This window comes from Muscardinus avellanarius (genome assembly GCF_963383645.1).
Source record: "Muscardinus avellanarius genome assembly, chromosome: 4".
Taxonomy (NCBI): domain Eukaryota; kingdom Metazoa; phylum Chordata; class Mammalia; order Rodentia; family Gliridae; genus Muscardinus; species Muscardinus avellanarius.
In genome coordinates, this window is record NC_137789.1 from 146,587,484 (window position 1) to 146,659,572 (window position 72,089).

General features: G+C 42.4%; 1 protein-coding gene across 1 annotated transcript; it reads left to right on the forward strand.

The window, feature by feature from the left end:
* Positions 1 to 26,095: 26,095 nt before the first annotated feature.
* On the forward strand, positions 26,096 to 58,114 carry FHIP2A (FHF complex subunit HOOK interacting protein 2A; the record flags this gene model as incomplete). The annotated part of the gene is made up of 17 exons (XM_080695409.1): positions 26,096 to 26,140; positions 32,657 to 32,735; positions 35,868 to 36,037; positions 38,537 to 38,641; positions 39,093 to 39,215; positions 44,829 to 45,113; positions 45,489 to 45,685; positions 46,888 to 47,002; positions 47,720 to 47,796; positions 48,040 to 48,232; positions 48,340 to 48,509; positions 49,076 to 49,219; positions 50,284 to 50,374; positions 55,323 to 55,466; positions 57,363 to 57,503; positions 57,813 to 57,916; positions 58,009 to 58,114. 17 exons carry the CDS (start codon positions 26,096 to 26,098, stop codon positions 58,112 to 58,114), a joined length of 2,289 nt encoding a protein of 762 aa, XP_080551535.1.
* Positions 58,115 to 72,089: the final 13,975 nt, after the last annotated feature.

A 72,089-nucleotide genomic window follows, 5' to 3' on the forward strand; every position in this document is an offset into this window, starting at 1 on the left:
GTGAGGCAAGGCCGTTATTAAGGCCTCTGAGGCCGGGATCGGAGCCTGCCGAGGGGTTAGGCCGGTGCTGGGGCCAACGAGGCCGGGATCGGAGCCTGCTGCGAGGCAAGGCCGGTGCTGGGGCCTATGAGGCCAGGATCGGAGCCTGCTGAGGGGTTAGGCCGGTGCTGGGGCCAACGGCTGGCATCGGTGCCTTCCGTGAGGCAAGGCCAGTGCTGGGGCCTCCGAGGCTGGGATCGGAGCCAGCTGAGGGGTTAGGCCAGTGTCGGGGCTAGCGTGGCCAGAACAGGGGCCTCCCATGAGGCAAGGCTGCTGCTTGAGCCAGTGAGGTCTGATCAGTCCACCGGGTAGCCAGGCCACAACTGGGGCCGTCAAGAGTGGGATCGGTATTTGCAACGCAGCATGCACAGAGAAATATCGCAGAAAATTAAAACCAGATGCTTCCCCTAATCAGCAATAACTAGGAGGAAACGGGCAACAGGAAGTGGTCGAGCTATAGAAAGGGCCCTATAGTGAAGCAATTAAGGTGACCAATCAGAGGGTATGGAATAGGGGAGGATGGAACCTCTTAAAAAGCAGGAGGTACATAAACATATGTATCAAAGTTAATCACCAAACAAGCATGGGATTGAGGGAGGGGGAGGGAATGGGATGGGGGCTGGATGAGGGCTAATTGGATGATGTGTGCTTGTATATCCTCTCAAGTCTTATATTCCAATGTGATGTATGATTACAATGCACCAATAAAAATAATTTAAAAAAAAAAGAATTGAACACAGGGACAGTCTACTTCTGAGCTACACCCCAGCCCTACTGTATTTTTATTTTGAAACAGGGTCTCTCTAGTTTGATGAAAGTCTTACTTTTGCTGAAGTTGCCTTTTAACCTAGGATCCTTCTGGAGTACGTGAATCTCTCAAGTACTGAGATTGCAGGTATGCACCACCACACCTGGCTGCAATTAAATTTTTTAGCAGTGCCTAAACCTTTATTTTTCATAACCCACATTTTAAAAATTAGACAGTTTTACACTGAGTGACACAAAAGGAAACTTAAATTACCAATAGTTTACATGTAAGTGTGAATCCAGTCTTAATCAAAAGAAGTAGAACAGAAACAAAAACCCTGGAGAAAGCTTCTTTTGAGATGTCCGCGTGCTGTCCATTACAAGTTCAAATGAGGGGTTCTATGTTCGAATCTTAGAGGAGAGGCCTGAGAGGCAGATATGAATCCAAAATTGATCTGCATGATGGCTTATGGCTCATATTTAAATAGATGGAAGTCAATAAAATAATTTTCTGAGCCAGTACCTGAAAGGAAGGGAAGAGGGGACAGAATTGACTCTTGAAGAATGCTAACATGTTCCTTTGGGATCCGAGGAGAGCCAGCAAAGAAGACAGAGAAGTTAAGATAGAGGGAAAACTAGGAGGTGATGGTGTTGTGTAAGCAAAGACCTGGGCATGGTGGTGCACGTTTGTAATCCCAGGACTTGGGAGGGTGAGACAGGTGGATTGCAGGTTCACAGCCAGCCTCAACAATTTAGCAAGGTCCTTTGCAACTTAGTGAGATCCTGTTTCAAAAAAAAATAGAGCTGGGATTATAGTTCAGAAGTAGAATGCCCCTGGGTTCAATCCCCAGTTCCACAAATAAACAAAGAAAAAACTGCTCTGTGAAGGGATAATTGGCTCCCTCTCTTGCTCTGGCATACAGGTAAATATTTAACAAGTGCCACCGGGAAGAAAGGTCCCGGTTCGCAGCATCTGCTGATTTCTGGCATAAATATTCTCGCCATGGCTACTTTCGGGCTCCTGAATCTTCACTGAACTTGGAGTTGAAAAGACAGGTACACAGTTAGTTACCATTCCCGTTAGCGTGAGCTAGAGATGGGAATGAGCATTGACTCTGGCAAGAGGCGCGTCATCCATGACCTTAATAAGAGTCGTTTCTGGACTATGGGGGCAGAAGCCAAATTGTAGAGAGCAGAGGCGAGTAATGACAGTAAAAAAGGAAGGCCAGTGCATGGCCTTCTCAAAGAAACGTATGGGTGGTGGCTGGAGAGAGAAGGGTCAAATTTTAATTAATTAATAAAGCTCAATGAGATTGAGAGTTTTACCCCAGTATGCATCAAATAAGTGGTAGGATTTGAACTTATGTTTGGCCTCATTCAAAACTTCCTAAATGAGGAGAGAAACCAGTAAAATAATGGAAGAGAACTGGGGAAAGGATGCAGGGAGAAAAAAAGGAGGTTTGAGGGAGGAAACAGTTCAAATAATGTTATGTCCATACGTGGAGATAGCACTGCTAATCTCACACACTTGTATAGGGGTGGAGGAAGAAGGAGAGATTGGGCTATGGAGAGAAACACACCAAGCTATGTGTATCTGCGTTAATGGGCCGCTTTGAATCCCACTATGATGTGCAGTTACAATGCACCCGTGAAAGTATATTGAAAAAATCCCAAACTTCTTGGACCATAGAGAAAAAAATTCTCTAAGTCACCCAACCATCGGACTACAGATGATTTTTCTTTTGCTACCTCTATGTATTTTTTTTATTAAGAGACTAAATTGCTTTTATAATTATAAAAATGCTGAGTAGGTTTTTTGTATGTTCAGATACTGGCATGCAACAAAGTATAAGAAAACCATTATGTGGTCAAGCACCGCAGAAATAGCATCTTACCAAACAGTGCCACCTAGTGGACAGTTCACTATGTAGATAAATTTTTAACTTTTCATTCCATTTTACAGCTTATAAATCAACACACATTAAAATATCTGTGAAATAAAATACCCAAAGGTGCTATCTTCAAAACTTATGTTCATAGATTCTAATTCTTAGGTGGTTTCACAACATTAAATACAGGCAGGGACTGTGGCCCTGGGTTTTGTATAGTGTTAAATACAGTAGGAACCAGAAAGTGTTGTGATTTTTCTACAAAAAAAAAAAAAAAAAAAAATTGAAGGCTCTTGAAGCTGTATGTGGTGATGCACGCTTGTAATACCAATACTTTGGAGGATGAGACAAGAAGATTGCAAGTTCAAAGCCAGTCTCAGCAACTTAGTGAGGCCCTCGGCAACCTAGTGAGACTCTGCTTCCAAATAAGAAATATAATCGAGATGGGGTATAGCTTGGAGGTAGAATGCCTCTGGGTTTAATACCAACTAACAAAAAAATTTTTTTGAAGGCTCTTGTATTGACATTCGAAGGGAATTATAATTGTTCCTCTCTAGAATATAATATGTGATAATGGACTAGTTAAAGACTTGATTGGATTGATCAGGGATACATTAGCCTTTGGCTCTCTTTTGTTGGTGGTAGCATTGGGAATTGAACCCAGATTAATCTACCTCTGAGCAGCCCTATTTTATTTTATTTTGAAACAGGGTCTAGTTAAGTTGCTGATAGCCTCGCTAGGTTTCTGAGGGTTCAACATGCGATCCTCGTATCTTAGCCTCTCAGGTACGGGGATTACAAGTGTGCACCACCACACTCGGCTCTGCCTTTGGTTTTATGTGAAGACAAATCTCTGTGATAAGAATAAATGTCCTTAGGATAATGGTGGAGGCAGGTAAATGCAATAGATAATAGACGTCCTATTTTTATAATTCTCTATTATTTATGTGTAAATACAATAATAAGGTTATAGATGTATTTTGGATTATACTGTTAAATTATTCATGATAAGAGTTTTGAGTGAATATAAAATCTCATACATATAGGTTTTAAGACTATCAATGTATTTTTCACTTCTTAATTCTATATTACATAGAATAATATTTCACATTTTTTTTAAAAAAAAGACATGTTTGGCTTCCTAAGATTCAACTTTTTTTCACTCCTAGATAAGACTGGATAACAGCCCTATCTGTTTCTAGGGATGTGATTTGGAATCCTTTATTTATTTATTTATTTATTACTTTATATGGAACAAATTGAAAATGGCATACATTCAAACTATGCTTGGCGCTCTCCCCCTTCCAAAAAATGAGCGTCCAAGTTAACCATACTTTTACATGTATTCGGATGTAGCTCCTCCATTAATCAGCCTCAGCCGTCTTCCTCTCCGCTCCTTCCATTCTAGCTTTGCTGAGCTTTCCCCTCCATTATCTGGAGTCCCTCTGGAATTCCTAATACTCCCTAGTTTGGGCATATTAGAGAAAACATAAGTCCCTTCTCTTTCTGTGCTTGGCTGATCTCACTTAACATAATTTCTCCAGGTCTTTCCATCTTCTTGCGAATGACCTGACTTTGTCCTTCTTTATAGCTGAGTAGAATTCTATTGTGTGTATTTCCCATAATTTTACAACCCATTTATCTGTTGATGAAGACTTAGGTTGGTTCCATATTTTGGTTATTATGAATTGTGCTGCTATGAACATGGATATGCATATGTTACTGTAGTTCTCTGATTTCAACCCCTTTGGGAAAATATGCAGGAGTGGTATAGCCGGATCAATATTTCACTTTTTAAGTAAAAGAAAGATTTATTACTATTTGGAAGAAAGTAACTTAATTTTTCTATTAGATACTTTATTAAAAAATCTGAGAGTATTATAGCAATATTACTAGAACTATTGCAGCATAATTTTAAACAAAATTAAGAATACAAAAATCAATCTCTGGCTTACACAGTGGAATTGCTTGTCTATTAGGAAATATAAAGAAAAGTCTTATTTATAATATCACCAAAAAATCACAAAATATCTCAAAATATCCTTAGACATAGAAAAGGCCCTCAGCTCACTACAATTAGACCACACATGGATTTGAATTCACTTGTTAATAGGTTACATTAAAAATAATTAAATATTATTTAGTTTGGAGTACTTCAAACTTTATTTTCTTTTGTGGTACTGGGAATTGAACCCAGGGGCATTCTACCTCCAAACTAAAAGTGAGACTTAAGGTCTCACTAAGTTCTGGAGGGCCTCACTAAGTAGCTGAGGCGGGCCACAAAACTGCTACCCTCCTGTCTCAGCCTCCCAAATACTGGTACTATTACAAGGCTGTGCCACCATGCCCAGCCAAAATTTATTTTTGAGAAAAATGCAATGTGTGTGTATATTTAAAATGGTTTCAATGGGTATGTTGGCGAATATCTGTAATTCCAGTTCTCGGGGGGCTGAGACAGGAGGATCACAGGTTCCAGGACAGCCTCAGCAAGTAGTGAGAATTTCATTAACCTAGCAAGATCCTGTTTCAAAATAAAAATAAAGTAGGGCTGGGGTGTAGCTCAAAGGTAGAATGCCTGTGAAATCAACCCCCAGTATCACACAAAATAAAATATAATTATAAAATAAATATAAGTATAAATATAAAATAAAATATAAATTATCTTAGTAGATAATCTTAACAGTATTAAATGTGTACAATACAGTACTACGCTTTATACACTTTAATTTGTCAAGCAGCTCCCATAAAATTCTTTGATCAGTCTGCCCCCTACAGGTGGCAGGAAGAGCTGCATGTCTCTGAAAGATCTAACAGCTACCAAGTCTCCTCTGGCATTGAAAAAAGTGGTAGGGTTGCTAGATGTTAAAACAGTACAACATTAATCAACAGTACATTAATGTTGTAACAGTACAACATTAATCAAAGAATGGATCCCTTATGGGTACAGGGACCTGGATACACGGGTCACAGTCTCTGTATATGCATATATTGTTTTCCTTAACTAAATTGTCTTAGAGTTGAAATTTCTCTAAGGGAAGCTCCATTTTGATTACACTAGAAGTGTATGAGTGACTTAAAATTCATGCTGTATCAGGACCTTGCTGAGTGAACCTACTAAATCCAGAAGAAAATACAGTTATAAGAATGTGGGCTAGCCGGGTGTGGTGGTGCACGCTTATAATCCCAGTTTGTAATCCCAGCCTTCAGAAGGCTGAGACAGGAGGAGCGCAGGTTTGTGGACAGCCTCAGCCACTTAGTGAGGCCCTTTGCAATTCAATGAGACCCTGTTTCAGAATAAAGACTAAAAAGAGGGCTGGGGGTGTAGCTCGGAGGTAGAATGCCCCTGGGTTCCATCCTCAGTACCACACACACATACAAAAATAATAATGCGGACTTTGCAGCCAGTTCAAGTCCTGGCTGCTTTGGTGGGCTCAGGGCGAGGCTCTAGGAATCCACAAAGTCCCTCAGATTAGGACAGAGGTGTGGGTGCTTCCGTGTGCAGTTTTCAGGGGGGAGCTTCTATCAGATTCTCAAATGGACTGAGAACCCAAAAAGGACCTGAGATCTACTGTTCTGTTAAATTATTTCTCTTCACTAATTTAAATACATCTCTGGCAAACCACGATCTACTCTTAAAGACCTCTGCTGGTGACTGATTTAACAACTATTTATTTATTTATTTATTTTTTATTTTTTATTATTGCAGTACTGGGGATGGAACCCAGGGACATTCTACCTCCGAGCAACACCCCCAGCCCTATTTTCTTATTCTTTATTTTGAAACAGGGTCTCATGGAGTTGCTAAGGACCTCACTAAGTTGCTGAGGCTGTCTGCGAACCGTGATCCTCTTGCCTCAGCCTCCCGAATGCTGGGTTTACAAGCGTGCGCCACCACGCCCAACTTTAACAACTTTATTTTAATTAATTAATGTATTTATATTTAGCGAGCTAGTTAGTTTTGTGGTATTGGAGATTGAACCCAGAGGCATTCTACCTCCAAGCTTAAGACTACCTTTATTTCAAAAGAGTAATACAGGATAAAGAAATGCATCTAGATCCCCTTCAGAGGAATGAAGTCTGAAAGGACCCACGTTAAAGCCCTGCATTCTAGATGCTGCCGTCAGAAAACTTGAGACATAGTAAAACTGATCTTTAATTTTGGTTTGTCTTATGCGAGAACATATAACATATATTACGCACAGCATGTGCCTGGCACTGTCTCAGTAATCGTTTGCAATTCTGAACTTCCTAAATCCTCTCACAGTTCTATAATCCCCATGGCAGAAAGAAGGACTCAGAGGCAAACAGGTTAAGAAAACTTGTCCAAGGTCACACAGTGACGGGGGTTGAATTCACCAAAAAGTCAGTATTCAAATAAAATATTGTATTTCTTTCTAATTATTTGGTCCACTTAATAATAGCTAATTATTTGGTCCATTGTCAAAATGGAATAGTCGATTAAATAATTGAAAATTTATCGTGCTGGAAAAGGTTTTCACTTGGCCTCCCCTGCTCTGTGGGTCCCCTAAATCCTACTGGCTGTTCCTCCTTCCGTCTTTCTCTGGGATTCTTCTCTTCCTCCTGTCAGGCCTGGCTCCTCTTCCGTCCACCTCTATACAGTCCTTAGATAAATTCAATCCACCTCAGGATTATAAATCCCAAAAACATACTTGGTGTTTTTACATATCAATACCAAAATAATATATTTATAAATACCAAAAACATCCTTGGTATTTATACATATTTATATATATTGTGTATATATTATCATATATTTGGTCTATGATTTTTTAATTTATATTTCCAGCCTGGTCCTCTCTCTTGTATGCAAACACCTATGTTCATCTGCCTCTCCACCCTTGGTTTGGGAAGTCTAATCAATATCTCAGGCACAACACAAATTTCCCTCTTCTAGGCTCCCGCCATTTTTCCCCGCCAGCTCAGTAAATGGCAACCCCACTCTTTGGATGCTCAGAACACAAAGCCTTGGAAGCATCCTTGTCCCTCTCCCCCACTTCACACCCTATATCAAATCTATGGGCAAATGGGGTCAGCTCAACCTTCAGAATATATCCACATGACTATGTATCCCCCGTCCACGTATCTCCTTAATCCAAATAACCAAGATCTCCTTGGCCTGGGTGAGGAGAGTCTGTGATGGCCACGAGGACGTGCCTCCGAGATGGCCCAGTGGCCTCCGCTGCGGCTCCCTGGAGCCTACCTCTGCATTCTCACTGGGCCCAGGCTTCCTAGGGGCTGTCCCCAGCTCATAGCGGGCACGGCGGGCTCCTCCCTGGGAAATGGGCTCCTCTGCCTGGTACCCAAGGACTCCCCAATGGCCTCACCAGATTTCATGAGCCACACCACAGTCTAAAAGTCTTCACTTCTCAAGCCTATTATACGACCTTCTCTATCTCCCTCCATAAGTGTCCCCCTTACTGAATCTCCTGTACATCTAATCCCATCTTACCTTCTTAGGGCACCCAAACTAACAGTCTCCTAATGTTCTGCCTGCTTCAACAATTACCACTCTGTGGCTCGTACCCAGCATCCAGGAGTGATCAAGCTAAAATTAACTCCATCCCAGCACCTGCAGGTCAGATACCATGGGCACTGCTGCTCTTGGCTCTCACCTCCTCTTTACTGACACTCCGCAGCCACACAGTCCCCTAGCGTTTCTCTACCCTCTGTGACTTTCTTGCCTTTGATTTCGTCTTCTACTATGGAGTGTTATGTCCCAAAAATAGACAAATATAGACTGATAGATCGATAGATATCCTAATCCCTTTGCTCAATCAGCCCTGTCATTCTTTATCATCTTATTCAGCTTTATTTTTCTTCATAGCACTTAATCACCATTTGATATAATATATACATGTATATGATATGTGATTATATATATATATATATATATATATATATATATATATATATATATAATCTTTTGCTTCTTTTTTTGTGGTACTGGGGATGGAACCCAGAGGCATTCTACCTCCAAGAGATATTCAACTGCCCCAGACCTATTTTTTACTCTTTATTTTGAAACAAGGTCTCACTGAGTTGCAAAGGGTTTCACTCAGTAGCTGAGGCTGTTCGCGAACCATTATCCTCCTGTCTCAGCCTCCCAAATGCTGGGGTTACAAGCATGCGCCACCATGTCTGGCTGCTTTTTTTTTTTTTTTTTTTTGATTCTCTTTCCCATTATAGCACATGTAACATTAAAACAAAGACTTAGTAGGTTTTATCCATTCCCATATTCCTAATACCAAAAATGTATCTGGCACGTAATAGTGTTCAGTTAAGTTTGTTTAATGGATAAATCAGTTCTTACTAAAATCAATTTTAGGGTTATAAAAAAAATCAAAGGGAAAGCCAGTCATGGTGACACATACTTGGAATCCCAGCACTTGAGAGTCTGAGACAGGAGGATCTCGGGTTTGTGGCCAACGTCAGCTACTTACTGAGGCCTTCCACAACTTAGTGAGACCCTGCTTCAAAATAAAGAATAAAAAGCAGGGCTGGGCCGGGCGTGGTTTGTAATCCCAGCATTCACGGGTTCAAGGACAGCCTCAGCTACTTAGTGAGTCCCTCTGCAACTCAGTGAGGCCTGGTTTCAAAATAAAGAATAAAAAAAAAAAATAGGGCAGGGGGTGTATCTTGGAGGTCAAATGCCCCTGGGTTCCATCCCCAAACCCGCAAAAAAAAAAAAAAAAAAAAAAAAAAAAACCAGGGCTGGGGTGTAGCTCAGAGGTAGAATGCCCCTGGGTTTAACTCCCAGTATGCAAAAAATAAATGAATGAATGAATAAAAATCAAAGGGGTTTACAAACAAGTTTGCTTAGAAATATCTGAGTTTCCTGAAGGATAAGACAGGCAGAAAAACTGGTACTATCAGAAGTCAAAGACACATATTTATATTTTCCTCATTGGATTGTGAAAAATGCTGAAATTTTGTAACACAAAATTTAAAGTGCATTCTGATCACAACCTCTTTAATGTAAAATCTGAAAATGATAGTTTATCTCAAACAGGCTCAACCCACACTTAATTAGCTGGATTGTAACCAGGGAAGTGCTAAAATGCCAAGGGAGTGAAAATTGTCTTTCTATAACTCTTGGGAGTTTAAGTGATACTGGAGAATAGTTGGCAAGTCTATTTTTTTCAGCATAGTGAGAAAAAATCTAGGAAAACACTCAAGACTCTGCCTACTCCTGGGAACATATGAAAGCAAATTAACTTGCTGACTGTAATGAGGGGTAATTGGACATAGAACTCAGTGTTTGTGAGATTCAAGAAAATCAGAACCTCTACGCCCTTGAGATTATTTTTTTTTTAGAAAAAAACTGCAGTCCTAGTGAAACCTAGACCTACTCTCCTGCTTTTCTAGTTATAGGGGTGTGTGTGTGTGTGTGTGTGTGTGTGTGTGTGTGTGTGACTAGGGATTAAACTCAAAAAAATTCTACCCTTCAGAAATACCCCCAGCTTTATTTTATTTTTAACTTGGGAACAGGATCTCACTAAGTTGCAGAGGGCCTCACTAAGTTCCTGAGTGTCCTGTCTCAACCTCCCAAGTACTGGAATTATAGGCATGTACCACCACACTAGCTAGCTGTTCTGGTTATATTCTTTTCTTTTCTTTCCTTTCCTTTCCTTTTCTTTTCTTTTCTTTTCTTTTTTCTTGCTGTTCTACCTCTGAGCTACACTACACTCTCAGCTCTATTTTTTTTTTCTTTTTTTTCTTTTTTTGGTACTGGGGATAGAATCCAGATGCATTCTACCTCCGAGCGACATTCCCAGCCCTATTTTGTATTCTTTATTTTAAAACAGGGTCTCACTAAGTTGCAGAGGGCCTTACTAAGTAGCTGAAGCTGACCTTGAACCATGATCCTCCTGTCTCAGCCTCCCAAGTACTGGGATTGCAAGGGTGTTGCCACCTTACCGGCTCTCTATTTTTTATTATTTATTTTAAAACAAGGTCAGCAGAGTCACAATGGGTTGGCAGAGTCACGCAGTCAGAGAGGAAGTACAAATATTTATAGGGGGGGGGGTCTTGGGTGGAGCTAACAGGGTGGGAATGCAGATTCTCTTGCGACATCCGGAGTCTCATGGCACATGGAGTCTGTCTCGCGATGTCTGGAGTCTCATGGTACCTGGAGTCTGTCTCGTGATGTCTGGAGTCTCACGGCACCTGAAGCCTCACAACATCTCCGCTTCTAGTTTCTGGGGTTCCTCCTCCTGTCCCCGCTGTGGGATCCTGTGGGGGAAGGGAGGGACCCAACCTATCATCCCAGCCTTTTGGTAATATTGGGTGATGACTGAGTCCATAACGACTTTCTGCTGACAGGAGGTGTCGTAAGAGGCCCCTTGGCCAGGAGAGGCTGGGTCCTTAGGAAGTGGGCAGGTGGGAGTATGGCTGCAGCGAGAGTTGATTGGAGGTTACCCTGGACAGCTCAGTAATGCCCATTTGAATAAACTTTAATAGACATGGAGCTATTAAAAGAAAAGGCACATCATGAGAATGGTCCCAGGAAGGGAAACCCAGCAGCTACTGGCCCTTGGAATCCTTTTGGATATGAGGTAGATTGTCAATATTGTGTTTTTAGATACCCGCTTAACCTGGTCAGAGTTTAGACATTTTTCTTCATTAGACCAAATTTATTAATATAATAGCAGCATTTTTCTTGAGAATGAGACATACACCACTCTTTTCAGCAGTTAGTAAGTATGGGTCAATCTGGTCAAATGGAAAACATGTTATTGGGTCAGGAGCATCATTAATAAATTTTAGAGAATTTAATACTTATGACTGTCTGGCATCTAGAGAGGGAGAACATTGAACTATGTAAACAAGTGGACCTGCTGAAATAAAAACATTAAAGAGAATTATGCTGAGAAAAATGGAGCTTAGTGGGCCCTGACATTGTACAGGAGGATTTGTCATGAGGCTGTTGTAACGGAGCCCTTTTTAGCTGAGTAAGGTGATGCCAGTTGGGGGTCCCCCAGTGGTTTAGTTGCAGAAGGTGTGGTGAGGATCACTATAAAAAGCCCAGTCCAGCATGGTTGGAGATGTTTTGGTTGAAGCGACTTGAAGAGAACTTGATCCCATGGATTAAGGGCCTTGACTGCCCGGTGTGGAGCTGCTTCTTCAACCAGGTTGGGTTTGATCCAGTCTAAACAGGTTTGGACCAGTTCAATCCTCATTAAGTAGCACCCAATCAATTTTTAAATGAGTTTATGATGATAGAAAACAAAAGGCCCTAGCTGGGCATGTTGGTGCACACCTGTAGTTGTAGTACTTGGGGGGCTGAAAGAAGAGGCTCACAGGTTTTTAAGTCAGGCTTAGCAACTTCATGAAACCCTCTGCAGTTTATCAAGAAAGACCCTGTTCCAATTTTTCAAAAAATACCCCTGGGCTAAATTCCCAATCAAAAGAAAAAAAGGAAGGAAGGAAGGGAGGGAGGGAGGAAGGAAGGCAGGCAGGCCGGCCTTATGTGACCAAATAACCAGCAACTCTCTGTTAATCCCAAACGTGTATGAGAGAGAGAACCTCCAGCCCTATTATTATTATTATTATTTTTTGAAACAGAGTCTCACTAAAGTGCAGACGGCCTCCCTAAGTTACTGATGCTGGCCACAAACTTATGATCTTCCTGTCTCAGCCTCTCAAGTACTAGGATTACAAGTATGTACCACCACACCCAGCTTCAAATATTTTTATAAAAATTTTCCTCTGTCATAAAAAAAATCCAAAAGGCTGGGATTCACTGTACAGGATAAATACACAGATCACTGCTCTTCTTTCAAAGATCTAAAATATACGTAGGAAAAGATTGGCTGCCTTAAATCACTACCTCGCCCAGAAATCATACACAGCCCAAAGGCCCCATTTTGAACCAAATCTCCTGCAAGAGCCATCAATCTTCAACTTGATGACTAAAACCAGGCAATAGAAGGGAGGAAGTAGAGACCCAAATGACTAACTCATCCATCTACTGGAGAAGGAGATCTTTGAAAACAAGGTTTTTTACAGCTCAGCTCACAGTTGATGTTGTGCCCAACACATCAGGCCTTAAAACTCAACTTAAATCTTCTCCCCAATGAAAACAGGTGTCTGGAGCCAAACACAGCATCCTGCAGGCCTTAAACACCAAAGTCTGTATGGGATTCATGCATCTCTTTGGAATTTAAAGGAGAAGTGTAAACTGAGAGCGTTTTCCAGGGAGACCATCCCACAGGGCTTCAGGGAACAGAAAAAAATGAGTTCCTTTGCTTTAAAAGATTCTTTGGGGGGCCACTTTCTTTTAATGCCAAAAAATGGGATAACTCCACCATCATCGTTAAATCAAGATTATAAAAATGGACATCAAGGACCATTTACTCGTCCGAGCTGAAATGTTTTTACCGACATCCATTCTCAGATTAGGTTTGTTATTTTTCTCCGGCTTGGCATGATGATTCATCCAGTGAACTTGAATCACTTTCCTGGTATCCTTAGAAACAGAAGGGAGGCTGCTATTAATTAATACAACCAGTTTAAAGACAAGAGATCGCAAGTACTGGGATTACAGGTGCATGCCACCAGGTCTGGCTGGCGGTCTTAAGGGAAATGCCACCACTATATCCTAGCAGGTGTTTGGGAAATTTGTAGATGGCTGCAGGATTCAGGGACAATACCAGACACTGTCACACACAGGGAATGCCAATAAAAGTAAGAATTATTTCTTATCCTACTTAACATTTAAATTTTTGGCTGGATAGTCATAAAGGTAAAACAAAACTATTTGCCATTAGTTGAGTATATAATGTCTGATAAAGTTTCCAGGAATGTGTTAGCCTGTAAATTAAGAAAAAAAAAACAATACGTTATTTTGTTTGGAACATTTTCACAAGTTGCTCAGTACTTTGAAGAATCACATTATTCCTAGCAGTGCCACTTTTTTATTTGCAACACCAGCACTATATAGACTATCTCTGAATATATTTATAGCTGTCACTCTCCTGCTGACTCCCACATAGCTATAAACATCTATTTTATCATGTCCTTTATTGTAAACGGGTCTCTAGTGATGTGTCAAAACACACATACTCATAACAAATCAGCTCCAGCCCCCCTCTTCTGGACCCTGCCGTACTATGCACATGGAGAACTCAGAAAGACAAGGTCCCCATGCTGGGTAACTCTCACCTTGGGTCTGCCAGTGGGGGCTGCTGGAGGGGGACAGTGAGAGAGAAAAAGAGGACCTCTTCTTGTAGTGTGTTGCTCTTGTTACCTGGTCAATGCACCGTTACTTCTCTCACGCTACAATAGTCGGCTCTAGTTGCTAGTCCCTCCTTTTTTTATTGGCACTTTCAAAATTCATCTTCAGTTGCCCCTCTGAGGTACCAGCATCAGCAGACAACACCTCTTCCTGCAGAGATCTGTGGAGTCTCCTCACAGTGTCTATTTTTCTGCAAATACTAATGTCTTCCCTGTGCCCCCTTGCAGGTTATCATCTCTGGACCTCAATGTCTGTGTTTAGCTTTGCTATTTTTAATTTTCCAACCCACATGTAACACATTTCTGATATTAAATTCTCTCTGCCAAAGGGATTCATGTGGTTTCTGTTTTCCTGGCTGCACTATAACCAATTCAGCTCCTGGTGACAGAGTGGTCCCAGGAAATAGACCTTCAAATACAGGATTTAGGAGTGTGCTGAGTGTCACCTGTAATTGATTGTAAGTGCCTGCTGGAGCAAGCAGCACCAATCTATTGCACTCAACTGCTAGGATAGTAATAACCTGTGAGCTAGAGTAGTTGCTTCTAACAACACTAGAGAGATTAGAGAAAGAAAATGATAAAATCCAGGTTGCAAACTTTAATCTCAAGTCACAAAGAACTTGACTACCATAGGGACTTTCTAGGGCTAGGTTTTACAGCTGCAAGGTCAAACGTACTGAAAACTGGACCCAAAATTCACTTGTCTGGGTTGCAAAATGATAACTTAGGTTGAATTTCTAGGCTCGCCATGTTTCTTATATTATACTAATAACATTGGGAAGGATTGGACCTGAGACTCAGAATGGAGACCCTTGGGCGGGATTGTACGACGTTAAAAGTACTGGACTCCCAAATCTCTCTGATCCTCTTTTACCAGTAAATAAAAGCCTGCCCTGCTGTGTCTGAAGAGACTAGATTTGCTTAATGATCCCGTATCATCTCACTTAGGAGACTTGTCTTGCAAAGAGATGCCCATTCTCCTCTAAATCCATCCTGACCACCCTGATTGACTTTAGACTCACAACTAGAGTCAGATCTTGACATGTTCCAAAAGATAAGTGCTAAGTTTAGCCCAAGAGGATGAGATTTATATGCTGAAAAATTTCCAGATTTTTCTGAAATTCACTGAGACGAAAAGCTGGGAAATATGTCGGAAATGAATGTGAAGAGTGTTACTCTAAAGAGGAAGCGAGTAAAATTAGATCAGGCCGTATGTACTCGTTTGAATGCATTTGCAAGCAATTACACATTTCACGTGTGTGAGCTAGTATCGTTGGAAATGGCTATAACTGTTCACTTGGTTGATTGATGGAACTTTGGACTCAATATTCGATAAAATTGATATGTTAGCTGCATCCTTGGCATGGGCACAGAAGAATGTTCTCACAGGTCAAAGAAGAAAAGAATGTGAAGCTCATTTATCATTTGCAAGGTGCATGCCCATCCTTCAATACACCCTTCGAGGTGGCCAAGAGGGCCTCTGTGTCCTAGGCCCTGGGAACTGTATTAGCAAAGGAGCATCAACATCCTTGGAAAGCGCGTGGTAGGATGACAGCGGGCAAGACTGCCATAGAGATGACTGTTTTCAGTGGAAGCGGCGGGATCCTGAAGCGACAGAGGCCAGGTGGCAGCATCTGACTGCCAGGAGCGTGATAGGAGAAGATACCGTGGTGACAGCAGAAATCACTTCCGTGTATAACTGCAATGTCTTGATCATGATGCACACAGGAACGAGACAGACAGAGGCCAGCTCACGTAGCACTTGGCCAAGACAACAGTAAAACTGGAGGCTGGAGCCCTGTGAGAAGTCCCATCAAGAGACCTAGGGTCACCTCTCCCCAAGCGTCTGCGTATTGGGCAGTTTGTGGGCCTAGGATTTCTTGATTGATGAGAAGGCCAAGCCCATTGATGAAAGACCCTACAACAACGTCACAGGAATGCGCTATGTCCCTTCAAGTGTTCCCCAGGGGGCCTGTGGACATCGTCTACGTCTAGACGTACTTGTTATATACTTCCACTAACATTTTCACATTAAAAAGTGGAGCTCCTTTGGCCCCGGTTCCTGGATTCCTCTCTAACAGCATATTCAAAGCATGCTCAGCTGGTTTTCCTTCTTACTTACCTATCTACTGCAGCCACATGGGCCTCCCTCAGAGAGGACAAATCCTCCCATCACAAGACCTTTACACTCCCTGTTCTCCTTGCCAGAATTGCTCTTCTCTTTCCTATTTTCATAGCTAATCCCTTCGTTTCTTTCATATGGCACAGTACTAGGGATGGAACCCAGGGGCATTCTCCCTCTGAGCTACATACCCAGCCCTATTTTTTATTCTTTATTTTAAAGTAGGGTCTCACTAAGTTGTAGAGGGCCTCACTAAGTAGCTGAGGCTGTCCAGAACCTGCAATCCTCCTGTCTCGGCCTCCCAAGTACGGGGGTTACAAGCGTGTACCACCATGCCTAACTCACTGGTTACCTCATTTAAAGAACACCTCCCCAAATAATTTTCTATCCCTTTAATCAAATTTATTCTCTCCACAGCCTTTATTACTACACAATTTTTTTTTTTTTGTGGTACTGGGGTTCCTGGAAGCCCTTCTACCTCCGGGCTACACTCCCAGACCAATTTTTACATTTTCATTTTGGAAACAGGGTCTCCTAAGCCAGCGCACGCAGCTGGCTTCGAACCTGCATGATCCTCCTGTCTCTGCCTCCCAAGCGCGGGGATTACAAGCGTGCGCCACCACGCCCGGCCACAATTTTTTACTATGTATTTGTTATTGGTCTTTCTCAACAGGATAAAGTGTGTGTGTGTGTGTGTGTGTGTGTGTGTGTGTGTGTGTTGCTCAATTAATTTGGTTAAAGAATGAATGTTAAGTCTTCAGAATTTCTTTCCTTAGCCTTCTTTTGTGGCTTGGTACACTATCAAATTTTATAAATGTTTCCTGTATGTTTGAAAATGTGATTCCTTTGATGGATATAAACCTCTCCATTACATTTACTTTGAGCTTATTACTCATGTTATTTATTTAGTTGTTTGTTTATTTATTTATTGTGGTACTGGGGTTGGAACCCAGGGGCTCTCTACCTCTGGGCTATGCTCCCAGACCTATTTTATATTTTATTGGGATTTTTGTGTGTGTGTGTGATACTGGGGTTTCTGGAAACCCTTCTACCTCCAGGTTGCACTCCCAGACACCTATTTTTTACATTTTTATTTGGAAACAGGGTCTCTTAAGCCAGCGAGGCTGGCTTCAAACTTGCGTGATCCTCCTGTCTCTGCCTCCCAAGTGCAGCGATTACAAGCTTGCGCTACCATGCCCGGCTACTCATGTTATTCAAATATCCCATATCTCTCCTTATTTTCTGAGTTCAATTACATGAGAGAATGAAAATCTCCAAGTGCAGTAGTTGACTTATTTCTCTCTGTAGTTCTTCCTTAGAGCTACTTAGAACTGTTGCTTTATATATTTTGTAAGTATATTTATGAGAATAAACATTGTGTTTTCTTGGTCTATTGTTGTTGTTATTATTATTATTATTATACCAGTACATTTCATCTGTTTTTAGCCCTTGAGATATTTTGCATCTTCAATTCTATTTTGTCTGTTACAGTTATCATCCTTTTTCCCTTTGATTAATATTTCTATGGCCTTTTTCTATTTATTTCTTCCTATCTCTTCCTTTTTAAGTGTATCCTTTGTAGAAAATAAAGTATGATTTAAAAAACCCAATCTGTGCATCTCTGCCTTTTAATTGTTGAGTTAAATCTGTTTATATTTATTATAATAGAAAAGCTTAGTGGGGTGTGGCAGTACATGCCTGTAATCCCAGTGCTTGGGAGCCTGAGACAGGAGGATTTCAGGTTTGAAGCCAGTCTTAACAACTTTTGAGACTCTGTTTCAAAATAAAAATAAATAAAATAAAATAAAGTAAAACAGGGCCAGTGGTGTAGCTTGGAGGTATCATACCCCTCGGCTCTACCCCCAGTATACCTCCCCCGAAAAGCCTAACAACCTATTTTTTCTATTTTCCTTGCCTTTTTTTTTTTTAAGTGTCTGTTTTCTTCTTTCCTACATTTATTGGATTGAGCAAGTATTTTTCTTGTCCAGAATTTGAAAGTTCTACTTTGTGGTTTTTTTTCTTTTTTCTGGTAGATACCCAGGATTAAACATTTCATCTCCCAACTTTCTTGCCTAACTATTACGTGCGGTTATGTCAACTAATTTCTGGTCCATAAAATGTAAGCAGACATGTGGAACTCTTGGAAAGCACTTGTCAGAGGAGAGAGTGATCGCTCTTCCGCTTGCCTCCTGCTGCTACTGCCCTAAAACTTGGTAACTGGAGCTCCACACTTGAGAGCCGGCCACAAGGTCCTGCCTGCAGCAGCCCTGGGGTGGCCAGGAAGCTAAGGCTGTGGCTCTCTGAAGACGTCCTAGTAGTCCTAATTGCCTGCCAGGCAAACTCTTTGACTTGAAAAAAGAAATTTCCTTAAGCCACTATAATATGAGATTTCTGATATGTGCAGCTGGACCTTACAGGACACTGCTCACGTCCTACAGTTACTTCCTTTCTTGTTGTGTCCTTGGCTAAAGAGGAGTAGAAGGGGGGAAATCTCCCTTTGCCCACATCCTGTTGTCACACTTGACCTCTCTAAGCTTCTTCTACTCCAACTGTGTGTGTGTGTGTGTGTGTGTGTGTGTGTGTGTGTGTGCGCGCGCGCGCGCGCGCGCGCGCGCTACCAGGGATTGAACCCAAGAGCATTTGACCTCCGAGCCACACTTTCAGCCCTATTTTATTATTTTGAAACAGGGTCCCACTAAGTTGATGAGAGTGTCACTACCTGCTGAGGCTGTCCTCAAACCTGCAAACCTCCTGTCTCAGCATCCCAAATACTGGGATAACAGGCATGCACCACTGTACCTGGCTGTACTCCAACCCTTGTATTCAGTGGATTTTCTCAAAAGTTGAGCCTGAGACAAAGACCTGAATACAATTAGGTCACATTAAGTGGGGAAGTGGGGGGAATAAGAGGAAGGAAGAGACACACCAGAGAGCTGTTGGGGTCCCCACTGCGATGGGGGCGGGTACCCAATCCAGAGGGAATCTCCTGAAGAGTGTTCAGAGCACGTCTTGGGTTGTCTTTCCAGAATTGGGATATTTACCCACAGATTCCGCCTGCCACAGAACAAGGGTTGCCCCGGTGGGGCTAACGCCATTGTGCTTTTGCAAAGAGCCAGCTCTCCCACACAGATAATTCTCAGTGGCAGAAATTCTGAAGAGGTGCCGTGGCACGAGGTGAGACTTGGAAACCAGGAGGTAAGTCTGAGCTTGCACAGAACTATCCGCCATCAGCCTTGGTGCAAGGAAATGTGGCAGTGGACACCAGAGGTTAGCAGTTTTTACGTAAGCTTCTGAGAGCCACCAGCTCCCCTCCCGCGTCTGTGGAACTGCAGAATTGTGTCCAGGAGAGGAGGCCTGCAGCCTCCGCTGGTTCACCCCTGTGTCTTCAACTATTTCATCAACTTTTGGAACTCATTTCTCTCTGAACTCTCTTTTTTGATACTGAGGATTAAACACAGGGACATTCTACCCCTGATGTATGGGCTATATCTCCAGCCATATATATATATATGTCAATTGAGATAGCAATGCGGAATATTATATATATAAATATATATATTTATATATAAATATATATTATATATATTTATATTTATATAAATATAATATATATTTTATATAATATATATATATATATATATTTTTTTGAAACAGGGTTTCACTAGTTGCTGAAAGGTGTCGCCCTAGGTTGCTGAGACTGGCCTTGATCCTGCAATCCTCCTGTCTTGGCTTCCCAAATACTGGGATTACAATCCTCTGCTACCACCCCCATCCCTAAACTTCTATATAGTATGTTTTCCTAGCACTCTGCCTACTTTTTTTCAATGAGTCCCTCTTCCATTTTTCAGTCCTTCAAGGTAGGAGGTCATCAAGTTTGAATCCGTTGTCTTTTTTCTTTCACTATGTCATTCATTATCTCATTTATACTTGTATTTCAATTGTATTGTATTCAATAAATACTTATATTGCCATCTTTAAGAGATGCTTCTCAAATCTTTACCAGCCCAGAGCTCTCTTCTGACTTCTGAATCTAAACTTAATACCCCCAGACAGACATCTCCATACGGATGGAATTATACAGATGATCAGGCCTAACATACTAAAGGCTTTCTACAACTCCGCATTGCTATCTCAATTGACAGCATCTTCGCTTCACCTCCTCCAGCATCATCTAGGACTTGTGCCTTAACAGTGTTTCTAGCACCTGGAAGTTTTGGTTGATCTTACTTTGTCTCTTAAGCCTGCCGTTTCTTTTCCTACAGATTACTAACTCCTGCAGGTTATAATCTTTGGTCCTTACTTTTATAAAAAAAAATTACAAATAGTTTCCTGCCTCTCAATTCTTCCCTCACCAAACAAACTTTGGATTTCACCAGCATATGGCAGAGTTAAGGTTTGTTATGAAAGCTGCTGTCCTTCCCCCAGACTCCCAGTTTCTTGCTCCACAGAAGGAACCTCTTTCAACACTTTGCGTGCACGTCTTTCATTATTTACTTCCTTTTTTTAAGTAAGACGCTCAAGTTACTTCTTGACATTTCTGTTTTAAGCACCATCTCATCTTTCCCTACTACAGATGGCAAGGGTTTAGTTTTGCTTTTGCCACCCCCTCCCATGGTAAATCCATCCTTATTTCTTCCCAACATAGCAAATACCACAGCTTTCATTACATCAGTATCAACCACTGAGATTATTGGGTTATGTAAATGATATGTACAGTTGAGCCTTGTATATTATGATTACCTACTCCTGAAGGCACAGCACTTCACTCTTCTCGATGTTAATGATGACCTAGGGTTTTTGTTGTGGCTGATGCTGTTGCTTAGTTTCTGTGGATTCATCACTGATCAACATCAGGCTTTCCTCTTGTCCCCCCCACATGTGCTCAAACATAGGAGAGAGTCCATTTCTGTTTCACCTTCAGCTCATCCCTCCCGGAGTCTTCTCACCTGGACTGGGTGGCCTTCTCTGGGTCCCAGCTTATCATCCTGGGGTTTTTCCTGACAATGTCGGAGGAATTTCCTTCGCCTTTCTGTGGTGAGCTCTCTCACCTGGTTTCTTTACCTGCCCCCCCCCCTTTGCTTTACTCCATGAGTTTTTTATTTGTTTTGTTTTTGTGGGATTGGGGGTTGAACCTCTGAGCTACACCCCCAGTCCTAATTTATTTTTCATTTTGAAACAGAGTCTCATGAAGTTGCAGAGGGTCTAAGTTGCTGAGGCTTGCTGTGAACCTGTGATCCTCCCATCTCAGCCTCCCAAATACTAGGATTCCAACACGCCCAGCTACTCCTTGAGTTTGGATGGAGCACATCTTCTAGCAGTTTCCTGAGAAAGGTCGCAAGGTTGGGAAGTTTTTCAACATTTTGCATATTTGAAATAACGTATTTTATTCTCACATTCAATTGATACTTTGTCTTAGCATAGAATTCTAGGTTGGAAATTTTACCCCAGAATCCTGAGCACACTGTCCCAAGGCCTGGCCCTTCCTGTCTTATTGCTGGAAAGTGGAATGCCACCGGAATTCTTGAGTCTTTGCATAATCTTGCTCTTGTCTTCTCTCGTGGGAAGTATTATAGGCTCTTGAACCCATTGTTCTGAAAGTTTGCAATGATGTCCAGGTGGGCAAGCTTATTTTCCTACATTGCTCTGGTATTCAATGGACCATCTCAATCCGGAAAGTCATGTCTCTCAAATACGTAAAATTACACTGAGTTATTGGTTTAATACCTTCTTTGATTATCATGCAGATGTTGGGTGCACTTGACAGGCCCTCTCATTTTTAAGATGTTTTCCTTCATTTTCCATTCCTGTATCATGTTTGTACTAGTCTTTAGGAAATATTGTTATTTTCTAGCCTTTTTATACTATTTTTTTCATTTCTGTCATATGTTCTTGATTTCTAAGAGTTTGTTTTGTGTGTGCATGGTACTAGGGATCAAACTTAGAGGCATTCTATCTCTGGGCTACACCCCCAGCCTTATTTTTTAATTTTTATTTTGAAACAGGGTCTTGCTAGGTTGATGAGAGTCTCACTACTTGCTGAGGTTGTCCTTGAACCTGTGATCCTCCTGTCTCAGCTTCCCAAGCACTGGGATCACAAGCGTGTATCACCAGGCCCGGCTTCATCAATGCAATTTGAATAACTACCAATGAATGAACAAGGCCTAGAACTACCTGACCCAGCATATGTCAGTTCAAGAAGGCTCTTTATGCATCTAAGAGTTTGTTGTCTGTTTTTAAATGCTGTTTTAAAAAAATACACCATTCTTGTTTTATGAATATGATATCTCTTTGAGAATATCATTATTATTATTGTTGTTGTACTGGGGTTGGTGCCCAGAGGCTACATCTCAGCTATACTCCCAGACCTTTAAAAAATTTTTTTTTTTAACTTTGAAGCAAGGTCTCTTGCTAAGTTGCTGAGGCTGGCCTTGAACTTGTGATCCTCCTGTCTTAGCCTCCCAAGTATTGGGATTAGGCATGTGCTACCATGTCCGGCTAAGAATATTATTGATAGTAATTTTTCTTTTAAGTTCTGTTCCCCATCTCTATCAGACCAATGCAAACAACTGTGTTTCTTCCAAGTTTCATTCTCTGTCTCTCCACCTTTCCCCTAATTCTCTTTGTCCTGTTTGTTTCTTTTGGTTTCTGTTATTAGTACTATAAGCTATCCCAAAACTTTGATGACTCAGAGTATCTGCTCCTACTTAGGAGAGAAGCATTGTAAAAATGATTGGAAGCTCTGAGCATGGGGATGGGGCTTGTCACTGGCAGATTCCCTCTGTATCTGATGGTGTTTCCTCTTGGACTAATCAGATCCTCCAGAGACCTTCCCTATCTTCCACCTGGAGGGAGGGAGAGGAGGGGAGTTGAGGACGTTTCTCAACATTCACAACGTTAAACTTTCACTCTGTCCCCTTTTCCCCACTGGAACTTCTGCTCTTCCCTGGAGAAAGTCTCTAATCTCATATCCGGATTGGAAATGAGCAGAAAGCCTACCCTGTAGAGTAGGGAGGGTCCATCTAATTCTACACAAATTTCCAACCCAGCCTGCTGTTTTGGGTCCCACCTGGACCTCCACTCTCAGAGGTACCTAATGCCAACAATTCTGGAGTCTGGAGAGGCCTGTGAACGCATTAACATATCGCTTGGTTCCTGCCGCCCTGCTTATTGTTCTCTTAGGATTCAACTCTCTTGGTTCAGCCACATCAGTTAATCCCTGTACAGCGCCTTTCCAATTCTCAAAGTTCTGCTGCTGTTAACTCCTCTCCCAATTTGCTTGTCCTTTGAAAAATTCCTCTAATATAATTCAGTAGAGCTTAGGAAGGGAATGTTGCTAAGTTTATATGTTCCATCCAGTTAGGCATCAGTAGAGCTTAGGAAGGGAATGTTGCTAAGTTTATATGTTCCATCCAGTTAGGCAACGGTCTGCCAAGCCGTGGAAGCAGGTATCCCGTTTCCTTATTTCCCCTCAATTCCACCCCAACTGGGCTTCAGTTTTCTAGCAGATTCTGTGTCTTCACTGGTTAAACTTTATGATCGGTTTGAATGTGTTATCTCTTCCAGTAGTATTTTAATTTTAATAGGAACTAAATTTCTTATAAAGTGTAAACTAAAGGAATAAGGGATATGATTCTAGTTGAGGAATTTCAGGAAACCAAAACCAGGTGTTTTGGAGGCCAAGGGAAGCCTTTCTTGTGTCTTCTGAAATCATGGCTTCTTGGGGTAAGTCTGACCGTACCAGTGATTACGTTGCTGATGTTAGTGTAACCACAAGCATTCCAGTACAAAAATAACAAGAATATCTGAGCCGGGTGCGATGGCTTTTGCCTGTAATCCCAGTACTTGGGAGGCTGAAATAGGAGGTAACAGGTTCGAGGTCAGCTTCAGCAACTTAGTGAGACATTGCTTCAAAATAAAAAATAAAATGGTGCTGTGTAGCTCAGAGGCAGAATGCCCCTGGGTTCAACATCCAGTACTCCCTACACCCAGACACACAAAAGCAGTATGAGCTGAGTTACTATTCTAGTCCAGTTTATATGTCTTGGGGATTAGATCTCAGATAGATGAATTATTACCCTCAGTATTGATATTAATCTAGAGCCAAGTATATATTTTAATGTGCTTATAATAAGTGTGCAAAGATAGGCATCAAAAGCCAACAACTCTAAGCCTGTTTTAAAGAGACCTCCTCATGCAATTAGTGTTCACAAGGAATTATGAGAATACAAAATGCCATATAGACCCGTGGCAATTAGGCCAGGAAAATAATTATAATTAATAATATGACTGGCCATCTTACACTATATGAATAACAACAACAACAACAACAGTAATAAAGATTATGTGATCTTAGTAGAAGCAGGAACCAGGAGCCTGAATTTAGCAAGAAGCACAATTCAGTGTTTAGCAAACAAAAGAGATGCCTCAAGCATTGTGTATTGTGGGGTGGTCTATGGAAAATTAGGTCGAATTTACCTGTGACTCAGCACAGCCGGGATATAAGCAACAGGCATATTGGAATGAAGACAAGGTTAACGCCTCCTCCTTAAATTTTGATTTCTGGTTATGTTGTTTTGCTAAATCCGATTCCTATCACAAACAAGAATAATAACAACGTCCATGCATCTCTTTCTATGGACTGAGCACTGTGGACGGGATTTATGTTTATTAATGCCTACAAGGGTTTGGGGAGGAGGATGCTTTTCTCCCCTTTTTATAAATGAGGGAACAAAGCACAGGAGGTTCAACAGCTTGCCCGGGATGGCAGAGCAGGGATTTATCTAAACAGGCTCCCCAGCTCTGCAGCCTGGCCTCTCCCCCACCCCCTCCAGATGGCTGCCACCTTCACTGCTTTTTCTCTTTTGATCAACTAATTCAATGACAGATACAGAGCTCACTGCTGGTTGTGCAAAACTTACTCCACCCTCATCAAGAACTATCTGGTCATTTTTGTACAACACCAGTACTATCAAAAACAAACGCAAGTTCTCCGGGATACAAATATTTTCCTAAATTGTATCAACCCAGCCTAAAAATTTCCCAGCCTGAATTCTGTTTCTTCAGGGTTGGACTAATGGTTGTATAGTATTAAAAACAAAACAAAACAAAACGATATCTAAGTGTTTACACTGTAGCTTCATTTATCAGTCATTTTGTAGAATCCTTCCTGATTCACGCCCTCACTGAAGTTTTCCATATCATCTGATCTGATAACTAAACAGAAAGTGGTATTCCGAATCCCTGCACTTATCATACATGTTACAAAGTTGTATACTGATATATTGAACTGAACCCTTCTATGCTTGCCCACTTGACACTTCCTAAATAATAATGATAATATATTCTCCAGTCTGCAAAGCTTTTATTTTATTTTTTGTGGTGCTGGGGAATTGAGCCCGGGGGGGGGGGGATCCTGCCCCTGAGCTACACCCCTAGCCCTGTCTAATTTCTCTTTTACGTTTATTTTGTAACAGGGTTGGGGAAGGCCTCCCTACATTGCTGCTCCTGGCTTCACACCTGCCATCCCCCTGTCTCAGCCTCCCAAGCCCTGAGACAGGGGGATGGCCGCGCCGGGCTCTGCAGAACCCTGCTGCGCCCACCTCCCCGGCCTCTGCACTTGCTGCGCGTGGCTTTAGAGGCACTCTTGGGGTTTTTGCTTTTTTCTTCCTAGTCTTCCATCCAGACAACCTGAGACAAACCCCTGCCTCTCTCCTCCCTCCCTCCCTGGCTGGCTGGGGGGGGGGGGGGGGGCGCTCCCGGGCCCGCGGCGCCCCCTGCCGGCCGCGGCGGGCAGCGCGGGCGGAAGGACCCGGAGCGGCTGCCACCGTGTCGGCTCCGGCTCCTCCTCCTCCGCCGCCGCCGCCGCCCGCGTCCCCGATCCCGGCCCCGACCCCGGCCCCGGCCCCGACCCCCCGCCCGCCGCCCGCCCGCCCCGCACGGCCTCACTCTGGAGCGGCCGCGGCAGCCGCAGCAGGGCCGGCGGCGGCGCATCGAGGAGCTGTCCCGGGCGTCCCGGGAGCGGCTGCTGCAGTCCCGGGACAGGATGTTCTCCAAGTTCACGTCCATCCTGCAGCACGCCGTGGAGGCGGTAAGGCGGGCCGGCGGGCGGCATGGCGGCCCGGGACGGGGAGGCCTGTGCCCGCCGCCCCGCCGGCCCCGGTGCGGAGGGACGCGGCCGGCCCCAGACAAAGGCCGCGGGCGCCGCGGGGGAGACGCCGGCCCGGCACGCCCGGCCTCCGCGGCCTGGCCTCCCCCGGCCTCCGCGGCCTGGCCTCCCCCGGCCTCCGCGGCCCCGCACGCCCGGCCTCCCCCGGCCTCCGCGGCCCCGCACGCCCGGCCTCCCCCGGCCTCCGCGGCCCCGCACGCCCGGCCTCCGCGGCCTCCCCCGGCCCGCACGCATCCTCTGCGAGCCGCCTCGGCGCGGGGCCCGGCCGCCGGGGCCTCCCACCGCGCACCGGCCCGGAACATCTGCTTCCTTTCTTGTCCAAGGCGCTTCCTGGTCGCCCTTCGCCCATCCTGCAATTGAGGGGCGGTCGGTGTTCAGACACCAAAAAGACAGTGCCTCGCCGCTGCGGTAGTCTTAAGAAGGCCCGGCTGCTTTCCTTTAGTTGTTTATTCTGGGGCCACTTCCCAGATGGAATCATGCCGAGGCTGGCCTCGAACCTGCGAGCGCACTGTCTCAGCCCCTCCCCAAGGGTTGGGATAACAGGCCGCGCGGGGCTTCTCTGCGTGACTACTTTTTGACAGGGGATACTGCAGATTGAACCCACGAGCATTCTACCTTCTACCTACACCCTTACTCCTTTTTTGATGGTTTTTGTTTTGAGACAGGGTCTTTCTAGATTGCTGAGAGGCTCACTAAATGGCTGAGGCCGGTCTTGAACCTGCCATTCTCTTGTCTCCGCCTCCCAAGCACTGGGAGTGCAGGCGTGTGCAGCCACGTGAGTTTACAAAAGTCAAACACAATAATATATATATTTTTTATGGGCAGGTAACAAAAAGAAAGGGGGATTTTAAATTTGTTATGAAAACAAAACCTTGGTACAGTTATTGTTATACATGGGAAAATGTTTTAAAAATTTAGGACAAGCTCTTGGAGAAACAGCAAGTCAAGAAAGGCAGGTGTCACTGTTGCAGGAGGAGCTGACAGTTGTAAGCTTTGAGACATAACTTTTAGTTTCACTTTCTTCCACGTTTTTAAGGGTTTAACTAAAATTTACAAGGAGAGTGATTGATTTATTTTGTATTATTCTTTAAAATACCAGAGTTACTATTTACAGAAATAACAGCCTAGAAAGACAGTTCTCTCACTCTTCCAGTAAAAGTGCATTTTTTCCCTGAGGCCTGTGTTTTCTGTTCTGATCTTTTTGTAACTGTATATATTATTAGCATCTACCAGATTATCTATGTGAATTGTTTGGTTCTGTGACATCCAAGTCTCTCTACTTAAGTTACTGAGAAAAAGTTAGTGGATGGTGTTCAACTGGTCCTGCAGTCCCTTCGGAGATGTGCTGTCTTATTCTCCCCATGCTAATATTTGCAGCTTTGACACCATCCACCCGGCTTACCCGGGGAGCGGGTGCATCTCAGGAGAAATGTTGATGTACGTTTTAATGCTGTTTTCTCTTAACATTCTCCCCTGGAAATGGACCCCTGTATGATCACCAGGAAGCCGTCCCATGGCAGATGCCATGCCGTGACATTTGAAGAATATTTTTTCATAACCCCAAAACTAGTTTCTAGTTCAGTTCCATATATAACTTTTGTCTGATATTTTCTTCTCTGAACTAATCTTACAATTCCTCAGTTGATGCACTTTTTTCTGCACTTCTCTTCATTTATGATTTAGTGATTACCGGGGTCGTTTAGAGGTGGGAGGTAATCCTGTACCCCAGGCTGCCGTGACCGGTTTTTGAGTTGTTACTGTGTGAGTCTGCAGCGAGGCCTTCCTAATCACTAAGCATTATCACTTTCTAGATTTTCATATTCAGCTGTATCAGCTTAAACTGTTTTTTTTTTTAAATGTTGATCAGATGTATATCTACTCAGTGAGATTAGGTGTTGGAGTTTTTCTTCTTTAATGAATGGTTTCTCCTGTTAACTACTTACAAGGAAAAAAATCTATAACTTAAGATATTTTTGAAGATTAGTAATTGAAAATGTGTTGCTGGGCAGATAAGTGGCTATAGGAGAGAAATTCATACTTGGATCAAAAACAAGTACTGTATAGGATTCTCACCTCTCATTTCAGAAAGGACTGTCTTCCCCTGTTTAGACACAACTGGTTCAGAAGAGCCTTAGGCAGTGGACACTGTCTGGGTCTGTTAGCCAGTGGCCGCTACTGTCTCAAGGCTGAAGTCAGGCAGGCTTCTCTTGAAGGTGGTTCTGAGGTTAGATTGAATTGTTTTAGCACAGCTTTTCCAAAGGATAAATAACACACTTCTGTGCAGTGTAGTCTGGTATTTGTTGAGGGCCTAGGCCTGGCTAGGTAATGTGCCCGGGGCTAATTCCTCTTAAATTCCAATCAGCTCCAGCCTTGAGGGCAGGTTTATTCCAGAGAGTATAAAGAGCAGTGTCAGGAAAGCATGTTTCATCTGTATTAACCAATTCACTGGAAGTCATCCTTCTGAATTCCAATGCAATGTTTTCCCTTCAAATTATAGTTGAGCTAGTAATGTCAACTGTTGGGGCTGGCAATTCCTTAAAGTTGTACTCTCTGCTGGGAATTAGACCTCAGATCAAACACGTCCTGTTTTCTTGAGTGTATTCTTTTCCAGTGAGGGATCTCCAGCTTCAGTCCTTTTCTCATAAAGCAAATATTTTATGAGCTGCCAGGAAAGCCTGGCGCAGTGCAGGAAACAAGGTGCATCCGTGTCCTTGATCACCAAGCCTACTGTCTGAATCTGGGAAGCAAAACCCCACGAATTGAATCACAATGTAAGCCATGCACAAGCAGGGGGCCTAGCCCAGAGCCAGGCAGAGTAAGGTTCCAGCTAGCCCTGTCTCTTCTGTCCATACTTGAACAAACTACATCCCAGTCTTCTCTTTATCAAATGGAAATAACTAGATCTATTCCCTGGAATTGTTGTAAAGTTTAAAATGAGACGAGCCAGCTGTGGTGTGTGGTGGTGCACTCCTGTAATCCCAGTACCTGGGAGGCTGAGACAGGAGGATCGCATGAGACTCATTAACCCAGCAAGACCCTGTTTCAAAAATAAAATAGGGCGGAGGGTATAGCTCGAAAGTAAAGTACTTCTGGGTTCAATCCCCGGACCACACACACGTGCACAACGGCCAGATGCGTGTGCGGTGCCTGGCGTCGAGTAAGTACTCAGTAAATGCTAGCCATCGTTATCTTCCTCTGCGTGGCTGCACATGTCCAGGGCGGCCTGTAGGAGGAAGTGAGCAAGCACTTTAGAGTAAGTGGAGAAGGTTCTCTGGAGAAGATGTGACCCGTCAGATTACAGAGAGGCAGAGAAGATAGGGGAGGGTGTTGAGAAAGTTGGGGGAGGAAGAGGCTCTCGCAGAGGCCTAGGAGTGGAATGTGCCCGAGGTGGCAGCTCCAGCACCAGTTTCCGTCAGAACGGGCAGTGCAGGTCCTTTTGTGTGTTGGGCATTTTGGAGAAAGTCCAGGTTTCTAGTTAAAAGCAGCGTTTCCTCGGCAGGTCAGTTAAGTAGGGTTTGGGTCTTTATGCGAGTCTGAGCAAAATGGGAGCTCATCCTGAGAATTTAAGGCCACACAAGTGTGTGTAAACATTGCGGTGATGCCTGGCACGGAACCACTCATCAGATGGCAGCAATAAGGTGCTGTCCTTTTGTTCAATTAGTAAATATTATTGAGCACTAAGACCGTGTGCCACCTCTGAGCTGGAACCCGAGGTTGGATGATGGAGGCGACACCATCCCAGCCTTAGATTGAGTTTACAGTCCAGTGGAGGAGACGTAATTAAACCATGACTTAAGTGGGATAAAGGGTAGGAGAGCACGTCCAACTGGTAACGGGTGCCAAGCTATAGCAGGGAAGGCTTCCCAGAGAACACAGAGTCTCCAGCAGGTGTTCCCGCCCATTTTTGGTTCGGATAGTAATTGCCTGAATTTTAAAAAATTTAATCCCTGTCTAGTAAAAAGTTAAATTAGAATTTCCTGGTACAGACTCACATATCTCTTTAAAAAGAAAAAACACAGAGCATAAATGTTTTAATGCAATGATAAAATAGGTAATTTGTATGTTAGAATTAGTAGTAAAGAAAAGTTTATTAGGAAGTTTTATATCAGGAAGGAAGTTTATTTATGTTTGAATAAGATTGTGGCTAATCAAAATTATTAGCAGTTAGGACTGGTTAGCTGTCTACCCTTGGGAGAGGCGTTTAAGAAGTGACTTACACTATTCTGCTTTGAATCTCACTGTATCCTATAGCAAATGTCCCCACATATCCTCTAAGATGGTCTAATGACTTACAGTTAAGTCCCACTGGCAGGATAACTTGGAAAAAGGATGGTGTAATTCCATAGACACTGAAGAAGTTTCCTTGGAAAGACTGAACAAATCACCACATTTATACTCTAAAAAAAAAAACTAGAAACAATCGTTTTCTTGAAACAGTAAATTCCATTCATATGGGTCCCACTTGTTAGTTTTCTATTTAACAATAGAATACTAGTCTATGAAAGCTAGATCTAAAAAACTAGGGGAATTTTCTATATTTTGAAGTGAGTTCTGAAAATAAGTAACCTATTAAAATATTTTTAAGTCTAAAAGTTACAGGACGATTATTCAGTTTTCACTAAGTAAAACTTTGATTCTTATTTTTTCTCAATTTTTTTCTCGATTTCCTAGAACTGTTTCTCTATGCTGTCCTTGAAGTACAAGTACAAACTCCTTTCATAAAGTCATTTTAAAAGACCTCACAGCGTTCTATTTAAAATGAAGTATATATATTCCCTTAAACCAGTTCTATTCAGAGTGATGCAAGTAGCTAAGTGTGGAAGAACTAGCATTAAGATGTTGATTCTTGAAAATTTTTGAGGTCTTTTTCTTTTTTCCATTTCTTCCTCTGGATTGAAGCACTTAAGATGTCTGACCAATCTTTATAGTTTGCACAACCGTTTGGAAACTGTTTTGATAGTGTGGTCAACTGTGAGGTCACCACTTAGGACACCAGGGAGTCAGAATGTAACACAGTGAGGCACTGGAGGAGCCTGACCTTCCCTAGGTGATCTGTTGAGATGAAGCGTATGAAAATGGGGGATTACTCTGCCGTGTCTTAGGCTCCCAGAATAGAAACCTATCTGTTCCTAACTAAGCTGGGTCAACTCTGTTTTCTGACCAAAATATACAGACAGCGGTAAGACTAGGGGCGCTCTGTATCCTCCATTCTATTTAAGGAAAAGAAGTTGAAGAAGGTGTATGCAAGTCTTTTTAAATTATTATTCATTTAATGTACATTTGAAACACTAGGTTCACAGTGAGATGACTGAAGGGTTATAATTTTGGTCTAAGAACATCTGGACTGAATTTCAAAGCCTAAAATGCAAAACATCTTTGACTGTGAAATTGAATAGGTAGTGTATTGTTGATATAGTTATTTTGCTAAAAATATGCACTGACTAATCCAGACTTAAACAAGAAAAGATTTACACCAGTATGTCACCGAAAGTAGGGAACAGTTTAATCTGATTATGATATTGATTTTGCTGTTTGTTTGAATAGTGGTGATGTGTAACTAACTGCATAGCAGCTTTTTACTGTTTTGCATTTCAAAGTCCTAGGTACAAAGATCTCTGGTTATCCGTGATTTCATTTTACTGATATCTCAGTAATAGAATATTGGTGTTTTGATTTATTTATTTATTTATTTATATTTTTGGTGGTACTGGGATTCCTGGAAACCCTTCTACCTCTGGGCTACACTCCCAGACCTATTTTTATATTTTTTTATTTGGAAACAGGGTCTCTTAAGCCAGTGAGGCTGGCTTCGAACCTGCGCAATCCTCCTGTCTCCGCCTCCCAGGCGCGGGGATTACAAGTGTGCGCCACCACGCCCGGACTGGTGTTTTGATTTAAAATAAGTACTTTTGAAGCCACAGAGTTGCAGGGAAGGGGAGGAAGCCGAGTACTGTACTTTAATAACAATGTTGATAAATACATTTCTCCTCTTTCCTAAGAAATCATTCTAGCCAGGTGTGGTGGCACATACCTGTAAACCAAGTGCTTGGGAGGCTCAAACAAGAAGATCACGGGCTTACAGCCAGCCTCAGCAACTGAGCAAGGCCCTCGCAACTTAGTGAGACCCTGTTTCAAAGTAAAAGATAAAATAGGGTTGGGAGCATAGCTCAGGCAGAATGCTCTTGGCTTCAGTCTTCAGTCACACACACACACACACACACACACACACACACACACACACAGAGATTTTATAGATATACAGATTTTCACTTTCTTGGATTCAGCTCATTTTGTTTCCCTTTGGCATCTGGCACAGAATCAAGTTCAAGTACAGCCCCTATTTTTGTGCTACTTTTGCATCATACTGAACAAGTATACACTTATGCTTTACGGGAAACTGAAGGCCTTGTTCTAATTGTCGTCTCCGTGTCTATGCAGCTGGCTCCTTCTCTTCCATTACAAGAAGATTTTGTCTACCACTGGAAGGCGATTACTCACTACTACATAGAGACTTCTGGTAAGGACCAGTGCTGTTACTAAAGAGAATACTTGTGAAGCACAAAGATATGTTTAAAATATGTTTTCAGTTGTTTTTATGTCTCAATCAAAATCATTTTACCTCTGCTTCATCTTTGCGATTCAGTCATTCATTTAAACGTGTGTGTTGAGCATCTGCTTTCTCAGGGCCCTGAGGGGTAGCGTGGGGAGGACACAGCCCTGGCTGAGGAAGAGGGGAGGCCATTAGTCCTGCAGATGACGCCTGGTCAGAGTAGTGGAAATGAAAACCCGATCCCCCACTTTAGCCACAAAGCAGCTCCTTGGTGTTCTTGATAAGAATCCATTCTCATGGCAGGGAGGAAAGAGAAGGCCTGCTCGGAGTAAGTTTAGGAGAAAATGGGTGGAAAGCATGTGCAGACGGTGTGCAGAGACTCTCTTGAGGCCTGGTATTGTCAGGGGCCAGGGGAGCAGGTTTTCCTTTTTGTTTTTAAAGATGTCAGATACTGCAGCTTGTAATTTGGTGGGATATTCTAGTAGGGTGTAAAAGCGAGAAGGGGTGATTTCTGAGCAACATCCTTCAGGGGATGGTGAGATTTATTGTGTAAGTGGGGCCTCGGCTTTCAGTAGGCTGTGGACAGTTCACCACGAAGACCAAGCAGAACAAGGGGCTGGACGCAGGAAGTGGGCAGGTGGCGTAGGGAGTCCAGCGTTAGCTGATGGCTGCTCTGTCCTCCTCAGTGAATAGGAAGGGTGGAGGGTAAATGTGGTCAAGCACTGGCAGAGGTTTCTGTGAAGGGCTGGGTAGAGACTGTTTTAGGTTTGTAGGGCATGCGGTCTCCTTTGTGATGCTCAGCTCTGCTGTTGGGGCACAAAAGCAGCTGTCAGCAAAACGGAAAGTGAGCATTCCTTTGTTCCAACACAACTTTATGCAATAAGTAAAAATTAGATAGCAGGGATATATGTGTGTGTGTGTGTGTGTGTGTGTGTGTGTGTGTGTGTGTATGTGTGTGTGTGTGTGTATGCCTTTAAATGTATAGTTTTAAACTTCTTTTGAGATTTAGCCAGTACATATACAAAAGTGTTTTTGAGAAGAGCTGCCTTTGCAAATGGCTATTCTTAGCCCTTGTGATTTTTTCCCCTCCCTCAGGATCTTTAAAGAAATGCTTTGAATGTTCTTGCTTTAAACTTTTTTTGCTTTAAATGCTTTAAGCATTCTCGCTTTAAAGGATTTTTTCCCCTCCATCCAGTAGCAGAAACAAGTGTGTGCATCATAATGAAGTAAGGGACAAATAATAAAAGTTTGAATGAGGCAGAGTGTGGAGTCCAGGGAGAGGAGGAGGAGGGAGGAGCAGGAGCAGGCTGTGTCCCACCGGGCTGTGCGAGATGAATGGAACTTGGCGGGCGGGCAGGAGGGGAAGGCATTTCAGGTAGCAGACACGGCATCTGCAGAGCGTAATGGCATCTGTATTTAGGATGATGACCGTCGGTGGCAGAAACAAGAGCTTGTCTTCCAGAAAGCTAGGATTTTAATCCTATGAAGTTAAATTCACAGTTTGTTTCTTACTTTTAAAAGTCTTAGCATTTTCCCCCTCTAATAATGGTGATCTGCCATGCTTGAACATTCCTTCTTTCCTGGAGTATTCGTGTATTTAGAGTGTACATGTACTGGGGAAGAAACTTTTTTTTTTTTTTTTTTTTTTTGGTGGTACTGGGGTTCCTGGAAGCCCTTCTACCTCCGGGCTACACTCCCAGACCTATTTTATATTTTTATTTAGAAACAGGGTCTCCTAAGCCAGCGCACGCGGCTAGCTTCGAACCTGCGCGATCCTCCTGTCTCCGCCTCCCAAACGTGCGCCACCACGCCCGGCTGGGGAAGAAACATTTTTAAAATGTAAAATACAAACTTAGGAAATGAGGCCTCTCATTTTGGAAGAGAATGAAATGAAACCTAATAGTTCTTACATTTTTACTATGTGGCGAGACACTGAACTTCACATCCACAATTTCACTTAAAACCTACATAGCGCCTACTGTGGTGCGATAGTTCCACTTCACAGGTGTTGGTGACTGAGGCCTACATCTTTGTCACCATGCCGTCCAGCCAGAGCCCAGGTTTGAACTCGAGTTGCCTGGCTCCGGGGCTATGCTTTTTACTGCCCATACTCATATCGAATTAGGGGCACGCGTGTTCCTGGGAATCACGGGTGGCCCTTCTTTTCCCTTGTTTTAATATTATGTTTTTTTCTGTGTGTGTATGTGTACATACATGTTCATATATGTCCAAAGCAGCATGTCGATGCATGCCGTACCAAGATAGGGTTGCACAAGCTGTACAAGTACTGAGTAAAGGGCAATAGAGACGTGAGCAAGGAAGCGGCACTTCCTTATATATTGTACCTATGTGGTCTATGAAGTGTGACTTTTTATTAAGAGTAATTTAACCCTTATGCAAAACTGTGTCGTTTTTTAATCCAGCTATAATGTTAAAAATATCAATAAACTTTTATTTTTAAAAGTCTGTAATATTTAATGAGAATTCTGAGAAGCAGTTTTGAAAAACTAACTCTGGGAATAGCTATTGTTAATGAGCGGAGATGTCAGCAATTTTAATAGTAGGTCTCTTCTTGGGCTCCTTTCGGAAATGGATTGAGGGCATTGATTGACCGGCTTTCCGATGCTACAGAGTATTGTAGGGTGATCAACGCCGGAACCCGTCCTTTCTGTATAGCCGTGGTTACTTGGCTCAGTCTTTGAGGCCAACCTGTTTCTATACAAAAAGACTTAAAATGCAGGTCATCTGAACTGGATAAGTGAAAAAAAAATGACATCACAAATACATAGAAAAATTTTATGTTACATGTGTTTTCCTGATTATATTCCCAACGCCCACATAAGTGGCTCTTACTTCTAAATTCTTATGGATGAATAGTAGCCAATAGAACATATTTCAGAATATTGACTTTTGTGTAAGAATATGGCAAAGCATCATCTTCATTCCAGCAAAGATAGTCATACAATATGTGTAAGTCTTACGTGTGGGTGTGGTTCAGGATTTTTTGTTTGAATAGGGAGATACTCAAGGCATTTTAGATACAGATATTGCAGCTTAAAATATTTGAGTATTATTTAATCAGTGTTTTTTATTGCTTAGATGATAAAGCCCCAGTGACAGATACAAACATTCCATCCCATCTGGAACAGATGTTAGATATACTGGTTCAAGAAGAAAATGAGCGGGAATCTGGAGAGACAGGGCCGTGTATGGAATATCTGCTCCACCACAAGATCTTGGAAACCTTGTACACCCTGGGGAAAGCTGATGTAAGTTCCTAATGCACACACGTTCTTGGGCATAGGGTACATGCAGTAATGTCTCAAAGATGCTGCCAAATACTCGGTTTATTTAATTAATTAATTTATTTATTTATTTATTTATGCAGTACTGGAGATGGAGCCCAGGGTCACTCTACCTCCAAGAGACACCCCCAGCCCTATATTTTAGTCTTTTTATTTTTGAAACAGGGTCTCACTGAGTGGCGAAGGGCCTCACTAAGTAGCTGAGGCTGTCTGTGAACCGTGGTCCTCCAGTCACTGCCTCCCGAATGCTGGGATCACAAGTGTGCACCACCACTCCCGACCCCAAATACTCAGTTTAATTATAGAGGCATGTATTACATGTGGCAGGATTCATGTTAAGATTGTGGGAGGGGCTAATGGGGCGGCCTATACAAACGTGCCATCCATAGAGATAGCAGAGCTCCCCAGTGCCCTAGACGCCACTGGCACTTGGGCTGCTGAGAGTTCCGGTGTAAATGCTATGAAAATAAACTCAAGTACATATGCCCAGAATCAAAGGAAACAAGAAAAAACCTACATGTTTCAAAAATTCTTTTCATACTCCAGAAGGAGAATGTGACTGATTATTCTGACCTTTGTGCTATAAAATCTTCAAATTATATTCATGTATTCCTTAATGACAGAAATGTGTTCTGAGAATTGTGTCCTTAGGTGATTTTATTGTTTGAGCATCAGAGTGCGCTTACACAAACCCGTCTCATACAGCCCGCTGCACCCCGAGGCCTTGTGGTACATGTAGCCCTTTGCTTCTAGGCTACAAACTGTACTGCGTGTTAAGGTACTGAATAGTAGGTGATAGAGCATGGCGATAGGTGTCTGTGTCTAAGCCCCTAGACATAGGAAAGGTACAGGATATATAGGCAATAGGCTTTTTTCAGCTTCATTTTATAGGACTGGCTTTGCACCTGTGGTCCCTCTCCGACCTGAACGTTGTTTGCAGTGCATGACTGTGCTCCCAAAGACCCGTTTTCAAATCACGTGGTGGCGTGAGCAACGAGGGCGAGCCTTGGCTTTGTGTCAGGAGGCCCGGCTTCCAGTTCCAACGTTGTCACCAACACACAGTGACCTTTAGCAAGTCTCTTGGTTGATCTTCCTCCTCTTTAAAAACATGGAAGTGATTGCTAAGGGGCCTTCTTCAATTCTAAAAATTGGTAACTCTGAATTTTTATAGCATATATGAAAAATCAAACCAAAACAAAATTAATAGACACATTTTAATGGCAAATAGAGTTAGGAATAGTACTAAAGACAATTTCCTTTTAACTAAGTCTGTAATACTCCCGATTCATTTTAAGACATTTGATTTATATTTTCTAAGCAATAAACCTCTAATAACTTGAAATTCATTTTCTTCCCTTCTTTTATTTATTTATTTTTATTTATTTATTGGTACTGGGGATTGAACCCAGGGACATTCTACCTCCCAAGTTATACCTCCAGTCTTTTCTTTTTTTGAAACAGGGTCTGGCCAAGTTGCTGAGGTTGTCCATGAACGTGTGATTCCCCTGTCTCAGCTTCCCAGGTACTAGGACTACAGGTGTACACCACAGTACTGGCTCTTCCTCACTTCTTTTTCTGTCCTTTAGAAAAAGAGATTTTGCAACACTAAATTGAACAAGTATCAGTTGATTTTTTTTTTTAGCAAAATAATTCTGCTGGTAAATTTATTTTGATATAGAGGATTATAATTATTATTGGATATTATTAGTGTTTTATCTAAATAATACAAGGTATTTTCTGTCTTGAAAAATATTATTGTGCTTAAGGTTATAGTTTAATCCTATTTCCTGATAGTCTGTGGTGATGCACTGGAAATACTCACTTTGTGGCTCATTTTAAACGTGAGGCAGTATCAGCTGCTTAGTTATTGAACGTATAATTATAGAGCAGCACGAGTAGTCATTAGGTTTACCTATTTTTTAGCAAATACTTAAAATAATTGGCATGTTACAAAACTACTGTATTGAAAATTGTTTGCCTATAGTCATCATATTGTGAATACTTTTGCAACTGACTTAACACAGTGTTGTTAGTCTAAGTCACAGTAGCTTACACCATAGGATTTGTCTTACTTACATGTATGCATCAGGAGGCTTGGTCCACGTCTGTGTAGATGATGGGGAGTTATTGCTTACCTGTCATAGATTCTGCCTTTCCTCTGGCAGGAGTCACGTAGTACAGATTTGTGACCCATCATTCACCCAGTTTACATCACCTGAACAAACTCACCGTGCTGTTTGTGATCCTAGGAGCCTGTATCTCATCTGGTATATTATGATCTCAGGTTATCATTTTATTTCTAAAATGCTATGCATTAATATTGACTGGTAATTTTATTCTGACAACTAATATTGGTTAGTTGTCTTGTGTTTTGATGGTATAATCCATTCAGACACATTGCCTCTCCTGTGTTTTCAACTTTCAAGTAACTGTGTGTGCTCTCTTCTCCCGTCCTGTCCCCAGTGCCCCCCAGGCATGAAGCAGCAGGTCTTGGTGTTCTATACGAAACTCCTGGGGAGGATCCGGCAGCCGCTGCTTCCACACATCAACGTGCACAGGCCAGTGCAGGTGCGTCGCTCCCCTTAAACACAATTACTTGGTTTGATTGCTTCTAGGATAGAAGTAGTCTTATATTATTTTTCTAAAACTAAAATCAATAAAGAAATTATTCTAAAAATAATGAACAAATTAACAAATAACTTGAATTTCCCTTATGCACGATTATGTTAAATGTACTTCATGTCTTTATATTTCTCTTTTAAGTTTTATACATTATTAATTTTTTTACTTTATCTCCATGACATGATATGGAGAGTGTATTATCTTCATTACTTTTTTAGGGTAGTGAACTTGAAAAGTTTACTACCTGTAAATTTATTTTGATACAGATGATTATAAACCTTGTTAGTTCCCCATTTAGTTAAAGCAAGATATTTACATTATTGAAACATTTAAATATTCTTAAGGTAAATGGATGGCAATTTATATATTTTTAAAGTTTTAAAAAATTTTTTGGCAGAAATTAATTCGACTGTGTGGTGAAGTCCTTGCAACACCAACAGAAAATGAAGAGATACAGTTTCTGTGTATTGTGTGTGCAAAGCTGAAGCAGGATCCCTACTTGGTTAATTTTTTTCTGGAGGTATGTTCTATTCTTCTCAGACTGCAAAGTATGCTTGAATTCAGATCATTACACAAATAATTCTGTGAATAATCTTTGGAGAAATTACTTTTCTTCTTTTTCCTTAGAGTACTTGGAATTGAACACAGAGGTGCTCTGCTACTGAGCTACATCCCCAATCCTGTTTTATTTTTTGTTTTGAGACAGGGTCTAATTTGCTCAAGCTGGCCTAAAACTTGTGGTCCTCCTACCTCAGCTTCCCGAGTTGCTGAGATTATAGGCATTGGTCCTTCTATGCCCAACCAGGAGGAGGTACATTTTGCAAATTATCAGAAAGCTTGCTTCAGTGTACAGAATTATTCTTCATTTAAGGTCACTGTTCCAGCTTGAAATCTCCAGGGGAAAGAAAGAATTTTCAAGGAATGCAGTTGAGCCGGCTGTATAGGTACCAGGACTGGGCAGATACAAAGCCCAGGTTTAGAAAGAGTATAGCTTGGTAGGGAAGTCACCATAGTCTATGAGCTACCGTGTTTTCCACTAGGCTTGCTCTGCTCTATGATACGGGTAATCCTGCAGCATGGGGTAAGGATGGCACATGCAAATTCGGACAAAGCTTTACAAAATTATGAGTTCCCTCTCCAGCCTAATGGCAGTCGGGGCTTCACTAGTATTTTGTACTGTTTTTATGGCCATAAATACCAAATCATAGTTTACGATATTTTGGATTTTACTTCCAGTTTTAAAGTAGACAATAAGTTTTATGAATCTCTTGCTTTCATCTGCTTTCTTTTTTCTAGCAGTGAAACCATTTAGGAGTATGTTAGAAAAAATAGTGTGTTGTTTTATCTTTCTAGTTTATAAAAATCTTCTCCCTTCTCCCTCTCTCCCTCCCTCCCTTCCTTTCTCTTATTTTAGACTGAGGTATAAGTTACATTCAGAATGATTCACACTGTTTGGTGTAGGTGCTGTAAGTTTGACAGGCTCTATAGCAGTGTAACCACCACCAAGATAGGGAGCGCGAGCATCATCCGCCTGCCCCTCTGTGGCCCCTGCCTCCCCTCCCTGCCTCTGGCACTCACCCCTGCTTTCTCTCCCGATAATACTCTTTGCCAAAGGTATGCAAGTGTACAGTGCAACTGGGGTTGGTACGTTTGAGGTTCATCCTTGAACTTGCTTCCTTACATTGGCAAGTAGTATTCCATTGAATGGGTGTGGCACAGCTGTTTATTCAGTCCTCAGTTAAGGAGGGTTGCCATTTGGAGGTTGACATTTTTTGTCAATTATGTGTGAAGCCACTATAAAGGTTTATATGCAGATTTTTGTGTGAATATAGGTTTTCGTTTTATTTGGAAAAAGTCTTGGTGCTCAGATACTAGGCTTGTTGTAGATATATATTTTCACAGGAAACTGCCAAACCATGTTCCAAAGTGGCTTTATCATCTGGCATCCCAGCCTTGTACATTAGTTCTTCTGTTTCATGACCTCACCCAGCACTGGGCATTAGCAAGTTTTAACTGTTATTATTATTGCTTGTTTAATGTTAACCATTCTCAGTAGTAAATAGATCAGTTTAGGTGAATGTGAGATTTTTTTTTCTCAAAGTTTAATTTCCTAAAGTTTTCTTAAATACCTTTGTGTACTCTGGATGCTTGGATTTTCCCCCAGACTTAAACTTGGTGGATTTCTTTCTTAAAATCTCTGAAGCTGGGCATGGTGCTTGCTTGTAATCCCAGCATTTGGGAGGCTGAAACAGGAGGATCGTGGTTTGAGGACAGCCTCAGCTACTTAGTGAGGCTCTTTGCAACTCAGTGAGACCCTGTTTAAAAAAAAAAAAAAAAAAGAATAAAAAATAGGGCTGGGGGTGTAGCTTGGAGGTAGAATGCCCCTGGGTTCAATCCCCAGTCCCGCAAAAAATAAAATAAAATAAAATAAAATAAAATAAAATAAAATAAAATAAAATAAAATGAGAGAAAGAAAGAAAGAAAAAGAAAAAAAGAAAATCTCTGAAACTTGTTTCAGAAGCACACAGCCATGTATCAGAAGCAGGGGCAAACTTGTGGTACTTTGTGTATTAACGGTGAGATGTGCTTTATGGACCTGTCCTCAGAGACACGTTTACATTTAAACCTCACTACAAAAGACACCCTTGAGAACACCAACATGGCTGCCTTATGCAGATTGTCATAGCATGTATTTTTTCCAAGCCTGAGGTGGTAAGTAGGTATCTCCATTTTTCTGAATGGATAGGTATCTTTCATTCCTTCATGCATGCATGCATTAACTTATTTATTTTTTGTGGTACTGGGATTGAACCTGGGTCATTCCTCTTGAGCCACACCCTTCACCCTGTCTTTATATTTCGAAACAGAGTCCCCCTAGGTTGATGAGGGTCTCACTACTTGCTGAGGCTGTCCTCCAACCTGAAATCCTCCTGTTTCAGCTTCTCAAGCACTGAGATTACAGGCATGCCCCACCACATCCAGCTTCTTATGCTATTAATGCCAGCTATCACAACCTGCCTAGTATTAGAATTACTCATGTGCATTTCCTTTTCTCCTGCTGGTCAGTAAGCTCCTTGAGGATACGGCTCTTGACTCATTAATGTCTGGGTCTCCGCAGCTTCTCTAGTATCTATCATAATGCACAACTGCTTATGTATCCTGTTTTTGTGTGTGTTGTGCTAGAAATTGAATCCAGGGGCATTCCATCTCTAAACTACACCCCCAGCCCTGCTTTATTTTCAGTTTTGAAACAGGGTCTAAGTTGCTGAGTCTGGCTGTGAACCTGCAATTCTTTTGTCTTGGCCTCCCAAGTACTGGGATTACATGCATGTGCCACCAGGCCCTGCTTTAATTAACCCTTATTGAAGGAATGAATCTTTAGGGAAATGCAGTTTTATACTTTTAAGTACAGAAAGAGACAAAAGTACTTTGCAGTTCTGGAGCACATGTTCCTTGAAATGGAATCTCATTTATATCAGCAGTAGACGCATCTACCGTAGGTTACGGGCATAGGGTAGAAGAGTTAGAAGTAATCTTTGCCCAGAAGAGTTTGCAGTCTATTGAAGAGAGTGAGACCCGCTTTCAGATGCTGTGATCTAAGTAGAATAAGATGAAAATCACAAGAAAGCTGCAAAGCGAATGTTTAAGTGTTCATTGGATGAAGGGATTACATTTGCTGTGGGTCATCAGGAAAGACTTCATGGGAGAGATCATCTTTGATCTCTCAAGAAATGCTTAGTAAGAACAGGTGAAAATCAGGGATCGCGTATGCTCAGGAGCCAGTATGATGAGGGTGTGTGTTAAGAGCCCGCAGAGGCAGGGTAGAAGTTGTCAGAAGCCTTGAACGGCAGGATGGGTGCTTGCGCTTACATGCAGACCCTGGGGAGCCACAGATGGTTTGCTGCGCAGGGATGTGAGTTATTATGTGGCAGCCTCAGTGCCTTGAGGGGAGAGATTGGCAGTACCATTGTGCACAGTGGGTACCTTTGGGAGGAGAGAGAAAAGCACAGAAAGCAACCGAGAAGCTGACAGTGACCCAGATGAGAAGTGACGAGAACGGGAACAACGTTGGAGCGTCGGGGCGGTGCGTTGAGAGCAAGCGGGCCCAGCCCTTGGGGACCAGAGGCGGGCATGCGTGTCACCACGTGTCACGGCACAGTGCAGAAGCAGAGGGCAGCCAAGCCGAATGCTAGGAAGCCTGAGCCAGCAAGGCTGCCATGGGAAGGCGGGAGCCCAAGGGGGATTGTTTGAGGGAAGGATGGTAATTTGGGTCCTGGATGCTTTGAGTCACGGTGCCCCGAGGGAGAGAATGAGCAGGTAGTTGATAGAGAGGATCTGCCAGGCAGGAGGGTGGCGAAGACTCAGCAGGTACGCGTGCACATGTGTTCCTTCAAGGGAAAGGGAGCAGTGTTGGCGGAGCTGAGTGCAGGAGTCGGGGCCGCAGCCCCTCGTCACCTGGGGGCTTCTCCAAATGCAGGTGCCTTGGGCTCGCCCCAGGGGCTCTCCCCCAGCCGGTCTGGATGGGACCCAGGAGTCTGGATGGGACCCAGGAGATTTTTATCAAGTCCTACAGAAGGCCAGGGTGCTCTCTCATTCATTCTTATTTAAGACACCTCTTCCAACAATATTAGTATTTGAGATGGAGTAAACTGTTTTACTCTCATAAAGACTATGATGCAGTTTATTTCCTAGGAAATTGGAAAATTGCTTGAAGTATTCCCAGAATTCCATAGAATTCTTTTCTTCTTTTTTCTTTTCTTTCTTTCTTTCTTTCTTTCTTTCTTTCTTTCTTTTTTTTTTTTTTTTTTTTTGTGTGTGTGTGTGTGTGTGTGTGTGTGTGTGTGTGTGTGTGTGTGGTACTGGGGTTCCTGGAAACCCTTCTACCTCCAGGCTGCACTCCCAGACCCGTTTTTATACTTTATTTGGAAACAGGGTCTCTTAAGCCAGCAAGACTGCTTCGAACCTGCACAATCCTCCTGTTTCTGCCTCCTAAGCACAGGGATTACAAGCGTGCGCCACCACGCCCAGCTGATTTGTTTTCTTTTAATATACATGCTGTGAGCTCAATTTCTCAAGCAGATTGGTCCAAATGATACTTACACAGCAGTAAAAGTGGTTTGTAGTTCCTGTGACTTTGGAAGTAGAACCTTGAGTTCAGCCTTGGGCGTGCTTCTGTGTGAGTGAAGCTCTGGGGACAGGCTGGCTCCTGCTTTTCTTCACCTGTGTGTGTAAGTTGATACTCACTCTTATTAATTCAAGTGGAAAGTAGGGCATTTCGCCTTGAAAGCCAATTATTTGTATCAGTTAAGATTCTCTCTGTGTTTGGACTGTGTATAGTGGGGGCATTTCAAGCACATCTTCTTGTCCTCAGACAAAACTCAGAATGATTTCTTGGGTTTTTATAGACCGAAGTAAAAGGGGGGAAAAAACTTAGAAAAAGGTCTTATATAGTTAAGAAAAATTGTGAAAAACTTAAATCTAACTTTTGAACTTTAAAATATTTTTGAGCCAGGCGTGCTAGTGCATGCTTATAATCCCAATACTTAAGAAGCAGAGACAGGAGGGTCACAGGTTCATGGCCATCCTCAGTACTTAAGTCCTCCACAACTTAGTAAGACCTTCTTTCAGAATAAGAAATAAAGTAGGGTTAGGGGTATAGCTCAGAGATAGAATGCCCCTGGGTTCAATCCCCAGTACCGCAAAAAAAAAGTATTTTTGTATTTTTGTTTGTAATTTTGCACTTACCCCCATGACCTTAGAAAAATTAACATTAGAAAATGTCTTTACAGAAGCCTAGTGATGAGAAATAAACTAAGTACAAGTGGAACGTATTTTCCCCACTAATGTCAGCTGGTTTGGATAGTAGTCGCTTGTCCCTAATATTGTTCATTACTTATGGCCAGTGTAAAACATTTTATAGTCAGTATGAAGAGTGTCATTAACTTCTGTGTGACTGTAAAATTATGTCTGAAACATGATTTGTTAAATGCCTGAATATTTTCATTTGACCTAACATTTAGTGCTACTTTAGTTAGGCATGTAGAATGTTAATTATTGAAATATCCATTAAAATATGATTTCTGGCTTATAAAGTTCTTAATGTGAACCTTATAAAACTTGTGTTCCCTTTTAGAACAAGTTGAAATCCTTGGCTTCCAGAGGAGCACCAAATGTGGTTTCAGAAGACACATTAAAAGGTCAGGAGTCCTTGTCGACCGACACGGGACAGGCCTGTCCGCCGGAGGAGCAGTGTGGTGCCGCGGGAGCGCAGTCAGAGGACGATCCCCTGTGCCAGGCGGAGGGCCTGTCCACAAGCCTGGACGACCTCAGTGTCTCTTCACTGACGGAGGCCTCTGTCGTCCGCCCGAACCAGGATTACAACTTAGTGAACTCTTTGTTAAATCTTACCCGAAGTCCTGTGAGTCATCTTTACTTATTTTCTTACATTTTTTTTTTGGTGTACTGTAGTCGTACATCTTAATGGAGTACAAGATGGTGGAGGCATATACGCACACATCACCCAATTAGCCCCTCCCCAATTCCCGCCCCATTCGCTCCCCCTCCCTCCTTCTCCTGCTTGGCTTAGTGACTGAATTTGATATGTTGGTTAATGTGTATCATGTACGTTATGGAATTCTTTGCCCCCTAACATGCTCATAATAATGTTATTTAAGTAGAAAAAAAGGTGATTTTTCTTTTAATATAAAGCACTAGGGCCTTTTACCTTGAATATTTCCAAACAACTTGACAAGCATCTAGTTGGAGAATTGAAGGACTGTGTTTACCCCCTTAGGATGGACGAATAGCTGTGAAAGCGTGCGAGGGCTTGATGCTGTTAGTAAGTCTTCCGGAGCCCGCGGCCGCAAAGTGCCTTACACAAAGCACTTGCTTGTGTGAACTGCTGACGGACAGACTGGCGTCCCTCTACAAGGCCCTGCCTCAGTCAGTGGACCCCTTGGACATTGAGACAGTAGAAGCAATTAACTGGGGGTAAGCACCTTTCTTTGTCTTTTACCACAAAGGTTACGTTTTAAAATCCGTTTCTATTTTGCAACGAGAGAATTCTTTAGTTTTGAAAAAGGTAACATTACCAATGATTATTAAACAAAAAAATTTTCGAGACTTTAAGTTTATTAATCAGTAGTAACAAGTTGGTGTGGGAATTGTCTAGCTGTTAGATAGTTGAGCTACTTTATTTTGTCTAGTCTGTGGATCACGTTGTAGTGGCTTGTACGAAGACCTGTAATCTCAGCTACTTGGGAGGCTGAGGCAGGAGGATCATAGTTTGTGGCCAGCCTCAGCAACTTAGTGAGACCTTGTTTCATAATAAAAAACAAACAACGCTAGGAGTAGTTGAGCACCCCTGAGTTCAATTGTCAATGCTAAAATAAAAATTAGTAACTTTACCTGATTATTTTTCTTAAAAACAAGAAAGTAAAGAAGGGCTTTCATTTTTGTCTAAATAGCTTCTGCAGCCTCTCGAGCAGCCGTGCCTGTGGCCTGCTTGTATGGGTCTCTCTTCCATCGCCGCTTCATTCTTTCTACCTTCTCGGGCCCACTTGACTCTCCTAGGAAGATAAGATTGCTGCAGAACACTGAGAAGTTGTTAAGAGTATAGAGCAGCTAAATAAAACCTCATGTCCCACCACCCACAGGCGCCCGAGCGCCCTGACGTAGGGACCTCTTGTTCTCTCCCAGCGTCTACCCCCTCCGCCTCTGGCTTGTCCTTCCATCCCGTACCCGCCAGCATCCCCCGGGCAGGCGTTGTGCGAGGTCTGCGTCGAGGCCAGGGGCCACCTGACCAGGCGCCACTTCCGCGTGCAGACCCTCCGCGGTCCTCCTTGCCTCGCGCCCGCAGCGGGCTCCACCTCCCATTTCAGTTGCTCGGTCACATTTATGGCAGAGGGAGGGAGAGCTGTCTAAGCATTACTGCTCCTGCTGCGCATCCTGCTTTAGTCTCTCTCTTCCCACTTAGGGAGCAAAAATGGTTTAGCACTTTCATTTAAGAAGTTTTCTCTTGCCTCTGGCTTCTTTTATAGATCCTCCTCGGATTGTCGCCAGCTTTGCTGTGCGTGTATCGCGCCACGTGTCCTGCGTTCGTTCACTCGAGCGCCCGCGTTTTTCCGTGTGTACTAAAGAGTGGTCATGCTTTCGAATGGCTCTGGACTTAGCATTTCCTCTGTATCTTACAGCTTGGACTCATATAGTCATAAAGAAGATGCTTCAGCGTTTCCAGGAAAACGAGCCTTAATTTCATTTCTTTCCTGGTTTGATTATTGTGATCAACTCATTAAGGAAGCACAAAAGGTCTGGATTTTCTGATGCTCATTGATAATTTTAGAGCGTTTAGTATCTACTAAGTGAAATTTGAGTCCCATCCTCAAGTAGATCTTAATTGTCCTCAAAGAGCGTATTAATAAATAGCTGGGCGTGGTGGTGCACACTTGTAATCCCAACATTTGGGAGACCAAAACAGGAGGATCGCGGTTTGCGGACAGCCTCAGCTACTCAGTGAGGCCCTTTGCAACTCAGTGAGACCCTGCTTCAAAATAAAGAATAAAAAAATAGGGCTGGGGGTGTAGCTTGGAGGTAGAATGCCCCTGGGTTTCATCCCCATTACCACACACACAAAAAAGAAAATAAATAAGAGATTTTAAAAATTGTGAATGTGTTTGTATTACAATTCTAGAACAAATCAAAGTTCAACTTCTTTCTTTTTATATATATTTTTAAGTATCATGCTACAGTGCTGGACAAACACTGAGTGCACAGTGCCTTCCCTCTAGTCCTTCTCTTTGGGGTGATATTAATACTCTAAAGCTATGGGCTCTTTTTTTTTCCCATTCCTCTTAGAAATTAAAAAACTGGAAATAATCGAATAGCTAACATCTAATCTAGGTTTGTGGCAAGTAGGCAAGTTTTGTCTTTCCACATAAACTCGAATAGGGAGTATAAACTGGTTTGCTGATGTTACAATTTTTTTTCCCCATAAAAAAGGACAATCATGTCTATACTATTTTCTAGACTGCTGCTGTTGCTCTTGCCAAAGCTGTTCATGAAAGATTTTTCATTGGTGTTATGGAACCTCAGTTAATGCAGACGTGAGTAGCATCTTCCTTTGCATGTGTGTAGTTTTTTTTTTGTTGTTTTTTTTGTATTGGTGCATTGCAATTACACATCCCAGGGAGGCTGAGCGTGAAAAACATTATACGTGCATGCGGCGTCCCTGTGCACTTCCCCTTGGTGCCCACCCCTCCGCCCTCCCACAGAGCTGCTTTCCGTAACAAGGACAGATCACTGTTGTTACTTCTGCCCACTGACTGCCTGTCTGTTGTTGGGCCCAGTTCTGAGATGGGGATTCTGACATCGACTGCTCTGCTTCATCGCATTGTTCGGCAAGTGACCTCTGATGTTTTGCTTCAAGAAATGGTGGTTTTTATCCTTGGAGAACAGAGAGAACCAGAAACTCTGGCAGAAATTAGCCAACATCCTTTAAGACATAGGCTAATTGAGCATTGTGACCACATATCAGATGAGGTACGTGGGTTAATGACCTAAGATTGGACTTAGCGCCTGTAAAGTACTGATTTTGATATACTCGTGAAAGATATATTTCTGTTAACTTTTATCACTTTTGGTTTCAGATAAGCATAATGACGCTGAGAATGTTCGAACATCTTCTACAAAAACCCAATGAGCACATTCTTTACAATTTGGTCCTAAGAAACCTTGAAGAAAGAAACTATACAGAATATAAACCTTTGTGCGCAGAAGATAAAGATGTGGTAGAAAACGGACTGATAGCAGGAGCAGTGTAAGTGTCCCTCCCCATCTGAGCGCTGCCCCTCGGAGCCAGAGCTGCTCTCTTCTCTTAGTTCTCTTCCTTGTGCTTAAAAAATACTTATAATAGATTAAAGGTTTTAAAAGTAAAATTAGGCCAGGCGTGGTGGCGCACGCTTGTAATCCCCGCGCTTGGGAGGCGGAGACAGGACGTGCAGGTTCGAAGCCAGCCGCGCCAGCTTAAGAGACCCTGTTTCCAAAAAATATATAAAATAGATCTGGGAGTGTAGCCCGGAGGTAGAAGGGTCCATCCTCAGTACCACCAAAAAAAAAAAAAAAAAAGTAAAATTAGGATGCCCTGATACTATTAAACTTTTAAATTATGAGATAAAGTTAACTAAGCCTAGTAACAAATTAGTGTATTTTTAAAAACCAGTGATACATTGTTAGTATAAAGTGATTTGTCTATAAAAACATTACTTCTTACCTCTTCATATTAAAAATGTTATGTAAAACTTTTTCTGAACATAGCAGAGAATATTCTGGTTAAGAAAAATGTCATACTGTGTCATTTTTTCCACATCGCTGAATTAACTGTAGTGATCTGGAAGAGGATCCATTGTTCACCGACATCTCACCAGATAACACTTTGTCCAACCAAGAGTGGCTCAGCTCTTCTCCTCCTGCCACTCCAGACCACCCCAGAAACGATGGGAAGACAGAAGTCCATAAAATTGTAAATAGGTGAGTTGCAATGCGAGTTTGTTTTACAACTCTTACTTGTTTTGATAATATAGACTAGCTTTGCTTCTAGGTTGTTCCAAAGATACACTATCAACCCAGTATTTTTTAAGGATTATGTCAGCTTTTTTTGTCTTGATTGTATAGCAAGTGGCAGTTTGGAGGCGGCATTTGATGCTAAGGGGGAAATCTCTGCTTAATAGAAAAACAATTTTTAAAAAATAACAGTGGTTAGCTGGGGGTGGTGGCATACGTTTGTAATCCCCGCGCTTAGGAGGCAGAGACAGGAGGATCACGCAGGTTCAAAGCCAGCTGCGCTGGCTTAAGAGTCCCTGTTTCCAAATAATATATAAAAAAAAAATAGGTCTGGGAGTGTAGCCCGGTGATAGAAGGGTTCCATCCCCAGTACCACCAAAAATAAATAAATAAATAAAAATAAATAATAGTGGTTAAATAAACCCTGAAGTACTCTAGGATTTTTTTCCCATGCAAATGGCATAATTTTAAGTAATTTCCCATTATACTAATGCTGAGAGCAGCCAGTTTTATAAATTGTGCTTATTAAGCATGTGTGCTTAGCATAGGGCTATTCCATTTTTTAGATCATGGTTTCACTTTTTTAAAAAGTGCCTTTTTTGTGGCACTTTTATTTTTTCTCTTCTTTTCAATGCTCTCACTGATGTACCTGGGTATGGCAGGTGATGTTAAAAATTGTTATGTGGCCCAAAATGCAGAATCATATACATACAGATCTCATGTTCAGTTGCTTAAAAGCCAGTTTCCTGAGATGAGCAAGTATCATGGCAATTTGTCATTGTGTAACAATGTAAAAAAAAACCAAGAATCTCTTAGGTTTACTTCTATCTTAAATGGGATTAACAAATTTTTAATAGAACCTTTAAAATGATGCAGAGTATTTAGCAAGATATGGTCTTACTAATTTTCTTTTTCAAGTTTCCCTTTGTATTGATGCTTGACTAAAGATATCACTCGATCCTTTAATAGCTATAAAGACATTATGGAATGATGAGTCTTTCTGCTACTAATTATGGTCTTTTCCACTCAAGTTTTCTCTGTCTAGTACCGGATGAAGCAAAATCGTCCTACCACGTTGAGGGCACTGGATACGACACCTACCTCCGAGATGCCCATCGGCAGGTGAGTGACGTGACTGACACCCACAGGCCTCCTCGCCTGGCCCGGTTGCTGCAGCCGCCACTCCAGGGGAAGGAGGCCACACTCGTCACACGCAGACCTGAACTCTGCTCGCTGGCTCGCACGCTCGGGTGTTCTTCCTGCAGCCGACCTTAGTTTGCATTTCACTGACTGGTCTCTATTTTAAGACTTCCTTGTGCTCTTTCCTTGAAATTATATCTCAGTCCAGTCCATTTCCCTGCCCACCTTCCCCTGCTCCTGCTCCCGTCCGCTGGCTATTTCTGGCCCTCGGTCCTTGTCCCCCACCATTCTCATGCAGACAGTAACGCACACACGCTGCTCGCTCCCCACGGTCAAGCTCGCGCACCCTTTATTCTGCCTTCCTGCCCCACCGAAAGGGCTCCTCAGAGGTCTGCTCTCAGTTACTAAATGCTCTTTTCTCAGTTTTGTTTCCTCTCTAAGGCATTTTATATTGGAAAATGTAAAGAAAAGATACTAACAAAATTTGTGCTAAGATCAAGTTTAGTGAGTGAGTTAGGTTAAAGTATACAATTTAATGGCTTTGGGTATATTCAGTGTTTTATTCTAGAACATTTTCATCACTCCAAAGAGAAATCTGTATGGGTTAAGCGGTGATGACCCTTGCTGCGGCTGCCCTCGAGCTTCCTGCCCGTGATCTCCTGTCTCGGCGTCCCAGTGGCTGGGCTCCTAGGCGTGCGCAGTCTCGCCGGCTCTTGAGGACCGTACTCAGGGCACTTACCGTCCCCCAGCCGCAGTACGGGACTTGGGAGCTGGTAGAAACGACCACGACTCGGGGTGTCTAACTGAAACCCGTGGCTAACTTTTCATCTGAGTTGTTTGCCTTTTTGTTGCTCGGCTAAAGAATTCCTTATATATTCTGGTAGACTCTCCCTAAATAGGTATTTTTAAAATATTTTCTCTGATTCTAGGGTTTGTCTTTTCACTTTCTTGATAGTGTCCTTTGCCACTGAAATGTTTAATTTTGAGGAAATGCACCTCACCTATGTTTTTTTGTGTGCTTTGTGTGTCTTGCCTATGAAATCATCACCTCATCCAAGATCACACAGATTCCTACCTAAGTTACTTTCTACAAGTTATATACTTTTATACATTTAGGTCTTTGATCCATTCTGAGTTAATTTTTACATGTAAAGTAAGGTGGGGTCCTTCATTTTTGTATACGTGGGTTGGTTGTCTCAGTGCTTTTGTTGAAAATTTTCTCATTAATTCACTGTAGATAAAAAGTTTATTTCAGGATTCAATTCTGTTCTGATCTGTGTGTCTGTCCCTAGCCACCACTCTTACTACTGCAGGATTGAATTTATTGTTTTTCGTGCTCGAGTTGAACCCAGGGGGACATTCTACCTCTGAGATACACCCCCAGCTGTTTTTGTTTTTTGATTTTTTTTTAATAGGTTCTCACTAAGGGGCTAACACTGTCCTCAAACCTGTGATCTTCCTGTCTCAGCCTCCCACGTACTGGGATTAGAGGCTTGTACCACCGCTCCTGGCACTGCAGCTTTGTGATCAGTTGTTTTTTTTTTAATTTTAATTTTTTGGTGGTACTGGGGGTGGAACCCAGAGGCTTTCTACCTCCAGGCTATACTCCCAGACCTATTTTTTATATTTTTATTTGGAAACAGGGTCTCACCAAGTTGCTGAGAGCCTCACTCAGTAGCTGAGGCTGACTTCAAGCCTGTGTGATCCTCCTGTCTCAGCCTCCCAGGCGCGGGGATTACAAGCGTGCGCCCCCACGTCCGGTTTGTGATCAGTTTTGATATTGAAAAATAAGAATCCTCTAGCTTTGTTCTTTTATTTCAAGATTGTTTTGGCTATAGCTCCTTGTAATGCTATGTGAATTTTAGGATTACTTTGATCATTTCTGGGGGGGAAAAGCAGTTGAAATTTTTATAAGGAGTGCATCGAGTCTAGATCAGTTCAGCGAGTATTGAGTCTTGTAGTTCAGAGACACAGGATCTCCACTTACCCAGATTCTCTTTAATACTCTCCAACAGCATATCGTAGTCTTCAGTGTACAAGTCATGTATTTCCCTCATGCTTTTTGATGCTGTCATAAGTGAAATGGTTTTTTGAATTTCATCTTCTAATTGTTTATTGCTAGTATCTACAGAAAACAGCTGACATTTGTGTATATTGATTTTGTATCCTGCAGCTTTGCTGAACTTGTTCAGCCCCTCCTATTTAAAACTTTACCTTCTTAGAGCTTTGGCAGCATCGGTCTCTTAGGCTGCTGCTGCTCCCACACCTTAGAGCTCATCACGGCCTCTTCCTACCTTCTCCTCTGCATTCCTCTGGCCTAGCATTCATCTCCACTATGACCTCCACACCTGACTTTCTGCACCTTCCAGTGTCTCCAGCGCTCTGGTCCCAGCCACGTAGATGTTCTCCTAGGACCTCACACTGTATCTGTTCAAAGTAGATCTCACTGTTGGTTTCTCCAGAGCTGCACCAGCTCCTTTCTCTCTTGCTGTGGCCATCAACCTCCTGGCCTCCCGAGGGTTGTGGTTCAGAGTGGTCCAGACTCGTCCAGCTCCATCCTCCGTAGCATCTGGGCTGCTGCAAGTGTGTTGGGTTTTCCTCGGTCACATCCCTCTGGTCTGTCTCTTCCACTTTGACTTTCAGAGCTCTAGTGTGAGGCTTTGCTGCCTTTTGCCCAGGATTAGAAGATAACTTGTCTTGTGGGCTTGTTCTTTCTGCTTACAATCCCTTAACAGATCAGTCTTTTTGAAGTGCAGATTTAAGCACAATCAGCCTTTCTTCTCCTTTAGTAACACAAGCAGCCTAGATACTCAGGCAGGTCTCGGCATTCGGGACGCTTTGGGCCAGTTCTGCAGCCTGCTTTTCCAGCTTCGTTCCTCAGCCTCACACTGTCCACTCGTACCTCTCACAAGCTCCTACTGATGCTTTTGTTGCCTAGAAGACTCAGTCTCCTCATAGCTACACTTTGATCCTGTCTTCACGATCCAAATTGAGTGCCACCTCCTGGCTCACCCTCTACCCCCTTCCTCCATTTCCCACCCACCCACCCAGGAGAGGGGATTGCTGTTACCTTGTCTGTGGCCGTATCCCCATGTCTTGTATTTTCTTTATTGTCTTAGGTTTATAAGGTAATCAACCTCATGAGGCTGGGATTCATGCTTACCACTGAATCCTATAAAACATATAGCTTAGGGCTCTATACATTTTACAATATCAGCAACTACTTAGTATTTTTTGAATAAAAAACTAGGACAGAATTATTTAAACATTTGAAAGTAATTTGAAAATTCCACATTTTGAAATTTCTCAAGTCATAACAATGTGCATTAAATTTTTATTTAAATATTTTTTGATGTATGCTCTCTTATATCAGTAATCTGCATATGCTTCTAGTTCATAATATCTTGAGCCTGAATTCAAGTTCACATTAATACATAAATCTGAACTAGAGTAATGGTATAGCAGGTAACATTCCCATAATATTTAAGTAAAGGCAATAAAAGAAAAGAAATCTCTCAATCGTACCATTTGAGTTTTTATATTACTTTTATTCTTTCTGTGAAGTTTTCATTTTGTGATTACAAATGTAATTATTACCCTGAGTTCAGAAATATTAGAAAACAGACAAAAAGGATAAAAATTAAAACTCTTGCTTTCTAGGTCAAAATTCAAAGATGTTAATGTAAAAATAATTTATTACAAATTGCGGCGTGACTTCTCAACAGAAAATTTCTGTTGAAAGCCAGATAGTTTTGAAAGTCACATGTATTGAAGAAGTTGGCCTTTCAATCGTTCTGAATGGATTTTTTATGAACGCTGAGGTTTGGCTCCATAGTAAGAACACATTGTGTTTTGTTTCGGGCACTTTTTCTAATTGAGAACTCAAATTAATTTTGCTTTATTGAATAAGGAAACCAGAAGAGGGAAGGAATATGAAAGAAAATAGCACTCTTATTTCTTTTAGGTAAATTACAAACCAGGGAGACCTTTACAGTTCATTTTCATTATGAGATGTTCTTGTGCTTATAAAAACCCTTATGCCAGTCACAGCTATCTGTAGCAAAGGACCAGTTTCTATTTTTTCCAACTTGTTACATATTAACACTTTTGTAAACTACAACAAAAATGAAAAATGACACAGAATATATGGGCCCTGGTTATTTTACTGTTAGAGTCAGCAACCCTAATGTTACCACATTGCCAGGAGTGGTGCAGAGGCCCCTCTGACCTTCATGTCCCTCTCGCCAGCGCTGGTTGCAGGCAGTGTGAGGACGGCGCTGGCCGTGGAGCGCGCTCAGAGCAGCACTGTTTGATTCTCTCGTAATCGCATTTTAGGGATGTTAATCTTGCTTCTTTGTGCCACACATTGTCCATCTGCTACATGGAACGTCTTCAGACACATTTGAGAACTGGGTTAGGTCTTTGCTTTTTAAGTGTGTTCTAAATCTGACGTAAGAATAACAGCACTGGGGAGGCTGAGACCGGAGGATCGCAGTTCGCGGGCAGCCTCAGCTACTTAGTGAGCTTTGCAACTCAGGGAGACCCTGTTTCAAAATAAAAGAATAAAAATAGGGGTGGGGATATAGCTCAGAAGTAGAATGCCCCTGGGTTCCACCCCCAGTACCGCAAAATAAATAAATAAATAAATAAATAATAAGCAATGAGTTAAATTCCTTTAAAGGAAAGAGCATACTCACAGCCATTCAAGGGAGTACTTTAGTGAAGTAACAACGCTCCTTTCTCCAGGCTGTGTTGGCTGCTGTCAGGCGTTGGTGGACCGGCTCTCCCTCTTCTCCCCGGCTCTGCTCACAGCAGACGCTCTGCAGACTCGGGGTTCCTTCTGTACATGTTGGGGGGACTCACTTCTGTTTCACCTTCATCTGCTTTTGGAAGTTCTTTAATGATCCAAATGCTTTTTCTCCTCCACTAGTTCCGTGACTACTGTGCTATCTGCTTAAGATGGGAGTGGCCCGGATCTCCAAGAGCATTGGAAAAGTGCAATTTAGAAGCAGCTTTCTTTGAAGGCCATTTTCTGAAAGTCTTATTTGACAGAATGGGCCGGATTCTCGACCAGGTAATGCGCTTTGAAATACTAGTCATGTTATTTTGTTACCATTCACTATAGCATAATCTCAGGTCTGAGTTTAGATGTTCAGTTTAAGTATTTTTACTGTTTTATTAGTTTTTCCACAAGATGGCTTTTTATAAGGATCGTTTGCCAAAACTGGTGGATTTCTGAAGCATTCCGTATGTTAGAAACATTTATTTGGCCTGACAGCTCTGACCGGCCGTCGTGTGGGAGGCGCCCAGCGTGCTTTCCTTGGTGACTAACCTAGAAAGCCTTTTAGCTACTGCAGTTGCTTTGGAGACGCACAGAGTAGAACTCCATTCAGAAGACCTTAAATGTCACTTCAAGTTGAATCATGAACACTCTGGTCTTGTTGGAATGATGAGCTTGGATCTTCAATGAACGTGCGAGTGATACTCATTTCCATGAGTGAGAAGTAAAATAAAAAAGGTTAATATACTTCAGAAGTGGTGTGCTTGCCATCAGCTGGGACCGTGCAGTGGATGTGCAACGCACTGTCAGGAGAAAGGAATGTGGGATCATAGCATCCCTCTCTCCCTCCCTCTCTCCCTCCCTCCCTCTCTCCCTCCCTCCCTCTCTCCCTCCCTCCCTTTCTCCCCATTGACAGACTGATGATAGAGTTCCGCAATGCATTACACACTGAAAATAAAACAGCTGGCACAATACGTGTTCAACACAGAAACTGAGTTTACCAATTTGGAATTAAACTTTAAAATTGTATATTAAAGTGCTTTCTCTTTTTTAGCATTTTAGTTAAACATTTATGTGTATATAGGGAATTATAAGAGAAATTTACTTCATAAGTAGGCTTTTTCCAGTAACTAGAGAGTCAAATAAAGAAATTATAATTTAAGAAGTATTTTACTGGGGTAGCAGTCAGCAGGATGATCCTGTGGCTTCCTCATCGCCTCCAGGTGAGGGTAGCCATTTGTACCCCATGTGCTTTCAGCATGTTGACAAGGGTCTGTGGTGTGTGTGTGTGCGTGTGTGTGTCTGTGTGTGCGTATGCACTAAGGGCTGAACCCACATTCTGTCTCCAAGTTACACCCCCAGCCCTTTTTATTTTTGTTCTGAAATGGGTTCTCATTAAGTTGGTGCAACGAATTTGCGACCCTCTTGTCTCAGCCTTCCAAGTATTGGGATTACGGCATACACCAACGTACCTGGTTCTTTATTTTATCTTTAGTGTATACATGCATTTGGTAATTGGCAGTGATTGAATAATTTGAGGTGAGGAGCATCATTTCTAAAACTACTGTATTTAAAAGATGAAATACCTTCTCTTTCTTTGGTCTTAGGTTAAATATGCCCTCTGATTTGTACTTAATATTATTTATGACACATCTGTGGGCTTGTTTGTTTGCAGTACTGGGGATGGAACCCAGGAGCATTCTACCTCCAGGCTATACCCCCAGCCCTATTTTTTATTCTTTATTTTGAAACTGGGTCTCACTGAGTTGCAAAGGGCCTCACTAAGTAGCTGAGACTGTCTGCGAACCTCAATCCTCCTGTCTCAGCCTCCCAAGTGCTGGGATTATAAGCATGCACCAGCACATCGGCTTACACTTGTGGGTTTTGATGACCTCTTGAATTATTCCATCAATTAAAACTATTCCATGTATTAACGTGCATAAAACAGACATCCTGCGTATCACATCTTTGGCTTTTTACATGTTTTTAATGCATGCTTTTTATTTTTCTTTTCTAAGTTTTAGGACAGTGCTATATGTGCTTTGACTAAGCGGGTGAGAGCTAGTTCAGCAATTGATACTGTCACTCAAGAATGCCATTGGGAGAGGAGGGGAAGGGGTTCTTTTCTCAGACAAACTTCAGGGTGTACGTTGTAAGTCACACCAGCTGTCTTTGTGTCCTCCTGCACAGCCCTACGATGTGAACTTACAGGTGACCTCCGTGCTGTCCAGGCTGTCCCTGTTCCCACACCCGCACACGCACGAGTACCTATTGGATCCCTATGTGAACCTTGCATCTGGCTGCAGGTCCCTCTTCTCTGTAATTGTCAGGGTGAGTCTAGTTCTGTTCTCTAGGACCATGGAGCCTGTGCAGTGAACATCTTCATATCACTGCATCATATCTGTTGTTTAATGGTAATTATTGTACATTGTCAGCTATTGCAGAATGTGGGTGTGGGAAGGAAATTCATCTTTTAAATTGTATGTGTATTCTAAAGAGTAGATAGGTGTCCATGGTGGAATATGGTTCTGGAGTAGTGAAAGTTTGAGTTCTTTATTTAGTGATGGGGAAAGGCAGTTTGGAATCCAACAGTCCCTGTGTAGTCAGTTTCAGGAACCGAGTTCCTTGTCTCCGATGCAGGTTGTTGGAGACCTTATGGTTCGAATTCAGCGTATTCAAGACTTCACCCCCAAGCTTCTATTAGTCAGAAAGCGACTACTGGGTTTGGAACCCGAAGGCCCTATGTAAGTCCGTGTTTTGCGTACTCATTATCCAGAATTTCACCCAACTTAGTGGTCTGCTGGTATTTTGACTCACCTGTCGCCTGCTTTTTCAGCATTGACCACATCACGTTGCTGGAGGGGGTGATCGTGTTAGAAGAGTTCTGCAAGGAGCTGGCGGCGATTGCATTTGTGAAGTACCACGCTTCCTCCTCTCCATAAATGCCACCTCTCAGGTCACTGGGGGACCGAGCTGTGGTGAACATTTCATCACAAAAGACTCGGCTCCACCCGGCCAAGAGGAGGAGACAAAGCCTTTTACGTGAAGTACTGCTGTAGGCTGGACAGAACCTTAAGAGCCTGCCGAGCGGGTGCTCCCTCGGAAGGGGGCAGTGTTGTTTTTAGCTGTGTCGTAATGGTTCTTTCTATCAAATTGCACGTTTTTGAACCCAGGATACAATCAAAGGAACTTCAGGAAATAAGCATTTCTAATGACCGCGTGAAAGCTGCAAAATTTCTGATGTCATGACTTTGATATTTGGTTATCTGAATCTCCTTTTAGGTGGCGAGGTATTTTGACATGCTCTGGGACTCAAATGCTTATATCTTTTGGATTAATAAGTAGCAAAATAGATCACTAATTTTATAACTTTTTAAGAGTAAGATTCTTATCAAACAATATTTTAAACTGTAAATGAGAAAAACTATAGAATTCAGAAACCATCAAAAGGAATTGAGTTAATTATAGGAGATGAAAATGTTCATAGCAGCATTAACTTTCTTCAGCTTTTCTAAGAATAACAATTTAATATGACAAAATCTTGATTAATATAATATATATTTTTAAAGAAACATTCTTTTACTCTTTTGTGCACACAACCATGTTAGTGATTGATTTTCATGTGTGGGTCCCAGCTTATTTACCATAATTTTTGCAGCAACACTGAATTTATGCTCACCATTGGTAGTGTCTGCTAAAAGAGTATTTTTTCAGCTAATTAACATGTACTGGGTTGAGAACTTCTTCCTCTCTCTTCTTTGAAAATTGTTTTATACAATTGCTTTATAATTGAAGGGTCTAGGTGGGGACCGGACTGATTACAGGTAGGCAGCAATCAGGATGCCAGCAGCCTCTTAATGTTTACATTATTTTTTAAATTTTGTTCATTTTTTTGTCTTAAATGATTCTAAAGTGATTAAGGAAAGCAGTGTTTTCAATGTCTTGTTTGCATGTTGAAGGATTGGGGACGTGGGTGTGTATGTGAATAGGCACAGATGCAGGAATGCCTAGCAGGCCGAGCTGCGGCCTGTGCGTGACCCTCGATGAGGTGTGGCCGGTGTCTTTCTGTTCCTTTAATGATGCTTATCACTCAATTACTGCTTTTAAGCTTTTTTTTTTTTTAATGTTAAGCAGCAGCACTTTCCTCTGTGTCCTTCCATGTACTAATATGTGCGGAACAGACTGTCGTGTCCCACCTCAAGACCTGTCCCTGCCCCTCTGAGAAGCCGCTGTCGTCGCCTGTGTGCATATACACATCGTGGGCATAGAAGCAGGTTATACACTCATCTGTTCACTCTGTTCTAGTACTGTTTCTGGTTTATGTTATAGGTAGTTTTTGCTATTTATTAAGACAAAATATCAAAAGATTTTGAATAGTCCCACTCTAGCGTGTGCACTGTTGTTAAAACAGCAGAAAAACTACATTTCTAATTTGAGACAAATCAGCTTATTGTAAGAAATTTATTAAGTAAAACAAACACAAAAGTGGGAGATAGTTACTTCATGCATGATTTTCTTTCAATGGTTGTGAATGGTGGGAAAGCGTATTTAGTTTTCTGTATTTATTGATCAGCCCATGCAAGGAACATCTCCGTTTTTATGTGTAGTTACAGTCTACTTTGAAGTAGGTGTATTTAAAATAAGACATTAAGAGATATTAGATATTTCTTAATGTTTTCATAGTACTTAATAGGCCTAATAGCAATGATATTATGTCTCAAACCAAATACTCTTTTATCCTTGATTTTATAATGGGACCTTTAGCTTAATCCATGAAACCAAGCTCAGAAAAGCTTTAATTCTTCTATTTGTATGTTATGTATGCTGCTTCTGAAAATATAATTTTTCTAAGTTATTATAATGACTTTGGCTTGTAACCAGCTAAGGCTTAGGATAAGGTTTAATTTTTCCCTTTGAAGTTTCTTTTCTTCCTTTCATTTCTAGTTCAGACTTAGAGCCAGCACGAGTTCCCACAGTGCGCTGGATTTGTTGATGAAGCACAGTACTACATCACTAGGTTTTCTTACTGTCTCTCGGGAGCTCAGTGTATTCAGTACTTCAGCAACAGTGACTCAAGTGCACTGTGTTGGGGGGACGTACCCCTTAACCTTGATTGCCATAACAGGTTCCAAACTGCATTTCAGCCTTGCTTCACATTTGTATAAAGAGGTATGCACATTTTTAAAGACTTTCTAACCGTATGGTCTTTGGTTTTATTTTTAGTAATGAGCCACATTCGCTACTTGATGGAATCCAGCTCTGTCATAGCCAGTCGTCCTTGTAGTACTCATTATAACTACGTGATGTTCTCACTGTGTTTCTGTTCGTGCAATATGAAAGCTGTGAGTGGATTCATAGCTTTTTAGTTAATTGCACATTATTGTGCTGTACATGTGTGTATATATATGTGTGTGTATATATATATATATGTATGTATGTATATATAAGGACCAAAATCCTTAGCTTGCTTACACTGTTGCTAGTGTAAAGATTATTACACTTAATTTTACGGGACACAAATTATGGAATTACTTCATAAATTCATGGTAACATTTCTATAAATTATTGCATTACTATACAATTACCATTTAATTATGAAGTTCATAGGTATTGACAGAGAAGTTATAATGAAGTCCTAAAACCACAAGCAATACGGTAATTATATTTTGGGTTGTATAATAAATTGAAATATGCATGTCTTGTGACACTTGATATGTTAAAACATGATAATCATACTTCTGGGCCCTGTAAAATAGTGTTACGATACTACTCTATTGGCCTCCTGCCTTGTTTACATTAAACAGAATATTTAGTAAATTTTCTATGAACGTTGTGTAGGTTACTCACAGTGTTACCAAGGCTTACCCTCCTTGGGCCAGCCCTGGAGAAGCTCTTCAGAGGATGATTGTGGACCTACCCTCTCTTTAAAGGAGGTTGTGATCAAGTTCAATGTTTTGTGCTAACACTGCATGCAGGACTAAGAGGGATAATAAAAAAAAAATAAACGATGTAATTTAAACAAAGTAACCGTCTTTCATTTTTATAGAAATCTAATTAAAAATATGTTATCTACTGGTAGGTCTTAAGCAATAATTCTTAACTTTTTCACCCCTCATACTCAAAGGGACCTGGCACAGTCCAATCAATGGGTCACTGCAGTATTGATTCTAAGGAGAGAACAAAAAGAAATGTATCAGTATTTATGGAGAAAAAAGAACTAGATAGCTTGAAAATTTCCCTAGGAAATTCCCATATATATTCTCCAATTCCCCACTTAATAACCACTACCCTTAAAGGAAGGGACGTCTATGCAAGCCTTAGGAACATAACTTATTGTATGCACTATTTCTTAATGTTTTTCCAACACATGTAAAAACCTTTCCTTTTAACTGACATTTAAAACAACTAGAGTCTAGATTTATTGTGTTCACTTGCCTAAGCCCCTTAATTGGAAACTGAAACAGAAAACAAAACAAATAGACAAAAAAAATATAATACATAGCACAACCAGAAAGAGATGTGTAGTTATTGTTTTTAACTACCCAAAGATTCTTTTCAGCCAGTGTTACGCTAAGTAGCCTTAGAAAAAAACTAAAGAGGACACAAGGCTGAAGGGATGGTGGAGGCATGGTTTAAGCATTCAAGAACTGAAATCACCCTGAGTTACTTAAAAAGAAAGCTGCATTTTAGGAAGGCACTTTTGGATTCACAGTCCAAAACCAGGTTCAACTGCTGTTAAGTATCTTGTAGTGTTTTAGCCGGAAAACTGGTAATCCCAAGGGAATTTAACCAATTAACATGAAATTGTGGAAATGTTGGAGTAACTCCAACATTTCTGTATCTCTTTTCCCAACAATCAAAAACACTACGCGCCAGTCTATTTAATGCTGAAGGATATGCAGAAGAAACGGATGGTGTTTTAGTTGGTCTTCAACCTACAAAAGAAGTTGAGGTTACTGGGCTGTCCTGTCGCTATTGTTAGTTTGTTGTGTGTGTGCATAAGAATTTTTTTTCTATGCTCTATCATGTCTAAAAATGTACCAGAAAGATATTTCTCCTCTGAAAGCAAAACAAGAATTTTGCTTATTTATTGGGGCTGGGATGTAACTCAGTGATAGAATGCTTGCCATTTGAGAGGCCCTGGATTTGTTCCCTGGTGTCACAAAAACAAGCAAACAAACCACAAATATTTATGAGAACTTTGTGTGTATGGTACTGGGGATGGAGCCCAGGGGCATTCTACCTCTGAGTGATACCCTTAGCCCCATTTTGCTTTTTATTTGTTTATTTGTTGTGATACTGGAGATTGAACCCCGGAATATTCTACCTCTGAGCTACACCCCCAGCCTTGATTGATTTATTGATTAAACAGGGTCTCACTAAGTTTCAGAGGGCATTACCAACTTCCTGAGTCTGGCCGTAAACCTGCAATCCTCCTGTCTCTGCCTCCCAAATACTGGGATTACAGGTGTGTGTTGTCACGCCCAGCTTATTAAGAACTTCTATGAACCAGGTAATAAGGAGCTATGAGAACAAAGTTATCTCAGCTCCGGAAAGTCCTAGTCCCAGTAGCAGCTCATGTACTTACACAGATACATCATAATACACAGAATAATGTGACATCTGCAAGTGGTATGACTACGGAAGTCTAGAGTGCTGCCAGTCATCCGAAAGGGAAAGCCTGAGACTTAGGCCTTTACTACATATTATTATTTATAATATTACTGCAAAATATTTAAAATTGTGTATTTAATATTAAGTAAAAAAATTTTTTTCCAGTGCTGGGGATCAAACCCTAGAGCCATTGGCAAGCTAGGCAAGCACTCTGAGCCGCATCCTCAGCCCTATATTATATTTATTATTCCTACTTGGTATTATATTCTTGCTTTTGAGATAGGCTAGATGGCCCGAGAAATCATAGCCATAATAAAGTCAACTCAGCAAGAAATGAAACTGTCCTGTGCCCCATTGTATTCACCATGTGAATCATTTGATTTCATTCCGAGATTGATAGAAAGCACCAGCCCAAACAGTTGTGGGTTTTCTCGGCAGATGAAAAGAAATTCACTGTTTTAAGAGTTCCTTTTGTTGAAAACACTATAGAGAGAATAGATAAATAGTTAATGGAAATTTTAAAACCAAAAGATTTCTTTGGACTTAAAAAACGATGACCCAGAGTGTAGGGGAAAGATTTCGTTTAGCCAAGATATTTGCAGAACTAACCTTCCTCCGTACACAGCACTCTCTTGACAGTAGTCTCACCTGGGTTGGGACACAAAGCGGCCAATTAAGAGAGAAGCAGCTGAGGCTGATGGGTACAGGACAGGTGGATCCAAGGCCCACGTGCTAGTGTGTAGAGAGAAGGGGTTTTCATCCACAGTTCCCATCAGGCTAGGGCTCACGCTTGCCAGCAAGCAAAAGATTTCTGTTTCCCTCAAAACGAGCCTTCTCGAAGCACCCTGGAGGAATCGCTGGCCTCTCCCACCACGGGTGAGTCTATGGAGTTAAAACGCGGTATGCCTGGTAGTTTTATACTATGACCTTAACACTTTCTTCTAGCTAGACTAGTCAGTATATCAAGGAACCAACAGGGAGTCTCTAAAAAGCAAAAGCTAAATTAAGGTAATAATTCTCTTGATTGAGTAACCAAATCTTTACATGCAAGTAGAGCCCACTGCAAACTGCCAGAGATCTGCTGGAGAGGGTTCGTGGGAGTCTCTGCTGTCGCACCGGGAGGTGCTGGTGAGGGTGAATTCGTCATGGTAGCCGTTGTTGGTGTTGTGATGTGCGTCCCTTTACATGGTGGCCACGCTATTTATTCTTCACAAAATATCTCTTTCCAGTACTGTACTAAAGGTTTCAGGAATGATGCTCAGTTTGGAGAATTCACATGAGCCAAGAACACAAATCTTCGTCTAACAGACCTGTCTTTCCAAGGTTGAGAGCTCTAACCAGAAGAGCAAGCTCTCAGAGATCTTAGGTGCAACTCAGAACTAGTGGTGTGCCGGGCCCGCGTGATTACGGCCGGTGGCAGCAGCAGCAGCACTTCCGAAGCTGTAATTGCCTTCAGCCTGTCGCTGATGAGAGAGGAATCATAAAATCCCTTTTCCTATAATGCAGAAAGATGAGATGACACACAAATTTACTGCAGCCTGGGTAAAGTGATATTTCAAAGCCCTGAGGATGCGATTCCATTTATGTAATACCATGAGGAATGTAGTCCTCATCCCATCCACAAGTAGAATACCACGGAGGGTTTTAATTGGTTAGCTTTTTCCTAAGAGAACCACAAATTGAAGATTTCTAAAGGGAAACCAACTAACCATTCCTTAAACATTATTCGTTCATGTTTAAAATATGTTTTTCTGCTTAAGCCCTTTATGCTGTTGCTCTTACTGATAATGTTGCAAGTCAGGGTGTTTTATGGTTTGGTTGGTTTTGTGTCAGTACCAGGGATTGAACATAGTGGCCTTCTACCTCTAGGCTACATTCCCTATTCCTGTTTTATTTTTTTTTATTTTGAAACAGGGTCTAAATTGTGGAGGGCCTAAGTTGCTGAGGCTAGCCTCGAACTTGCAATCTTCCTATCTCAACCTACCATTTTATAGTTTTATAGTTTTGAAATCTTTCTTGACTGTTTCAATGAATTGAATGTTCTGTGATCTTTATTTCCATTTTGTTTTAGAAATCAGCTGGGCGTGGTGGTGCATGCCTATAATCCTAGTACTTGGGAGGCTGAGACCGTAGGATCACAGGTTTTTAGCTAGCCTCTGCAACCTAGTGAGACCCTGTTTCCAAATAAGAAATAAAATTTAAAAAATCAAGCTGGGGGGGTAGCTCAAAGGAGTATGCCTCTGGATTCAATTCACAGTAACACACACACACACACACACACACACACACACACAACCACTAAAAAATAGCCCATAAGATGCATGGGTGTTGGGTTGCAACAGAAATGGAAATGGAGAAGAAAACACCAATTTTTAGGATGTAAATATCCCAAAAGGCCATGTTCCTTGGACTCCACAACTGCCAGCAAGCTTTGTTTTACCAAGTCTTCCATAAAATGATCCAATATGAACATAATTGAACCTTTCCCTAAAAACATTGTTGGCAAGAACGCATGTGACTCATTGGAATTTGGGTTCAAACCCACATCTGAAAACTAAAAGCTTTAAAAGCAAACATGCATAGCAACTTCTGGGTGTTTTTCTTTGGAATTTAGCACTGCCATAATGATTTTTCATGTTTCTTGATGGTTAGAGGCTTTTCATGCACAGCATATAATATAATTGATATTCATTGAGCTCTGAGTGTTTCAAAGAAAAAGCTGATATACATCTTGCAGGGTGGTGTTGCTCATTATCATTTTTATTTCACTGGAAAGAAAAAGATGAGGGAAGTGTAATTAATTTGACATAGATAATTCGGGGCTGAGCATTTCATTATCAACACCACTTTAAGTCTGTTGCATTATTAAAAGTTTTTTGTCCGCATTTTACAGCTTACTATTGCTGTATTTTCTGGAGACACAAGACCATTGTATGTGGACCGTTTCTCCACTAATCTGTGTAATCAATCACTTGACTACCATTAACTTCTTAGAAATCCCCACTGTCAGCCTTGTTTGCTAAAAAAAAAAAAAAAAAAAAAAGAAAAGATGTTGGGTAGGTACAAGTGCTGAGTTTTCCCACTCATTTCCTGGGTTATTTTTAGAAAGACCTTGCCAGTGTCTCCGACACGGCTTTGTATTCTTTATCTGCAAACCCTTCAGAAATCCACCCATCACCATGGAAGCTGATCCCTGCCTCTTAACAATGATTTCTTCTGAAAAGGTATTTTATAGGAGCAGCTAAGCTGCCCTCAGCAGCTCTGTCCATCAAACCACGGACAGCAAGAAGCTACTCCACTTCTACAAAGGCAGGCTCTGCTCTCCCAACAGGACTTTCCTCGACGATCCTGCTTGGTGTGGAAGGAACTTTCTAACTCAGCACATGAGACACAATAATTGAATGCTGTCACCATGTTTGTAGAGGTCTGAGGTCCAAAATGAATCCTATTGTCACAAGGGTATAGTAACAGTATCTATGGATGTTCAGTAAGTATTTGCTGAGCCCTATAGGGCTCTGGCAAGGAGAGGAAATTCCAATTAAGTTCTTCTCTTCTTGAGGTTTGATTTTTAACTTAGGGTAAGGCGAGGTCTTTGTGGTTTAAGCCATTGTCCTTTGGTTCCAAACTCTTCTATGTCTAGAAGACATATGTCTATGTCCTTTACTGTCTCACCACTAGAGGTTGTCAAAATGGGACTCTAGGCAGAGAAGAGGAAGCTGGAGGAGGGATCACGGTGCTTCCTTCCGAGTTTGCTTCTATCAGCATCAGTCTTAGCAAGGGGTTTGCAGCGGTTGGCTTTAGACTCTGCATTCTTCGAGCTCCCCAGAAGCCACCCCCTTAGGCCTCCCGAAGGCAGCAGCAGCACAGTAATGCCTTCCTTAGCAGCCTGGCTTCCAAGCACAATCTTCCCAGGTTAGACTTTACTTGCCCTCCCTGCAGGGAGCCGAGAGCTTACCATAGGTCTAGAAGCAGAGAGCTCCCACTGGCCTTGGCTTGAAGATTTTCAGCTTCTTGGAGTCTACCTGCATGTGGCCATTCAAAATGCAGGCCCTTACTCTTCCACAGGAGAGTTATGTTAGGATAATAGAATCTGATCACAATCCGTAACTGGTAGCAGCAACTCCTCTCTCCCCCAGACAGCTGTCCTTTGTCCTTACCTGTCTATTTCTTTGCAGGGGTTGTGCTGTGCTAAAGATGGCCTAATGTAGGAGACTAACTGGCCTCACCTTTCCACTGAAACCCACCCCTTCTTATTCCACAAACCCAGTTTCTCAGGCTCTGCAGACCGGTCCTCTAGCAACAAAAGTCCTACCCTGTTCTTTGCGGCTGACGCCATTTTAGCCTCAGCCCATCTGCTGGCAGATGTCCTAATAAAACATTGCTGCTGGGTCCTCATCCGGCCTGGTTCCTCTCAGCATTTGACTTAAGAAGTTCTGGCCAGCCTATGAGTTCCATTTGCATTGTCATTCTGTGACCCTCACAAGTAAGCGCTGGTCCTGTTTTTGTATGAGATTGGCCTGGTGGCTAAAGAAATGAGGTCATTTAGGGCTGCCATAGAACAACTCTGGTTCTCTGTCCAGCACTTGGAATTTAACAGTTTAAAACCTGAGCTAGTGCTCTCCTTTCTGAAAACTCCACAGTTGGCCGAGGCCCTCCCCTGCAACATTTTGTATAATTCATAATTACTAATGTAATTGGGGAAACCAAGGGCGTAGTGATGGCCTACACCTGTCATCCTTCTTGTTCTCAATTTGTAAATATAAAACCATACAGTCCACACAGTTTTGCTTCTGCGCACATCTCATCTCGACTACTATGGTAATCGAATCACTACATCTCTGCACACAGTGGCAGGCTACCATAGTGCTTCCTGTTGACAAAGAACTCAGCCAGCCTGTACGCCAAGGACATTATCAAACCAATCCCAAAGCTCATCTCCCACCGGTCTCTTTCCTGATGCCCAGCAACATGATCAGCCAGGGTTTAGTGAAGAGCACAGAAACCACACAAGGTAATTGAGTGGAGGGAATTTACCTTGTTGGATTGATGCTGGAAGGCTGAATTTAGTGTAACCCATGTAAGAAAGGAAAGCAGGTTTTTCTATGGAAGTTACAAGTTCACATAGAAACTGGCAGGCTTCCATTTGTAACTGTCGCTTAGGAATCCCTTTTGTAATTTTTGTACATGTGTCTGTGTTCCAATCCCGGTCAGTTTACTGCTTTTATGTTTCTCCTTTTGTAAAACCTACCTGGTGAAAACTGGCCAACCAGATGAGAATGTAAAGCCATTCTCCAGCCAAAGGGGAACGACATAGTGGCCTTCGCATTAGGGGATAAAAGGCTGAGCGCACTGCCGCCCAGGGTGCTGGCTGTGCCCGTTTCGGTGGCGCTTGCACCCTCATGTACAGAAGTATATTGCCTTGCTAAGTTACTTTCGGTTTTATGAGTTTTTATTGCGGCTCCCCTAAAATCTAACACCTACAGCTAAAAACAGCAAGCAGCAGCACCTCTCCTACACCTGGCAGATTCAAAGGGAAGAAGCTGAGATTATCAAAACCCAGAAGGGCAGGGAGTGGGCTCTGCAGAACTGGAGCAGGGGAAGACATTGCTGTCAGGCTGTGTCTGTGGCAGTTCTTGGACTGCAGTGTGTGTGTGTGTGTGTGTGTGTTAGGAATTGAATTCAGGGGCATTCTACCTCCAAGGTATACCCCCAGCCCTTTTTATTTTTCATTTTGAAACAGGATCTCCTTAAGTAGCTGAGGCTACTAGCCTCAAACCTGCAATCCTCCTGTCTCAAGTCTCCCAAATACTGGGATTACAGGCATGAACCACCATGCCCAGCTGATCTTGACAATCTTGAGAAGTATGCTGTAGCAAGCCCCTCCACTGGAATCTGTCTAATGCCTGCCTGTGTTGGATTATTTGGTGGAGGAAGGGCACAGACATAAAGTGCAATTTTCTTCACAAGAGTACTTAGGCAGCACGATGCCCTTGATACCCTGGCTGAGGTTGTATCTGTCAGGTTTCTCCATCATAAAGTCACTCTCTCCCTTCCTTCCTCTTTTCCATATTCTCTTCTTTGGAAGCAAGCAATGTGCATATACCTCAGAAGTGGAGAGTTAATGCTTTGTCTTCTTGAAAGTGGCAGACACACATAAGTTTTCGGGGATTCTTCTCCAAAGAAAATTTGTGTTCCTTCCCAATTCACACTTACTTAAACATTTCAATCAACATGGACTCATTTTATACTTTAGGCTATAATCCAGTACTGCCTCGTTGATTCTGTTGCTCAAATTATTCCAGCTTTATACACCGGGAGCTCTTTTAAACTGGATCCTGTTGTCTCTTTGACACACTCTCATAAATGCAGGGCTTTGAGTTGGTTTTTGTTTGTAGGGTTTTTTTTTTGTTGTTGTTGTTGTTGTTTTTGCTTGTTTTTTACTTTCTGAGACTACAAGCTACCTCAGGCTCACTAGGTATTTTTCCTATTCTGGTCTTAGAATCAGGCATTTCTCTAACAAACATTAGGGTTATTTTAGAAACTGAACCCTACAGCAATACATTGATTGAGCATGCTGCAGTGGGTACAAATAGCCTAGGAAAGGATGCTGGACTAAACTCAGGGCATTTATAAAAGCCCTCCCACCTACATGTTTTTAAGACAGGTCAGAGGACATTGTTATGATAACAGAACTATTCAGAATGGGTGACTGTGGGAACAACAGAACTTGTTTGGAGACAGGAGTGTCGATGTTAGCAGCTGAAACACCTCTGTGGTTGTTGCTGGTACTATAGGCTAGAACACGCCCATGGAAGAGACTTCCATTTCAGATTTTTCTAGTCATTTCCAAAGGAGTCACATACCGCCAGGTTTGAAGGAAGTTATTCAAAATACAGCTTTATACCCGCATTGCTCACTCATGTGCCCTCTGAATGATGTCCTTGCACTAATCCTGTAATTAACATGAAGCTAGAACAACACTGCTGGTGCATTATCTCTCTTGTGGTAAAAATACTAACTTGCTAAGGACAAGTGTTTACAACAAACACCAATTTTTCTAACCCATTTCGGCTCATCTTCATTTTGAAATGACTGAGTTGCGACTTAAAAAGTGGAGGGGAGCCAGGCCTCCCTGGGTCATGGAGACCCTCAGATGTAGATTTTTCTTTTCTTCTGACATAAGCGGTTTGCTTACATCTGTGGAGATGAGAATGCAATCACTGTAACGCAGGAGACCCCACGCCGGCTTTGGACGCTTGCATTTCCTTGCACAAAGGGCAGTGCGTGTGGACCTTGGGCTGTCTCTTGAAAGCTGTGCTGTCTCGGAAGCATGCTTGCATTAAACATGAGACGCGGAAAAGTGCTGTGGCCACGGGGGATTGCAGCAGCTCCTCATGGCCCCTGAGGAGTTCAGCTCTGGGGGAAGGCAGCACACGGAGCTGAGAAGGGCCTTCGCTACGAGACGCAGCACCGCACTGTGCAAAGACTGGTGCGACTCTTCATTATTGTGGTACTGGGGATTGGACCCAGGGGTGCTCCACTGCTGAGCTGGCTGGTGTGGATTTTGACTACAGATGAATCTGTTTTTGATGTTGTTATGCTTCTTCTTTTTCTTTTTTTTTTTTTTTAAGAATGGTGTATTGTAATTATGCACCATAATAAGGTTGAGCGTCAAGGGCTGGGCACAATGGCATATGCCTATAATCCCAGTACTTGGGAGACTAAAACAGAAGGATTGCAGATTTGAGGCCAAGCTCGACAACTTAGACCCTGTTTGTTTCAAAATAAAAAATAAAATAGAAATTGGGGTCTAGCTTAGAGATAAAATTAATTCCCTGGGTTCCATCTCCAGTACCAAATAAATAATGGTAATGATAATAATGATGATGATGATGGAGTTCAGAGTCATAGAAACTTACATGCACTCAGCACTTGGTAGGCTTCCCTCGCACTCCACCTCTACCTGTGAAGTTATTAAGATGGGACCAGAAGAGACCCCACCCCGGCCCCCCAGCTGACCAGGGCTCAGCCTACTGGATCCCCTTCCTCTGCTGTTTCTGCTGTGTGATCGCCAGGCCTGGCCTCCTCCTCCTCGACATCCGCACCCCTCCCCAGCTTCTTCTTCAGGGGTCACAGAGGGTCCCGGGAGCTCCTTGGACTGGTTCACAGGCCTTTATCTCAGGCGCTGCTCCTTGTAATCGCTGCACTGGGCCTGGTGATTCCCAGGTCTGAGTGTTCGGGGACCTAATGCCCCCTTCCAGCCTCCGTGTCCTCATATGTAAGTGGAGGGGATCCCACCCGCCTCAGAGGATTGACATAAGACTCGGCAAGAATAAGGCCCAGTACCATGCCTGGCAACAAGGGGGACTGACATGAAGGGCAGGCCCTGCCAGGCTTCTCAGAATTCCCCGGGCAGGATGGGCACCGGGTCTGCTGGCAGCCTAGGACAAGCTCCCTGGTGGTTCCGATGGACAATCAGGCTTCTTTAGAAATAGCACTCTTCAGCCGGGTGTGGTGGCGCACGCTTGTAATCCCAGCATTTGGGAGGCTGAGACCGGAGGATCGTGGTTCGCGGACACCCTCAGCTACTTAGTGAGGCCCTCTGCAACTCAGTGAGACCCGGTTTCAAAATAAAGAATAAAAAATAGGGCAGGGAGTGTAGCTCGGAGGTCAAATGTCCCTGGGTTCCATCCCAAGACCCGCAAAAAAAAAAAAAAAAAAAGCACTCTTCCCGCTCTAGCTCTAGGGCCCAGGTCTCAGTGCGGTCCACTGTCCCTGTCCACCCTCAGAGGCCCCATCCCTACTGGGTACCTCCACTTCCCTCAGAATTCTGCCCACACAAGGGAAAGAGCTAGACCCAGTCGTTGCTATATACTTACACCCTTCTTCCTCCCCAGGTCCTTACTATAACTGGTGGTGGGATTTTAATTTTTTTCCTTTCCTTTAAAAAAATACTTTTATTGGTTTGTTGTAGCCTCACATCATAACATAATTCATGGTGATGGTGACATGCACACACACCGCTCTGAATCCCCAATGCTGATAAGCAGCCCTGAAACTTCATCCGCAACCGCTCCTCTAGGTGATTAAGAACATGTCTGGAAACTGTCCAAAGGGTGATGGTTCCAAGCCTGCCGCTGACAAGGCAGTCAGGGACAAATGTACAAGTAGTTCAAGGGAGTTTTCTTCGAAGGGAAGACCCGCGCCTGAGCCAAGTCTTTGGCTGAAAGGGTCGCTGCCCTTAGTGGAGGCTCCTGGACTTGAGAAACTGCAGTGAACCCAGATTGCCGCAGTTACCAAAGG